Below are 72,089 nucleotides of genomic sequence, written 5' to 3'. Positions count from 1 at the left end.
TCCGTCAGTACTGCGACTTGTATCTGTGGCCGAGGATGCGTTTTGGCTGCTTGCAATAAACTATCGAGATTGTAATTACCTTTCTTTTGTTTTCCTTTGTTTCGATTATGACTTTATCTGCATTTTCCGTGTAAATATTTCTTTTGTTAAAATATTACCACATAGTTTCCCCGAGTTTTTGTTTGGATGATGATTCTGTTAACATGTCGGTATTTTCTTTATTGTTTTCTTAACGCTAGGATTTTCTTCTATCGAACATTGTACAAAAGGCACACAGGTGAATATCACCTTTCATGCCTTAGAGTGAGATACAGTAGAGGCAAACAATGAATTAAATTGAATCATACAGCTGTTTCGTCCTTCTCGGATTCATTAGTGATGCTACATCATTCAGCTGTTTGGTCTTTCGCGGGCTTGTCAGTGAGGCTATAGCCTACAGCTGTTTGGTCTTTCTAAGACTCGTCAGTGATGCTACATCACACAACTGTTTGGTCTTTCTAGGACTCGTCAGTGAGGCTATATCATACAGCTGTTTGGTCTTTCTAGGACTCGTCAGTGATGCTACATCACACAACTGTTTGGTCTTTCTAGGACTCGTCAGTGAGGCTATATCATACACCTGTTTCGTTTTTCTCGGGCTTGTCAGTGAGACAATATCATACAGCTGTTTGGTCTTTCTAGGACTCGTCAGTGAGGCTAGATCATACAGCTGATTGGTCTTTCTAGGACTCGTCAGTGAGGCTATATCATACAGCTGTTTGGTCTTTCTCGGGCTTGTCAGTGAGACTACATCATTCTTTATTTAGATCATGTATAAATGTCTCTGATATTTTGGTTGTGAATGCTGCTATTAAGTTCAATCTAATACAATTCGTGTGGCGAATGACACAATTATCGACACCTTTCCCCGCTGCTTTCCTGGGGTTGGAATAAGCATTGTATAGATATATCAGGTACGCGACCATCACGAGAGACGCATTTTAAAGTAATTGGCCGTATGTCTACATCATGTCCAAACAAGACCCTGACCTCAATTGAAAACGAATTTTATGGTAACTGACCTATGACGAATTATGGTTTGTTTGTTTATTTTGCTCAAAATACACAACTATATCGATATTTCTCTGTTTTTATTTGAGTTATTCCCCTACTTCCATTTCAAAGGATCTTCTTCAGGAACAAAGGAATTTTGCTCACGCACCAAATTAAATAAAAGTGGGTCGCATTTGTAGAACCTTGAGTGACTACCTATGAAATAGGATTAAAATTCCAAAAAGTCCATAAGGTCTGTGCTTCGACCCATATAGTGTCAATTCAATTCCTAGGGCCTTACGGTCCTCACACACACACACACGCGCGCACACACACACACCACCACCACCTCTACACACACACACACACACACACACACACACACACACACACACACACACACACACACACACACACACACACACACACACACACACACACACACAAACACACACACACACACACACACACACACACACACACACACACACACACACACACACACACACACACACACACACACACACATACACACACACACACGCACACACGCACACACACACACACACACACACACACATATTCATTCTTTTATTCATTCATTCAGTATATGCTTTGCTTTTCTTAAACGCAAAATGGATATATTTTACAAGATTATTTAGTTCCTTCACATTATTTATACTGAATAATTACACAAGTTTAAAACACTAGGTGATTTATAATAAAAAAACAGATAAGGGCGATAACTCGGTCAAGACCCTTGTGTTTCGTTTAAAAACTCAATTTACTTACCAAAACCTCTCTAAATTTGTGTAAAATAGCACGTTTTTGTTTTTTGTGATACTTTTATAACACTCTGGCATCATCGGCAGTTATTTTATTGGTTTGGGCTTTCTGTTACCTTTAGGCTTCTAATATGTTTTAGAGCGTTTCCTCTCTATCAGAACCCTTTGATTAGCAGATGACTTATCTCTGTTAAAAGCTAACAGAGCATGGTTGTACTCTCAGTTTCTGTTTCTACACTCATTTGTAATTCATGGCTTGATCCTACGAGAGATAAATTTTCTTTTTGTTTGTTACCTCACATGCCTGTTCCTGTCTTACTTCACATTAAGGCATAACTACACTATATTGCAAACTCGTCCTCGAGCCAGTTGCTTTTTCCATTAGCTTTGTTTGAATATTTTCGCTGTGTTCATCCTTCAATATTAAGACTTTCATATTTCGTCTAACAAATATGTTCAAAGCTTACCAATGGGAATACAATTTACACATTTAAACATTTGTGGTGTTTCCATTAAACTTGGCCACATCAAGATTCTTTTAAGAAAATGTGTCTTTGATGTCCTAGCATTTAACTGGACTTGACACTCTATAGACCCACAGCAGTCTTCATCCACAGATACACGGTCGGGACAGGAACCGACATGATGGAGGCGTCCTAGTCTGGGTCCATGCTTCTCTAACAGTAGATGATGAGTCTTCATCAATTCCTGATGGAATGATAGTACTCACTTCGAAAATAAAGCAAACCAGCTCTTCGTTTATCCGGCGTATTTCGGTTTACCGACCTCCGAATGAGAAGGTTGACTGGTTCCCTCGCTTAGAACAGATTATAAAGTCTGTATCTACAGGCAACCACTCATTAATCGTCAGGGGTGACTTCAACAATGACGAACTGACAAACAATAAACTAAAAATCCAAATGGAAATTGATGGCTTAAATCAAGATATTATGATACTGACAAGAGAAACAAGAGAAACAAAAACATTAATCAACCATGTTTACACTTTTTGTTTGTACAGAGGCCGAATTATCCCTTTAGGACTAAGTGACCATCACTTGGTCTATGGTATTAGGAAATCGAGTAAATTGAATTCGAATAATGAGCATGTAAAAATTAATTATAGAAACTTCAGATGGGTAAATTGTGATGAGGCGACATGATGAAGCTACCATCGTCCGTCATGCAGGTTTTCGACAGCATTGAACATGCATGAGATTCTTTTAAACAATTATTTTTTAATGTCATATATAAACATATGCCTTCCAAAGAAAAACAAGTAAGTGCTAATCTAAAAAATGGATAAATGATGGTGTACTCAGCGACATCAAGTGATAACCTTCATGATTAGATCATCTAATAATGAGGCTGACTAGAACTTATATAAAGCTTCCAGTTTTTTAACCAAAATAAAACAAGCTAAATGCGATTACCTTGCTGAGGTTGTGCTTCAATGTCCGAAAAACTCCAACAATATGTGGAAAAGGATTAAAAATTTCTTACCATCATCCAAATCAAATAATGCCCCTAGTCTTAATGGAGAGAATATTGTAAAGTAAGTAAAGAAGACATTTCAAATGCTTTTAATGGTTACTTTTGCAATTTAGGGCCGAAATAGGAGGCAAGGTTTATTCAAGTTTACCATATTTAGATAATGATACTATTACAGGTAATACGTTTTCTACCCCATAAATCACCTGTGATTTTGAAAGGAAACGGGTAGCTGAGCTACGTGATGGAATTTCTGTTAAATTATTAAAATTAGCAAGCGAATAAACTATTGAGCCGTTAACATACATTTTAACAAGTCCAACATTACTGGTTCTGGAAAAAGGCAAGTCATCCCATTTTTGTAAAATCTTGTGACATGACTTCTGTCAATAATTATAGGCAAATATCTATCCTCTATGTTGTCAGTAAACGTTCAGAGAGACATATACATCAATCTTTTCACTTTTTGTCATAAAATCAATTAATTTCAGATTCTCAATATGGTTTCAGACCTAACCAGTCAACAGAAACTGTCCTTACCGGTTTAATTGATTAGTGGTCCAAAATTATAATTGACGGTAAATTAACAGGTGTTTTATTTTTAGACGTGCGCAAAGCACTTGATACCATTAACCAATTAATTAAGTGTTAATACATAAACATAAGTCTTACGATGTTTCAGAACATTCCATGAACGTTTTTAGGTCATATTGGACAGGGTCCAAGCTGTCAATTTCAGAGGTGTACTATCAGCCTTCCAAAATATAAGCATTGATGCACACAAGGATCGATACAGAGGCTTTTACCATTCATTATCCACATGAATGGTTATCCGAAATGTTTAAAACATTCTTTAGTGAGAATGTACGCTGACGAAACCTCACAGAGTGTCAAAGGTGAATCAATGGATTATGTAGAGAGAAAATTAAAAAATATATATTAATGCTATAATCAATCAATCTTCCAAAAAGCTGTATCTAAGCAACTATTTTAATTCACCAGCCTAGTACACTTTTAATCAGTCTTACATGGCACTTATTGTCTACAATCATTAACATATATATTTTAAACTACTTTTTGACCTTTTTGTCTAAATTAATAACTATGATGTACTTTCTGCCTTTAATCATTTACAGCCAGGGAGCTTGTTAGGTAGGGGCTTCCCAATCACCTGCTCTCTGATCGGTTTCATGTAATATTGCTTTCATTGAATTATATTTGTTATACACATTATTGCTCTTAATTATTATTATAAAGCAATATCAGTATATTTTAAAAACATAAATTTATCTATAAATCGCAGCCGGAAACCTCGTTTTGTAAGGGCTACCCAATTACCTGCTCTCTGGTCTGCATTCCAACTGTGATATTACTTTTATATTGTATATCTGTAATTGACATTTTCCCTCTTAATTGAATATATGAAGGTATATTACAATTGATTATCTTCCTTACATATCCAGGTTATCTATGTATCCTATTTCTATGTATGTGTTGTCGTGTAGATTCTTAAAGTGTGTTGTTGTACATTTCATATACTTGTGTGTGTCTTTAACAGGACCATATTGTAAACTAGACGAAAGTCTAAATATCTAACCCTGTCTAAATAATAAAAAATATCATTATCAATTTTACAATATCGCATGAAACTCTTTACTTAGTGTTTTTATCTTTTCATAGCTGTCATATTTTGTATTATTATTGTAATGGTTTCTAAAACACATGGAAGCATGATAAGAAATTGTAGGAAAATCATCAACAGAAAGTCCACATATATCAAGAAAATTGCAGGTTTCGACTTAAACATAATCAATTACAATTATCGTTCTTTCGCGTGATTATTTCTTCGTCTTTACTGTAATGTGTCAATTCTGTTCAACACCGAACCACTTAGACCATCATTAACAATAAGATCGCACTTACAGCCTGTGCGCGAGGTTAAATTGCTAGTAGCATTTACCTTACATGTAGCATTATATTGGGAGAGCAGTCAAATACCAAGAACAAGTCGAGGTTGTTTTCATTTTGTCTCTGGGGGACAATAACAAAATAGAAAATAATATTGACAATTTTGTTTTTAATATTTTAACATGGCAATGAATTTGATACCCAATCAATAAATTACTACTTAACGGTTGCTTGAAGGAGATAACCATACCCCCACCCCTAGGTTTCCTTGGAAATACAAATTTACAGTATCCCAGTATATCAGAATCATCTTCCTCTGTAATTCAACATTCTGTTAAAAACATATCCTTATCTTGGATTATACTACAAAATTCCAGTTCCTCTAGCTTGATACACATGTCTTTTCGAATGTTCCATGATACAATTCGAAGGTAGTCTCTCTCCTCTCATCCGTCTCTTTTTCACGTTGGTATTGGTTGGTATCGTGAGATTGATTAGTATCAGAAGAGGTATTTGGACGACACGACCTCGTCTTTGGCTGTACGGTGGTGCTGTTTGAGTGTTGCTGATAATGACTCATGGCAGGAGACTATGAGTAACGATCTTTTCGCGTTTGATGGGCGCTACAATGGTTTTAGATATCATCCGTTTGGTGTTGTCATGTGGAAGGTCGTCCATGGTTTAAATTCATTTGCTGACTAGTCACATGAGCTCTATGTGTGGGAGCATTGGTAGGAGGTGACGTTGGATGAGACTGGCGAGGCTCCCGTTTACGACAAACATTTCTGTACCACAGCAGCAGCAGCAGCAAGACTTTGTTTTCAAACACACATTTACGGCTAATGTGTCTGGACCAACGTCTTTGTCAAAACTCTACTACAGTCGTTATATATGATGTCATCAAAACAACTGACTTATTTCACTGACACTCACCACCTATTTTACTGCCAGCTATTCAAAATTTATTTGATACTCGCGTGGAATTACATGTAGTTCGAGTTCGTGCTGAATATGTGCTTCCATCTTGACGAACATCTCAATGATGACTCTGTGACTGCCATGAAGAATTAGTGATTTTAGGTTCTTATTCATAAAGTCACACCGCTCTATTCCTGCCTCACAGTCACTTACGGCTTTAGTAAAATAAGAAATCAGAGCTGTTGAACGAGGTCTTTTCTGCATCCCCACAGACTTTTTCATAGATATGGTATATTCGTCGCTTTGTCTCTGCAGTTGTTCTTGATACTTTTCTATCTTTGTACAGTAATTACGTGACTGTGTTTTCAGATCTGTAGCTATGTGATGTAAATGACCTGTTAAACAAACCTCGCACATCAACACATTACATACACAGCAATATTTGTTGACATTGTGTCCTGCATGTGTATTACACGTGTCTAGGCGACTCCTGATGATAATATCAAATAATGTCCGGTCAATGTCACCAGGATGGACTGCGTTGTGTGTGGAATGTGGCCGTCTATCGCAGCAACGCCGATTCTTGCATAAATTACAAATCCATTTCCTGCAGCGCATACAAATCAACAGCGGAGTCTTTGTCTGGGAGACACAGTTTGGAGATTCACATGAATCTTGCGGACTCATGTTTAGAATAAAGACGGCAGAATCTAAATCATTGTGTTGGATTTTATCTTCGGGAGAGCCGTTTTTCGGAAGAGTTAGAGGCAGACCACATTCGCAACCTAAATATTCTTGCAATTCTTTCATATTTGCTTCGAAGGAGTAACACCTTTCCAACTCACTTTTTAGATGCTCCTCGATGGTCAGAAATGTACTGAAGACCACTTTATCTGACCCGAATGTCAACAGCTGTGATATCAAAAGAATATGTTTGTCACAGTTTACAATGGCGTCCTCACAGCATTCAGACATTGTAGTGCAGTAAGTAGCGTCAATCAGCTTTACACTACTCATGTTGCTGTATAATCATTTCTTCCGTGATCGCCTTGCTTTTCCCTAAGTGATATTACCGTTCGTTTCAAACTTTCTCTTGTTTCACGTGAGTAGTCTCTGCTGTCTCTCAGCTGATGGTGAAGGTGACTGTTTGCTTTACATGTTTTACAGATAAACATCTTACACAGAGGACAATACCATGCTATATCAAATGTCTGATGTTGGCTGCAAACATTATGTCGGCTTCTGTTTACAATATCAAACAATACAGGCTCGATGTCTGCATTAAGGGATGCGTTGTGAGGGATATCACCACCTGTTTTAACAGTACACGTTTGTGACCTACAAGTATCATAGAGCCACTGTCGACAGTTTAAACACAGATATGGAGCTCTATACTATCTACACTCGTCTGCCTCACAGGATTGACGTACAGGTGTTTTCATTTCAAGTATCTGCGAAATGTATATTGCTTTCGGAAGGTTTCTTGTGTCTCGTGCAACAGGGTAATATTTTTGTCTACAGGTCGGACACGCTGCATATCTCCTGTCGTGGGTGTTATAATGTCTGGTAATACAGTCAAAACAGAACGCGTGTCCACACGCTAGTTGTCGCGGGTCTTTAAAATCTTTCAAACATATCCCACATTTCAGAAGCTCATCCATCTGTGTTTTTAGGTCTGCAGTGGCCATTTTTTTCTAAAACAAATTCAAATCGATAAACAAATTAAGCTTAAGCAGATACTTAATCATATTTAATACAAAAAATTGTATGAAGAGTTCTATTCACCGGCATGATATGCTTTGGAATTTTTTTTTCAAAAATCCAGTTGTGACGTCAGAGGTCGATAATCAATCGAATCACGCATTCATATATTTTTTATGGCGTAAAAATGGAGACTACAAATAAAGAGCCGACTTTTGACATGAAATCAACCATGTAATAAAAATGATCTTAAAGTAATCTTTATTTGATATAAGTTGGATTCGTCACATTCCCACATTAGCTCGTCAACTGCTGAAAAGTTTGAAGTCATTCACACGTTTCCTAATTCGCGTATCAAACAGAAACTCGAGCAAAATCTTTTATGATATCATAACACGTTAACAGATTTATATTTATATCAATAAAATGTATTCCTTTTTTTTTGTTTCCCTTTGGTCATTATCGTTAGATAGTGCGTCCATAACGCGAGTCGATCATAGGTTTTGTCGGCTGTATAATGTACGTTTTACAGTGGTTTCGTTTCTAGTGTATTGAAATCACACTGTACGAGTGGGGTCCTAGTTAGTGGCGTAGTAATAATGACTGTATACACAAGATTCACTCGAATTCCATCGAGATATTTTTTCTGACGTTTGTTGTACTTTATTTCATCGGGAAATTTTCCATTGTGCCATAAAAGGGTTATCTTACAGTCAGTAGAGTTATAGAGTTATAGAGTTACTGCTTGTAGTCTACCAATAGGGTTGTTTACCAGACAGCAAAAGTCGTCAGACAATTATATATATGTACACGTAGGTGATCTAATTACAGTTACTTACATGCCATTTGTGATTAGTGGTTCTATTTATAGATTGATTCTCTTTTATTGTTAATTTAAAGAACGGTCATTCTGTTATTGTTTGCACATAGGTAATTAATTATACACTTTCTATGTTATATTAATTGACTGACATCAAACAAAACATTTTCTCGGTCAATAATAATGATGGTAATGTATACCATTTTAAATCAATAATAATCAAGGCATTACAATAATTGATTTAGAAATTATCAAACAGATTAAACATCTTGATTAAGGTATTGATAAAATCTAGATCGTAATCAACAATAAGTATGCAGTTATGAATAATGTTAAGCAAACTTACCCAGTTAGTTCAACGCTGTCCACAAAACTAACCATCTTCTGTATTTACCTGTCGTCACGCATTGCGACAAATCTATAAATATGTCAACTGTAATCTTCCGTTACGTTTAGCTACATAACTGATTATGTATAAGGTGTGATTTTCCGCGATATTTACCTACAGACGTTTGTCTGTACATATGTCCTATTTGAATTCCAGCAACTACAACGAACATTCATTTGCTATCAAGTTTTCTCTTACAGAATAGCACCAACGAAAAGAATCGAGTTATGAGAATAGAATCCTACAAATGAAACATATGAAAAGAAAATATACAGAACGTACACGGAGAACAGGACCATGTGTTCTGGAAAAGTTAACAACTTCTGCCGACGGCACCTGAAAACATGAAAATGAAGACTTACAATAAGCACAAGAACAATAGGACCAGGTGTTCCGAAAGGTTAAAGATCTTTTGTCGACGATATGTGCCATGTAAATCTTGGTCAATACAAGAAATATCACGTTCCTAATGAGAGAACAGACAACAACGACGAAAGCACCAGGCTATCGAAAACACATAATTTCAAATCGTACAAGGAATCATGGTAATTTTTCTAATGATATCGTAGCACTGTAGACATCTGTTTGTCTATTTGTTATCTTTCTATTTAGTAAACATCCACAGCTGACATCCATCCCTCCAAAAGAGATATATCCAAAACGTTGACATCATTCCCTCCAGCAGAGATATATCCATATAGTTGAAGCCCGTCTCTCCAGTAAAGATCTTTCCATACAGTTGAAACCCGTCTCTCCAGCAGAGATATATCCATATAGTTGAAACCCGTCTCTCCAGCAGAGATATATGCATATAGTTGAAACCCGTCCTTCCAGTAGAGATCTTTTCATACAGTTGAAACCCGTCTCTCCAGCAGAGATGTATCCATAACGTTGAAACCCGTCTCTCCAGCAGAGTTGCATCCATATATTTGAAACCCGTCCCTCGAGCAGAGATTTATGCATATAGTTGAAACCCGGCCTTCCAGTAGAGATTTTCCCATACATTTGACATCCTTCCCTACAGCAAAACCAAAAGACAAATTCCAGTTGACAATGGCTAAGAAAAGCACATGAAGTTAAGCATCGTTTACGTTATTGTTGTGTAATATCAGTAATAAGTAAGAGAAAAATCAATATATATATACACGTATATACACCACCATATCAAAATAGTCGTTATTCAAACTCAAACGCAGTAAAACTAGAGTAAAAGAAGGTACAAGAATAAGACCAGGTGTTCCAGAAGAGTAAGCATCCTCTACTGTCGTTTTCAAATGAGATCAAAATAAAATACAACAGGGCCTACAGGCAAACTTACGAGCATCGAATACCCCACATCACACAAAGAAAAAAATGAAATCATTATGACGACCGTAAAACTTCCCCATAATTTCACCAACCTGCATCTTTTGAAACCCTGTGTTACCAGTTTGTCCGTCAGTTGACGACTCCTTGAACGAAAATCGTGATAATGGGAACAGGTCCTTGGATATCAAATCAACTGTGACATGTAAACACCATAAGATTGGAATGCAGGGATATTGCTATCCAGAAATGGGATAATAACAAATTTCAATATATGCGATCTGTCAATGTGTCATTTTTAATATCAATCGTCAGATATGGAACATGCTATAAAACATTGTTTCAACTGATATCATTGAATTGAAAACTATATGATAAAGCTAATTACAATTTGTTTTCTGATGACTTTTTATCACATTGGGAAGGGTCTAGGCTGGAAACAATGAGTATACGATGAAAACATTGGAGTGATAAAATAACATAACAGCTACAACTCATTCTTTAAAAATACACTTTTGCTCGTGAAATACAGAATGATTTCTAATACATGTTCCAGCTTTATTAATGAAAATGATTTTCAAAGTGAATTTCATGACAAGCTGGTATACCTTATGGGAAAAAATAAACGCGTTTCTTATATAGAGTTCGCTCGTTTCTGAATATTAGAATAGGAGATATATTTCCGGTTAAGTTATAAAAATAGATCCTCGTCATTCACCCATGACACCTATCAGCAATAGTGGGTCACTTAAAAAATGTATATGACGACCGTGTTGTTAAACCACATATCCACTGGATCTGTTGATATGATCTACAACCCACTGGTATATACAGTAAGTAAAATTTAAGTATCAAACATTTTAAAGATGGACGCTTCCACAGTTGTGTTGACAGTTACTAGTGGACGATGTGGTTTACTTTTGAATGACGTAATACTACACTGTTCGACAGCAGTAAAGGTAGTTTGACAAAAAAAACTCTGTTCTACTTAAATAAACATTTCACTGTTGGAAGGTGCAAACCATGTATTTGGTTTTATTCTGATTAATATTTCCATAATGAATAAAAATAGCACAAAAATATTGCATTAGATGTGTACGTGATAAAGCTAATAAGTCGGCGATAAAGGGGTACATATATTTATATACATTCAGTTTAGTCTACAAGATGACTATTCAGCGACCAACAAACGGTAGCATTGTTTTGCGGAAGAAAATAATCTCAATTTTAACTTTCAGGACTGTAAGAATTATGTAATTGTATTACTGTCCGAGTCTTTTTGATAATCTACGATTGTTATGATATGTGTTGTTTGGCTTTACACCATTCTTGAATATTATGTATTTAAAAACATTTTAGAGAGAGTATGGCATCAAAGTGCAATCATAGTGGGGTTACTTATTATCATTGGAGCTACGGGAGATAACTAATGATATTATAAAGACTCTGACAGTACGCTGATGGTGATATCAGAAGAAATAAAGATAAGTTACATGTACTCAGTCTGTGGTACCGATACAGGAGAGGAAGATCAAGAACTTCAATCTCTGACAAAATAAAAAAAAAAACCTTCAGACATACTGTATATACTATGGGAGGAAACCGGTACCCGGGGGAAACCCATGTGTTCGGGCAGGTGGACCCATATCTTTTCACATCCATTACGGTAATCGAACCACGGACGGCTAGGTGAAAGGCGAGTGGATTACCACTGCGCCAACCTACCAATTATGTACAACTTACAATGAAAAAATAAGTAATTAAACTGCATCACTAAGAAGTGTTGTCCTTCAAGGACTCATCAGTGACGGTAAAGAGGAGACATTAATTTCATTTAATTGTTTTTTTTTGTCATTACAGTATGGACTTTTCGAGTAGCTGTTCGCAGACATCTTAGAAAACAAATCCAAAAGTAATGGATGACATTCTAACATGTGGAATTTGTCGATCGGAATTCAGTACCCCAAAACAGCTTCCATGTGGTCATGTGTTTTGCTTCAAGTGCATAGAAAGAGATTACCAATTACGTAACCGGAACAATGGAAGGTGCCCAATATGTGGTCAGGAATATTGGCCAAGTCGTAGAGACGTCGATTCTTTACCAAAATGCTCATTTCCATTACTCGATATCCTGTCACTACGAAAATATCGAGAACAGCATTGTGAAAATTCTGAATGTTTAAAGAATCCTGCGCCATTCATTTGTATCAGATGTCGACAATGGTTGTGTGATAATTGTAAGTCCAAAAAGATATGCTCGGAGAATGGAAACTCTCTCGGCAGTCACGAGGCTTTCCAACCGCATGAACTCGAACAAAATTTGTTTGATATTGTAGTTAGAAGCAGACACAGATCGTGCAGAGAACATCCACGAAAAGATGTAAAATGGTACTGTGGGCAATGCAAAACATTAGTCTGCTACTTGTGTAAAATAAATGTACACACAGGACATGGTTCATTAATAACAATGGAAGCTAAAGCACAGGAATGTCGTGTTCATTTAGAGACTGATATGAAATTACTGAAACAAAAACAGAGCGAACACACGAAAAATAAGGCAACCCTGACAGAACTTATTAGCACGTGTCATCCATTTGTAAATGCAAAACACTGTTACACAGAAATAGAACATTGTCAAATAGGATTCCAAGAATGTGAAAATCTGAAACTGCTGATTTCGAAACTATTGGAAAATGGTTCGATGAAAGTCGTCATAGAAACTTCTCTCAACATAGAAGAACGGATGAAGACGGAACTAGAGAAACGCCTTATACTAGAGAAGGTCCGCGAGGTCATTGTGTCTAAACCAGAACCGATAGAACAGGAAGAGCCACAGAAAGGCGACGACAACCGTACACAGAGCAATGATAATAGTTGTGAGAACTACGACTCGTCGGCGGGTGTTTATGGTGAATCATGTGAATCCACGCGCTGTACAAGTGAAGAGCGTGTCTTCTGGATATGTAAACGATGTAGGAAATGGCTATGTGGTTCCTGTAAGAGTATGCCCTGTGAATCTGGAATAAGTGGTGACAGAATGCACTTAGCATTGAATGCATCCAATCTCGACACGACTCTGTATGACATTTTGATCAGGAGCAAAAAGAATTCCTGTCCTACTGATCCCGACTGTGATATAGAATCCTACTGTTCCCGATGTCACGTGATTACTTGCAAGTCGTGTCGCCACAGACACGACCATCACCAAGTGGTCACTATCGCGGCCAGATCAAAGTCATGTCGGACTATCATAGACGAGAAACAAAAAGAGTTGAAAAATATTATCGCGGATTATAAAATAACGAAAGAACAAGTTTTAAAAATCGAAAGTGGCTGTCCTCACAACATATTCCATCCTAAATATTTTCAGAATATGTCCAGCGAGTGTTCTTTGAGAGGGAATAAGTGTGATGATTTGGACAAAATCCTGTCGTATCTCCTCAGTTACGCGTCTGAAAAGGTGCTCGTTGAAAAATTTGATACACTGGAAAAGGAAATAGAACAAGAATTACGAATGAAACCCTCTCTTATTCTATCGGATGTTCGCCAGGTGGTGAATGTCGTTAGCGCTACATTAAGACAAACATCAGGAATCGACGACACGGCATTTGCGAAACAACAAAATAGCAAAGTTCATTGTCAACCCCAATGTCAAGAGGAAACACTGGTGTAGGAACCCGCCATAAACTCTTATAAGGTAATATAATCACTTTTCTAATCATTCAATACAATTGAAATCTATTTCGGCTAATTGGTCTCTCGATATCAATTTTTACCAATTTCGATATTCCTCAGTTGCCTCCAAGGTTTCAGTATTTCAAGCCCTTTGTATCCTAGAAGGACGAAACAGCTGTATGATGAAGCATCACTGTCGAGTCCTAGATGGGCGAAACAGTTGTATGAAGTAGAATCACTGTCGAGTCATATAAGGACGAAACAACTGTATGATGTAGAATCACTGTCGAGTCATATAAGGACGAAACAGCTGCATGATGTAGAATCACTGACGAGTCCGAGAAGGACGAGACAGCTGTATGATGTAGCATTGAGGACGAGTCCAAGAAGGACGAAACACCTGTATGATGTTGCATTGAGGACGAGTCCGAGAAGGACGAAACAGCTGTATGACGCAATTTTCGTTATTTAGCTATACTATAAATACGTATTGACAAGTGTAGTCTTTTGTTCACAGTATTACTGTATCAACAACCAGAAGTTGGTTTCAGTAGGATTAACGAATGGCCTGTTATATGAAATATCCATATGTAGGGAGGTTACAGTCACCGTATTATGTTGCTATCTATAGATGGTTACGGTACACTACCCATGGATGGTGTTAACCGTCAGTGACATCATGAACGGTTGGTTCTGTTTTTGTCTCTTCATGGATAAAATAAAATCAGGGAAACACACGTCGAACATAACAATAACAGAGAGTAAGTTTCCGTAAAATATACATTTTTCGCATTAAACATTTGGTAGAACCAATTTAACTTAGAGAAAATATAATAGTACGTGTATTATTCTCCACACGGGTGAATTAAAATCCACCGTGACCCGCTCGTTTACATATGTGTTAACGAAAGGTAAGTCGGTTTAACCAGAAGTGTATAAATAGGACTAATTCTATTTAAAGTAACATGTGGTATAAACACAATATGTGCACATAACAACATTGGAAGTCATATAAACACCGACTTGAAGGTCGATTCAGCCAAGTTATCTTTTTCAAGGTCAGTGCACGAAAGGTTTGTAAAATAGGAGAAATATCTTGTGTTGAAATTCACAGATTTACACCAGTAGCTTACATATTATCGTCATTCGTCACAGAGACTTTCGCGTAATGTAAGTACATAGGACAAGTGAATATAATTATATAATATACATTTAGTAGTAAATACGTAACAGCCAAATAGTGAAATCAAGAGGTTGCCACGTTCAAACATTAACATGAAACCTAATTCAAAACTAACTTCATTTGAATCTGGTGTCAAATGTAAACAAACATGTATAATAATGTGTCATGAACAACGTCCATTTTGTCCTATTTTAGTTTTACATTTTGTAAATCTACCAATTCATTTTTAAGTATATGTGTACATGTATGAGATTTCACCAATGAAAGTTTCATAAAACGAATATTCTTATTAATATCGTGATCATATCATTTCACGATTTTTATATATGAAATATGCTTCACCAAGCAATATTTTCATGACGTCATAATAGTTCATATGTGACGTCATACGCAAAGGTATGACATTGTAAGTATTGTGTTCACTGAGAAATATGGTAATAATGTGATGAATGAGTATACATTTCACCCGGTACCTCGGCGCGAAATATGTCGTCTCTCCCTCGTGCCTGTTTTTATTCCGAAAGTTCTTCTTAAGAACTGTTTGCTTACATGGAACCCAACGAAGTTTTCAGATTGACATGATCTTGGAACGTTGCAAGGACATAGGGGTCAACTTACTAAAAATGTTCAATCGATTTCTTCTTTGAATGGGCTAAAATGCTTTGATCCATACTTGGAAAAATGGGATAGAATTTGGTAAAAAAGTGACCTAGAAATTGTAACATTGCGGCAACAAAATGTATTCAAAATTTGAAAGTCACATGGAAATAATTATTGAAATCTCCAAAGTAAATGTTAAATTCAAACTAGTCTGATATTGTTTAATGGCATAAACAATGACAGTGTAAGAATGAGCGGACGGTTTCCCTTTTTGTGTGAGGCGAGTGGTGTGTGTTTGCGGGGTGCTACGTATGTCTCGGTGAGACGATGTAACCAGCTGTTACTGATATTGGTTTTAATCAATTTGACCTTTGAAATTTCTTATGACATCTTTTTAATTATAAGTAAATATATCGGGTATGATATATCTTAATATTTATTTCCAGAGCATACAAGATGGCCGACTCACTGGATACACGTGATGAAGAAAAACTTTTGGAATGTGGGATTTGCTGCAGCCGATTAAATGATCCTAGAAAACTCGAGTGTAGACACGCATTTTGCTTTACCTGCATCAAGGAACACTACAAAATCTGTGGCAAGCGATTGGCGCCATGCCCAATATGTAGGAAACTTTACCCGTCTCTCGATGTCTCAGTTGATGATCTGCCTCAATGCACGATCAACTTCATCAGCTATTAGATACAAGAAACTCCCGACATTCATGCGAGTCTGAACTCTGTCTAAGCTCCAATGCTCCATTTCTTTGTCTGAAATGTAAGAAGTGGCTGTGTTTTAAATGCACAGAACGAAAGGACGAAACATCTTCATGTCGTAGTCATGAGGCATATCGTATTTCTGATATGGATGCAAGATTGTATAACATTATCATACGGAGTCGGAAGAAAACGTGTACAGAACACCCGCACTATGATGTGCAATGGTTTTGTATGGAATGTAACGTGCTGGGATGTAACCATTGCAAGGTTCGTCAGCCTCTAACTCATCGTCTTATAGAGGTTGAGAAGAAGGCCACAGAGCTCCGGGGCCTATTTACAGATGTGTGTATCGAATTGCAGAGGCAATCAGAAGAACATCAAAAAGCTTCAGGATTTTTTCACAAAATATGTGAAAGACTTTCTCCCTTAGGAATTTGCGACGTACACGTTTGTGAGGAATCGGCAAGAGTCCATAAAGCAGACGTATCCGAATGCGAAAGTCTCATGCAGATCATGAACTACCTCAAGGACTATGCCACTGATGAGGTTTTGGTGTCTATATACCTTAACATGGAAGACCAAATAGCCAGTGAGATTGAAAAACAACCTCTAAAAGACCTAGGAAACATCCATTGGCTTGGAGATAATACTGAAGGAAAGAAATCGACAAAAGAAGGTAACGCACTGAAAACATTACAGAGTAACAGGAGACAATCGCAAAATGACACAGATATATCAAAAAAGATCAGTGTGGTGTATTTCTGTAACTTATTGGCTATGATGGTGATTGTTCTTGTTGTTCTCGCTGTCGTACTATCTTTAACATTCGTGGTGTATTATTGGAGTGACTTATGGCAAGGCATCAAGCACAAGTTTTACATCTCGGCAGTGGACTTTGTACATTCCAAATTAGAAGGAATGCTTAAAGAAGCTTTTAAACCTGAACTTATCTCACAATATCAAAATATTACACAGGAATTTGTTATCAGATTTAAAGAATTGGAAAACGACTCGATGAGCAAATTCTTAGAGTTCTTTAAGATGATTAAACATGAATATTGTAACAAGGATGTAAGGTATAGTAGTTATGGAGGAGATATTCGACTTCATTATCAACTCTATATGACGACCTTCTGTGGCAAAGATTAACAAGCACATTACTAGAATGTGTGAAAGGCTACAAAGTCTGTGTGGGACTTCCTAAATGCAACTACCTACATTAAGACACATTCGTATTTGCATGTACATGTACCTTACGTTACTAAAAATGTTAATATCACCATGTCAACATAATCATAATCCAAACTCAAATTCAATACACATTAGTGCGAAATGTGAACAGAAGAAAGATTTACATGGAGACCCCCGAAAATGAACAAGAATGAAAAGTAGATGTTCCGGGAGAGCAGCACCTCCTTTCGAACTTATTCAACCTTTCGAAATCGAACGAATCAAAATCATTATAATTCCCCATGTCAGTTGTGTGCTCGAATTGTTATTTTTTTGAAGTCGAATTTCATTCATTACGTATGCAATATCGTGCATGCTCCGACAAACATTCATGTAAACATACTATAAGTACGGAGTATTGAACGTTGGCGCGTTCATGGTCAAAGAATGTACAGCTCATGTTATTAGTCATCGGTTTTCTATACAAGTTCTGGAGTAAACAAATATTTCATCTGGTGTTCCAGACGAGTCAAATGTTTTGTTATTAGCATGGCGATATATGTTAACTATGTCAAACACTAACAACAGAACTTCCGCTACAACATTAAAATATGTACAAGAAAAATGTCTTTGTCGTTTTAGTCCTGTATATACACAGTAATTGGAAGACTATTGTAATATATTTTCAATGAGGCAATTCAAAGAAATCACAGACCCATAACCGTAAGTCTCAATCAATAGTTTTCATATGTATAAGACAACACTCCAAGTTCCACAATACACGATTCCAACAGAGAAATGTTGTCAAGGGAGACACCAAGAAGATTTTTTTTAAGGAAGACGAGAATATAATACCATAGGTTATTCACTGATTATGATCAGCAGGATTTTTTTTTTTTTTTTTTTTGAAATATGATTTTTAAGAGCAGATGGAAATGTAAAATCAGTAACTTTTGTGGGTAATATTTTCGTTGATCTTGTGTGTACTATAAACACGTGAATTCATACGTCCATGAACTGTCATAATTAATATATTTACATTGATAAGGCTATATTTATCCGTGAAATCAAACGCCCACGGAAGTGTGACTTTTGAAAAACCACGAAAATTGAGTGCCATTAAATTATATGATTTTACAGGAAAATCACGTGAAAAGTAAATATCGAAGACATACTGTAACGTTGTAGCGTTTTAAGTTTAAATACATAAACGCTAATAGCAGTTTCTGTACGTGGTCAATATGTTAAGTATTGCGAAAGTGTGAAGTCCACAATTAGCTGATTTGTTCAAAAGTGATATTACCCTAAAATTTGAAAATCGTCAAAGTAAATAACAATTGGTAATGCAACTCTAGAGACTATTTAAGCGACTCAATTAATTAAATGTTTGTGATAAAAGTCACTTCAAATAGATCGTCTAATTTAACAATAGATATCATGTCAAACACTCATTTTATGTTAACCACCCTACACATAACAAACAGAGATCATGTCAAACACTCATTTTTTGTTAACCACCCTACACATAACAAACAGAGATCATGTCAAACAGACATTTTTTGTTAACCACCCTACACATAACAAACAGAGATCATGTCAAACACTCATTTTTTGTTAACCACCCTACACATAACAAACAGAGATCATGTCAAACAGACATTTTTTGTTAACCACCCTACACATAACAAACAGAGATCATGTCAAACACTCATTTTTTGTTAACCACCCTACACATAACAAACAGATATCATGTCAAACAGACATTTTATGTTAACCACCCTACACATAACAAACAGATATCATGTCAAACACTCATTTTATGTTAACCACCCTACACATAACAAACAGATATCATGTCAAACACTCATTTTATATTTACCACTTTACACATAACAAACAGATATCATGTCAAACAGACATTTTATGTTAACCACCCTACACATAACAAACAGATATCATGTCAAACAGACAGTTTATGTTAACCACCCTACACATAACAAACAGATATCATGTCAAACAGACAGTTTATGTTAACCACCCTACACATAACAAACAGATATCATGTCAAACACTCATTTTATGTTAACCACCCTACACATAACAAACAGATATCATGTCAAACACTCATTTTATGTTAACCACCCTACACATAACAAACAGATATCATGTCAAACACTCATTTTTTGTTAACCACCCTACACATAACAAACAGATATCATGTCAAACAGACATTTTATGTTAACCACCCTACACATAACAAACAGATATCATGTCAAACACTCATTTTATGTTAACCACCCTACATATATCAAACAGATATCATGTCAAACACTTATTCTGTCGTCGCTTTATTGTGACAGTATTACATTATATTACAATTATCACCAGTAATTGGATTTCTATTATCTTTCCTTGTAAGTATCGTGTTGATTGATGCAAAATAAAAGCATTTGACATAGACCCGCAACCTCATCTTCCCTCCCCTCACTCCCTGTTACTTTTCCAAGATATCAGAAGTAGTTTTCCTTTCTAATATTCTCCTTCTTATCCTGCTGAAATTACTCTAAATTCACAATGTAACGTCATATAACTTCCAAAACGATTTATGTTGTATGTTTTCTCTTTATGGAAACTTGCAGTTCATGACCATATGATGCTCAAAATTCTACAAAATATTCCATGATACAATCTTCCTTATTCTTTAGGGAACTGTTAGCAAAAAAGTCTCTACTCATCTCGTTTCATTTCCACGAAACTCGTGAAAATATTCGTGTTACATTTCTTCTTTAGGAAAAGGTGGAAAATAAATAACTAACCAAGTTAGCTATAGTCCCATGACCTCGTCAATAATTTCCGTGATACATTCAATCTCTTCTGGTGTGGTATCATACTTTTCTACAGTGCCGTCCTCGTGTATAATGACTCCTGGGAGATACCGGTTCAGGTTCTCCTTAACCATCCGGGCCGGATTTAAATATTTATCCAGACATTTCATCACACACGGGAAAATCACGATCAAGCAGGGACAACCGGTGCCAAAGGCTACAATACAGGACTTAGGATCTCGTAGGAAGCAGAACATGATGGCGGAGAACATCAACACTGTCAGGAGTGTAGAACCCGCAAAGATCATGATAGTCTTCAGCTGGGCTTTCCTAGCGTTGTCACGATCTAATTCTGTTATCACCTGCATCAATAAATAAAACATTTTAACGATATAATTCTGTTGTTACCTGCATCAACAATCCGTTAAACATTATTATACATGGTACACATTTAAAATAAGTTCTATAGAACGCTTCTGTAATGCTGAAATGAAATCTGATGATATAAAAGAAAATCTAGTAGGAAGTAGAAACGATATGATTCTTTTTATCACATAAACGTTAAGGGAATGACGCCTTTCAATTAATTAGGTAGACACAGCATAACAGCGCAATGAATAAAGCTATTATCAAACACTTGTGTGTTTCTTGTGCAATCTTTTGACACTCGTTAATTTTTTTGATTTTTTTGCCAATAATGTAGAAAACGCGTTTTTCCTTGTCATTTGCCTCCATTGAATATGATTTTTTCGTGAAGTGATTTTATAAACTTGATGACGTCACAAAACATTTCAAAATAGAATGAAACGCCGATCGTGTATTGACAAAAGATTTTTCCGCAATGGAAATTATGAACACAGTAACCATTGAACATGGAACGAAAGCAAGATCGATGGGAAATGGGCTGAGGATTAACAAATCGAAAACAAAATCGACGGAACAAGAGATCGATGACGAGACAGAAACATGGCAGTATGTAACATTGTCGGGAAAGGTGACAGAAATTTGTCTTTCCATAAAAAGTAGAGGTGAAGCCATTGGTATTTGTCAGAAAAGGTGACAGAAATTTGTCTTTCCATAAAAAGTAGAGGTGAAGCCATTGGTATTTGTCAGAAAAGGTGACAGAAATTTGTCTTTCCATAAAAAGTAGAGGTGAAGCCATTGGTATTTGAATTTTTAACGAAGATTCAGGGGTGACTTTTGTACCTTTTAGCCAAGTATTCAATGACGACCATGGTCATTTAAAATATTTGGTTTTCTATCAGAAGTATTCAATGATGACCATGGTCATTTAAAATATTTGGTTTTCTATCAGAAGTATTCAATGACGACCATGGTCATTTAAAATATTTGGTTTTCTATCAGAAGTATTCAATGACGACCATGGTCATTTAAAATATTTGGTTTTCTATCAGAAGTATTCAATGACGACCAAGGTCATTTAAAATATTTGGTTTTCTATCAGAAGTATTCAATGACGACCATGGTCATTTAAAATATTTGGTTGTCTATCAGAAGTATTCAATGACGACCATGGTCATTTAAAATATTTGGTTGTCTATCAGAAGTATTCAATGACGACCATGGTCATTTAAAATATTTGGTTTTCTATCAGAAGTATTCAATGACGACCATGGTCATTTAAAATATTTGGTTGTCTATCAGAAGTATTCAATGACGACCATGGTCATTTAAAATATTTGGTTGTCTATCAGAAGTATTCAATCACAATTTTCATACAGATTAAGGGTGTTATTTTTTAGGAAAGAGTTTATCGTTGTATTTACAAGAACTCGTTTTGTACAGCTGTAGTTCTTCAAACTCCCTGAATAAATTCAAAAACCATCGCTATAGCGCATTTACATAACTATGATGAAAGTAGCAGATCTTTATTCTCAATAGTAAACTAACTTGTGAAAATCTTACAATGGTTTCCTATTTAACTTAAGACCGTCTTGTCTTTTTGCAATAAAATTCTTCAAAACTAGCGTTCAACGTTCGAGAACAGATGTATTTAAGTAGACATAGAACATAACTACCTACCTGGAAGCTATCTTTTTCAGCAACAGTGGACGAGTTGAGTGCCTCTGTGGTGTGTTCGTACGCCCATCCCTCATTGGCTATATTACTCATGTCCAGGCCCACCTGTCTTTTGTGTCGACGACGGCGGTTGGCTAAGAATGTCTTCATCAGGTTGATCCGTGGTGTTGATGACGGAGCAACGGTTGTAAAATTCCTCCCGGTCATGAGTATGAATAACCTTGACCTATTCTGACGAGGCATGACTTCACTGATTGGATTAGAAGCTGATTCGTCTATTATCTTTTCTTCTTTGACAACGCCGTATTGATCATAAGCATGTCCGTGTTCTATAGAAAACATAGGAGCGATCCTGAGTTTTGGAATATATATTATTACAATTTCACCTTAGCGTATTCGTTCTTTTTTGAAACAACGCGAAGGGCAAAGGCCGAACAAAAGAAAGATCAACATGTAACATCGAAGATCAATATTCATCATATTAATTGTTTGTGAATCTCCCGTTCTAAAAGTGTTAAAGCCCCAATATACGTAACATTCACCAAAAATTTAATGTAGAATCACACATAATTATTGAGATATTCTCTAAGATATAGTTAGAATTAAGTTATTCAAACAATAGTTACCATGACATTGTGCATAAAGTATTGATATATGAGCAGTTGAAACTCGCTATTTGTAAACACACCTCCATTTTAAACACGCCGCCATCGAAATTACGATTGTTGCTGAACCACGTCGGAAAGTTCATGACCTGATCTCGCGAGAGTTGAGGTTTCTACTTATAGAAGGTAAGATTTTGTTTACAAATATTGTTTGCGAAGTCTTGTCGTAGACTTGAGGTATTCCTGTGATAAACATTCGGTTTTTGGGAAATTATTAGAAGGAATAATTAGTTTAGAAACGATACGACGCACAATTATAACGTAAGAATTCAGAACTGGCCTGATGTATGATTGGAAAAAAAGGAAGCGACTGGTGAACGTCTGTACTGTGCCTGCCATGTTTACACACGCGGAATATGCGCATGCGCAATGTCATCGCTACGAGCGGTAATGAAGGAATTATTGTGGGTCCCACATAGTTTATTTTCCGATTTTTTCAATTTTTATTTAAATTGAAAACAGTCAGTTTTATTTTCTTTAATTAAAGGAAAGTATTTTTTTTTGTTACATATATTACGGGGAAAATAAGATAACGTTTTGTTTTTTTTTTATGTATATTGGGGCTTTAATATGTCGAGTCTATTATTTCAAAGATTCCAATCCAGATTTTCACACACTGACCATCACAGCTGAGTCAGGTAAGGACACCTGTATTGTAGTTTTATTAGTTGCTAATTAAGTAAGTAGGATGTGAATGTTTATTTGTCGATATTTTTTATTTGTTTGTCATTCTTTAGATAACATTAATGCGTTTACATAGTACGCCAAACCGAAGATAAAAAGTCTGCTGTTGAGACAGTTATGAAAGTGGTTTTGTGGATACAACTAAAGTAACTTCAGTAAACATTTCTGAATACACGTTTGAAAACTTCAGCACACTCTTTTGTTACTAATGTCTGTTTGTGCAAGGTTATATGACCATTTCTTGTATATACCGTATTCCAAAAATAATTTTCTAAATAACATATATATATATTCAAAATGTTATCTTTATGAATCGGTGGTGTCATCAGAATTTCAAACAAATGTTATCAAAGAAATATATCACTGAAAAAGAAACAAATCATCAATTATGGTTATAGATATCAATCAGTTTTATGTAATCAAACTACCGGCAGTTGTGTTCCCGAGTGATGACGTCACTGTTAGGTTGGAGAAAACATCGGATGGGATTTGTAGGTCCTTGATAAGATCATCTCCTATCTTGATTACGTGTAGTTTGTCACCTGCTAACACCTCGACTTCCGGTATCACTTCCTGTTCCTCAAACTCTGTTTATAAAATCAAATGTATATAAGGAAAATGCCATAAAAAAACGAAGAAAAACAAACCAACGAAAAGTAAACAAAACAAGCATGCTGAGGCAAAAATAGTGGAATATTTGTGTGATATGTACCTTCTGCGGCATAAGCCTCTTCGTGAGAAATCTCTATCGAGACTGATCTGCCGTCTACAACTGAAATAAAAAAAAATATAACACAGCAGTTGTTTTTTCTTAAATATAGTCGCGTATCGTTAGAGGGCTAGAACAAAATAGTTCAAAAGATTTTACTTTTCTTTGTCAAAAAAATTTCATTTCTAAGGACACAGAAAAAATATACATGATCTAGAATTCATTTCATGTCTAATCTTGGCTGTTAATAACCGAAGAAGGATTCCTAAGTTTTTTTCGGAGTTCACTTCATAGGCCTATTTGGCGAACGATGTATCAACCAGGCCTACAGACAAGGTGATGAAGATGTATCAAGTCATGCTTGTGGTAAGGTAGCACTCAGAAAAGAAAAAAAATATTCGAATTCGCGGAGGACATAAGCAAGTCCAAAAATCGGTGATTTTTTTTTTAGCAGACGATTTGGACAGTACTTTTGGGCTAGCCTCCCTGTGTTTATATTGTTGACTTACCTGTGGTAAAAAAAACAATGAAACAAAAATATATATTCCACTGAGACTCTGAAAGATGCATGTCAAGCTATACTATCAAAATATAATCTGGTTCCTACATGTTTTCTTACTGAAAAAACAGAACTGTCAATATTGACAGGTGGCGCTGCGTCCGTTCGGAACGTCTCTATTTGTTAATTCCGAAAAGAAAAATGGCGAAACACATGTTGAGGAAACTGTCTACCGGTATGTTGTTGAATGCTGTTATATTTACTGAGTGTCACACTCCTTAAATTCTAAAGATGTTTCAGCACGAAACTGTTGTGCATTTACCTACTATTTTGAAATGTAATTTAGAAGGGAATGATAAAACTTGTGTTCATATGTCACTCCAACATTGAATTGGTTGCGTAACTTTTGACCTGACTGTGGCAGACGGTGTTTTTTATTTACAAATATACCTCCTGGTATTCATTGCAACTTTATGACGTTATGGACCTGATAATATTTCAGATCGCTTTCATATGAATCGTTGGAGATGCAGTGCTCATTTTGTGACTTGATAGTGGGCTGTTTCTAATTTAGGCATATCGACGCGTGTCAAACTCCTAATCGTGTGTTGACACCTGTGGGAGATTTTTATTGGAGCTCACTCAAGTGTAAAACCGACTGAGATGTTCGTAAACCCGGATTAAAAAAATCACCAATAGTCACTTAAGATATTTGATGTTAACATGTTAGAATAAACTCACAACATACCTGTGTATCATTGAACTCTGAAGGTTAAAATATGGAGTTTCAGATATGGGCAAGAATTAGCTAATGTAACCCTAAGTGTGACATTGCAAGAAAAAATAAGAATATTCATAAGCCTACAAATTTTGTTTGAAGTATAACCTAAAATGGTGTCTTTCTATGTGTAACAAAAACAATCATTTAGAAACTTACTTCAGTTAAGAACAAATAGAATTAATGAATTCAGAGCATGTAACATAGACACCATTCCCAAACGGAGATTGATGGTTCTTTGACCTGTATAAAGTTTAGTATTAGGTTTGTTTATCTCAAAACATTGTCCATTATCTCAACTTAAGAAATTGCATTTTTCAAATTTATCATGTATTTCTGAAATTCTATGAAAACAGGTTTCCTCTTATTGTTCTGTCAATGTTCCATGCAATTATTAAGAGATAAATATAATCAGAATTATGTTCGTAGTAAACAAGAAGTCATTTTTTCATTGTGTTACTGTCGTATAAAGAAAATTCTATCGACATTTTTGCAACCTTCTCATTTCAGTAATCAAGTAGTTACACATATGTTTCATGTAACATGGACACAAAAAATATGAATCATAAAGCATGCCAGAAATGCTATTAAAACATTTAAAAACCCCCCCAATACACTATCTGTATGTAAATTATAATTATTCTCCCACATATCTCAAATATAATTTTGTTTAAGTAGTCGCATGTAACATTGACACCAAAAACGTGCAACTATTTATTTTCGGATCAAGGATACGGACGGAAATCGTTCCCACCAAAAAAATGCTATCGTGAGGTCAAACCTGTTTCAAGTACCAGATCTACTGTTTTTTGGTTGAAAAAATGCAAAGCAAAATCACACAACATTATCAAAGATCATATCTTACTCTGAATGTGTGCATAACACTTTGTTACATGATCAAAATTACCAGATTCTGTGGTTTCCTCGAGTTCCTCTACACCAGTAGAGACCATTTTGGAAAACTGCATAGTCACATGTTAACGTTACTGGGAGTGATTCAAAATGTCGCAAAAAACATTATCGTTACGCGATCTGTTACAGAAATACAACTGTTCCAAAGAGAGGGGGTATTTTAGGGTAGTTTGGACACGAAAATTAATTATATTTTATTACCTGATATATTTTCCGAACTCCAGTTGATTGATGAAAATTATGACAACCATATCTTACCTTGTAAATTTGCAAATGCCGTGTCGATGATGCGTTTCCAAACAAATGTACTGAGGGAAACGTGCATGTAACGTACATTGGTCTATTTTCAATCCTATTTTTTGCAGCGTTAATCAAATCCTGTACAAAACAAGCGTTTTCATCGATAGACCGATCATTTTGCAGTTGATTAACAACTTTTACAGCACCACAATTCTTCAGGCATTTAATAAATATGACTCAGAGTTTCACTACTGCAGAAATGTCACACTTTTTGCCTATAATTTATCCACTGGCGGTGTACAACTTGTGCTGCTTTCTTGTTATTTAATCAATTAGATCAATTTGTATTTTCATATGACGATAAAAATAAACCAACTTTAATATCTAAACAATGTTTATTCTCCATACTTGCATGATTTTGTTTGTTTTTTATTGGATAAACTACTTTGGCACTAAAATTTCATTAGTGAATTCTTGCCCATATGTAAAGATATATCGATGTACCTGACCCTGACAGATATATGACTCATTACAATTGTCATGTCTTAGTTCAAATTATGAATTCTAAACAAATTTGTGCAGATTTCAGCACTTTCTGAATAATAATACATACTTCCTAAAGATAAACAACATGGCACTATGAGAGACTATACCAGATGTAGTATATACATACCTGTACCTGTAGTACAACTGTCACTACAACTGAGGAACTAGTTCACAAACACATTATATAGGTCCCGGGTTCGAATCCAAGTGGAGACATTGAAATGAGTAATGACATCTGTAACATTGGCGCCCATGTAGGCACTAGGGAATTATACTTAGCATTGTCCAACATGACATCACTGTAACCCCTAGAAATTCAAGGACGTGGTTTTGCCTGGAAGGGGAGCATGTAACCCAGGTAAATACTAGGTGCGATGTACCATTTGGCTAGAGAGAACTTCTTTGTAGTTTGATCAGTTTAGCATCAGACTAGTAAACCCAGACTTCCTGGGTTTGAATCCTAGCGAATGCATTGAAATAAATAATGACTTTTGTTACACATACATATATAAAAAGAAAAATACTTTGATGTTTGATAGTGCTGATGTATTGTTTGTGAGCTGCTGTAGATTGTAGTAAATCTGAGAAAGAACAGGGAAAATCCCATTCTCTTTGGCTGTGACATACAGTATTTGATCCCATGTCTGCCACTTGACCATCTGTGACATACAGTATTTGATCCCATGACTGCCACTTGACCATCTGCGACATACAGTATTTGATCCCATGTCTGCCACTTGACCATCTGCGACATACAGTATTTGATCCCATGTCTGCCACTTGACCATCTGCGACATACAGTATTTGATCCCATGTCTGCCACTTGACCATCTGCGACATACAGTATTTGATCCCATGTCTGCCACTTGACCAGCTGTGACATACAGTATTTGACCCCATGTCTGCCACTTGACCATCTGTGACATACAGTATTTGATCCCATGTCTGCCACTTGACCATCTGTGACATACAGTATTTGATCCCATGTCTGCCACTTGACCATCTGCGACATACAGTATTTGATCCCATGTATGCCACTTGACCATCCATGGTTAGATGTGTAGTTACCAATCATTGTAAATGTCAATAAATTATGGTGTGTGATTTATAAAAAACAAACAAAAAACGTACAGACTAACCCTAATGTAACTGGCATGATAGGCAATAATCCATCAGATCATATGTACTAACTCTGATTTAGCATGACATCAATGGTGACAACTCATTTTTTTCCACAGAACTACTTTACTCAAGTCACAGTCGTATGACTGCATCTCGGATTTTACCAGCTGTCATAAACAACAACAACACATCATGTCGTCATGCCAGCTCATCTCAGTAAGTAAATGATGTAAATCTCCTCTCCCCCCCCCCCACTCACACCTCCTTTTCCCAACACCAAAAAGATAAAAATTAAAAAAAAAAGATTGGAACCAAAACTGACTATTAAACTTCAATATACAAAAATATAACAATTTCATTTCATCTCTTAAAATTTTCAATTATAGAAGTAACATTTACTGGTACTGTGTGTTTAAAGATATACGGAATTTTCTCCCGATTCTTTCCCTGTTTTGGAAAAGTTATACATTTAAAACTAGTGTAAACATGTACACTGGTCCTCTTTCAGCAAGAAAAATCATAAACTGAGGATGTTGTATCACCTATATACAAATTGTGAGCCTCTCTGTATTATTTAGTCAGGGGCTACATTTGTTCATTGTCCATTTTTTTTTACTTGGGAATTGTTTTGTAATCAGAACAGTGTCCAATATCTTTGTCATGTGTGCTGCTTTGTTGAGGAAGTGCAACTGTGTATTCTTTTTAGGACCATTGAGTGATGATACAGGTACATGTATATAGGGCTGAAACAAAATGATTTTAGCTCTTTTGTTTGAAGGGACACGTCTATACAAAAATGTTTTTCAACTCTTCATATTTAAACAAAAAATGTCACTTGAAATTGCTTAATGTCAAAGTTAAACTAAATGTTCAGGAATTTGATTGACAATGATTTGCTTAAACTCTTTCATTTCACAGAAAGCCAAAAACAGGAATACTTATGCTAAATATGGGTGGACCAGAGAAGCTAGCAGATGTGGAGGGCTTTCTTACTAATTTATTCCTGGACCGGGACTTGATGACCTTGCCAGCACAGAAGTATGTAGAGCACAAATGGTAGACAAACAGACAAGAACCTTATGTCACCGTCATATAATTCTCTCAGTCTATATCTGAGGGTTTCACTTGCTTGGTATTTGAAGTATTCCCAACATTTCTGAGCTATTTTGTTTTTTCTATTTGTTTAGCGTACTGGCTCCACGGATAGCTAAGCGACGCACCCCCAAGATTCAAGAGCAGTATAAAGAGATAGGAGGGGGTTCTCCAATCAAACGCTGGACAGAGACACAAGGCAAGGGCATGGTGGAAATCCTGGACCGTATCTGTCCTGAATCTGGTAAGTTGATTGTGAATGTTCTAAACCAGGTTTCTTATCCTGTCTGTCTATATCTGGTTATTGTGTTATTATGATGGGAGGATAGAGTCTCACATACAGCTGAACTGTCAGTGTTTTAGTTTGGAATTCAAATGTTTTAAAGTATTAATCTTGGCGACCTAAGACTAGTATGCTCAGAAACAAATTCTGTGATTTTTGGGACTCAATGACTTGAGTCCTGGGCTCATATGTTTCCTGTGAAACTCACTCATATTTTGAGAACCTGCTCTATGTCTTTATACAGACTCATCAGCATTTTAGGAGTGGTTTTTCTGGGCTCACCAATGTTCATTATGATCACGGTCATTTGACTCTAAAACATCATAGTTGTTTAGAACAGTTTGCGGAATTATTGTTGTTGTTAAGAACAAAAGATGCATTCTGTATAAGGATCTTATAAATTATATGAAATAAAGTATTTTGATATATTTGCTTTTAGAGAAGTATCAAATTTAAGTTCTTTAATTTTCATATTACATTGACACAATATGTAGGACGATATTTATAGTAATGGTTCATTGTTACATATAGAAGTAAGTACTTACCTTTATTACTTATACAGATGCAATTTTTTTACATTCAGATTTTCCCTTTTTAGAAATGAATTGAATCAGTTTGGTCTTGTGATGTTTTTATTTTTAAATTTCAGCTCCACACAAATTTTACGTTGGTTTCCGTTATGTAAATCCTCTGACAGAAGATGCCATTGATCAGATGGAGAGGTACTTGACATTTTATAATTAAAAAGAAAATCATTCCAGTTTACCTTAAAATATCTGTAACACATTACACATATAAGATATGGAAGAGAAATTCATATTACCAGATTTGACTGTTTCACACTGAACAGATGAACAAGTGTTTTTGAGAACAGCCAACTTGTGTGAAAGGCTGATTTAGTCTTACAAACACCTGTTAACTATGGCCCCTTGTTTGGGTTTTTTATGTAGTAAAGTAACAAACCTCTATGTACATATAAGGGACCACACTGATGTGACACTTGAAGCCTACTATCATCAGATGACGGGCAATTATAATTGACCCGTGTTCGAGATATGTCTGTTAAATGTTGGTATCGTTGAAGGACTTTATTAATCTTCCTCAGATTTCATGTTAAGGTTCGCCTTTATCAAAAGTTGTGACCATTTGATTTTGGGATTGATCAGAAAAATAAAATGGCTTACGGATGGCCATCTTGGATTTACATGAAAGTTTGTTATTGCTATTGAGCTTTCTCAGATTTCATATGTAGGTTCCTTTTTGTCCCTAATTGTGTCCGGTTGAAAAAAAAAAAAGCAAGAGAATATTATCTATTTCTTGGGAGGAATCTTTAAATTCCATAGGACTGAGAGCAAAGATAGGGGAAAGGAAGGTAAGAATCCAGTTTTTATTGAACAAATAAACATTGAATGGTAGTGGGCATCAAAAGTTCTGTTGGATCTTTTGTTTGACAAGTTTGACTCCTGTATTTAACCAAAAAATATCTTTGTCTCTCTTGATTTCCAAAAAACTTCCATCTGTGGTTTCCGTTATCATTTCATGTTATGGTAATTTCTTAGAAAGTATTTAATGGATCTTTCTCAATTTTATTCATAGGTTTCCCTTTTTAACAAATGTTTGATCCCTCGACAATACCTATTTTGAATTAAGTAATTTAATGTAAGAAACACATTGTATATACCACATAGAGATATAAACATTGTATATACCACATAGAGGTATAAACATTGTATATACCACTAAACAATGTATATACCACATAGAGATATAAACATTGTATATACCACTAAACATTGTATATACCACATAGAGGTATAAACATTGTATATACCACATAGAGATATAAACATTGTATATACCACATAGAGATATAAACATTGTATATACCACATAGAGATATAAACATTGTATATACCACTAAACATTGTATATACCACATAGAGATATAAACATTGTATATACCACATAGAGATATAAACATTGTATATACCACTAAACATTGTATATACCACATAGAGATATAAACATTGTATATACCACATAGAGATATAAACATTGTATATACCACTAAACATTGTATATACCACATAGAGATATAAACATTGTATATACCACATAGAGATATAAACATTGTATATACCACTAAACATTGTATATACCACATAGAGATATAAACATTGTATATACCACATAGAGATATAAACATTGTATATACCAAATTGAGATATAAACATTGTATATACCAAATAAATGTATTGGTGTAATATGAGCTGAATGATCATCAAGCTTATCAAAATTTATGAAATTTGTTGAAATAATTTTATTGTACAGTGATGGTATAGAGCGAGGGGTTGTCTTCACACAATACCCACAATACAGCTGTTCTACAACAGGAAGTAGTATCAATGCTTTCTACAGACACTATGCCTCTAGAGGAGTTCCTAGTAATATCAGATGGAGTGCCATAGACAGATGGCCTACACATCCAGGATTAGTACAGGTAAGTAATATTTTCAAAGAGGTTCCGAGTAGCACCATATACAGAGTATGATAGACAAAACCTAAGAATAGTGTATGTAATGTATATGATAAACTGTCCCAAACCATTCTGTTAGCATCATAGAGGAACATCCACTCCCAAGACTGTAAAGGAAGAATAATAACTCTTGAGGGACTCCAAATATAGCACATTATATAGCATTGAGAGGTTGCTAACTGGCTTGAGATTAGGGCGGGTAAGTAATGACACCAGAGGAGTTCTTGATAGCCTTACTAAGATTATCATAGAAAGACTACTATAAAGGATTATGTTCATGTCTGTCAGAGGCACAGTATTTCAGGAACCAGCAATGATGTACTACATGTTATGGTCTAGAGCATTATTATTCGAAAAATTTCATCCAACCGTCTGTATGAAACGCTTGGCAGCTGAAACAACCATGTCCATATCTCTTTGCATGCTTCTCTCAAACAAGCAATCTGTGCACAATTTATTTTAATAATTGATCTCAAACAGAGAAAATATGTGTCTTAAAATCTGGAGTTGAAAACCTACAAGTATGAGTATACATTGGACATTGTTGTGTTTCAGGGGTCAAAGGTCGCGGCATTGGCAGTGGGAGCTGAAATGTCTTCAAAATATTTATTTGTTAATTTTTTTTACTTTTCCAGTAAAACCACTTAATAATTGTGTGTATTTCCAGGCCTTTGCTGAAAATATACAAAAACAGCTAGATAGATTTCCAAAGGAGGACAAAGACAAAGTGGTCATCTTGTTTTCTGCTCACTCCTTACCACTGATGGTAAGTCTTACAGGACAGACATACTATCCTGTCCACTCCTTATCACTGGCGGTAAGTCTTACAGGACAGACATACTATCCTGTCCACTCCTTATCACTGGCGGTAAGTCTTACAGGACAGACATACTATCCTGTCCACTCCTTATCACTGGCGGTAAGTCTTACGGGACAGGCATACTATCCTGTCCACTCCTTACCACTGACGGTAAGTCTTACGGGACAGACATACTATCCTGTCCACTCCTTACCACTGACGGTAAGTCTTACGAGACAGACATACTATCCTGTCCACTCCTTACCACTGACGGTAAGTCTTATGGACAGGCATACTATCCTGTCCACTCCTTACCACTGGCGGTAAGTCTTACGGGACAGACATACTATCCTGTCCACTCCTTACCACTGACGGTAAGTCTTACAGGACAGACATAATATCCTGTCCACTCCTTACCACTGACGGTAAGTCTTATGGGACAGGCATACTATCCTGTCCACTCCTTACCACTGACGGTAAGTCTTACGGGACAGACATACTATCCTGTCCACTCCTTATCACTGACGGTAAGTCTTACGGGACAGACATACTATCCTGTCCACTCCTTACCACTGACGGTAAGTCTTACGGGACAGACATACTATCCTGTCCACTCCTTACCACTGATGGTAAGTCTTACGGGACAGACATACTATCCTGTCCACTCCTTACCACTGGCGGTAAGTCTTACTGGACAGACATACTATCCTGTCCTCTCCTTACCACTGGCTGTAAGTCTTACGGGACAGACATACTATCCTGTCCACTCCTTACCACTGGCGGTAAGTCTTACGGGACAGGCATACTATCCTGTCCACTCCTTACCACTGAAGGTAAGTCTTACGGGACAGACATACTATCCTGTCCACTCCTTACCACTGATGGTAAGTCTTACAGGACAGACATACTATCCTGTCCACTCCTTACCACTGGCGATGAGTCTTACGGGACAGACATACTATCCTGTCCACTCCTTACCACTGGCGATGAGTCTTACAGGACAGACATACTATCCTGTCCATTCCTTACCACTGACGGTAAGTCTTACAGGACAGACATACTATCCTGTCCACTCCTTACCACTGGCGATGAGTCTTACGGGACAGACATACTATCCTGTCCACTCCTTACCACTGGCGATGAGTCTTACAGGACAGACATACTATCCTGTCCACTCCTTACCACTGACGGTAAGTCTTACAGGACAGACATACTATCCTGTCCACTCCTTACCACTGGCGATGAGTCTTACAGGACAGACATGCTATCCTGTCCACTCCTTACCACTGATGGTAAGTCTTACAGGACATACTATCCTGTCCACTCCCTACCACTGGCGGTAAGTCTTACAGGACAGACATACTATCCTGTCCACTCCTTACCACTGACGGTAAGTCTTACGGGACAGACATACTATCCTGTCCACTCCTTACCACTGGCGATGAGTCTTACGGGACAGACATACTATCCTGTCCACTCCTTACCACTGGTAGTGAGTCTTACCGCACAGACATACTATCCTGTCCACCCCTTATCAGTGACGGTAAGTCTTATGGGGCAGACATACTATCCTGTCCACTCCTTACCACTGATGGTAAGGCTTACGGGACAGACATACTATCCTGTCCACTCCTTACCACTACTGGTGAGTCTTACGGGACAGACATACTATCCTGTACACTCCTTACCACTGCTGGTGAGTCTTACGGGACAGACATACTATCCTGTCCACTCCTTACCACTGGTGGTGAGTCTTACGGGACAGACATACTATCCTGTCCACTCCTTACCAGTGACTGTAAGTTTTACAGGACAGACATACTATCCTGTCCACTCCTTATCACTGGCGGTAAGTCTTACAGGACAGAAATACTATCCTGTCCACTCCTTACCAGTGATGGTAAGTCTTACAGGACAGATATACTATCCTGTCCACTCCTTACCAGTGACTGTAAGTCTTACAGGACAGACATACTATCCTGTCCACTCCTTATCACTGGCGGTAAGTCTTACAGGACAGACATACTATCCTGTCCACTCCTTACCAGCGATGGTAAGTCATGTTGATCATTCTCTGCCAACTTTGCTTTGAAGGTTAACTAAAATTGATCAGATTTAGTTCTGAATTCTTGTGCTGAAACTACCTATAGCTCTCTACCATCTATTTGGGGGAAGTTGTGGATTGCATGATTTTTGCCCAGTCTGATTAATGCTTTCTACCCTTTCCTTTTGAGTGAAGTGAAAGAGTGTCCGATCCATGCCAATTTTCAACTTCTTTTGAAAGTAGAGGTCAGACATTGCATTTAGTAATAACATGTGATATTTAACTTTATTTTTAAATTTGTGACAATATCGGTCCTTCTTCACAGTTTACTGAACTTAAGATTTTTCTTTTTTTCAATGTTTGATGTGATTTAGTCTAAACGTTTATTTTACAATTGAATAACTTGTTTAGGTAGTGAACAGAGGGGATCCTTACCCAGCTGAGGTTGCTGCCACAGTCAGTCGTGTGATGGAGGCCCTCGGGTACTGTAATCCTTACAGACTAGTCTGGCAGTCTAAAGTAAGTATTAACTACCTCCTTATAATTATCTTCCTTCTACCACTGCCTTTTATTCCAGTGTGATATTGCTTCCCTTTATAGATTACCTCCCCTGTATAATACAATTCTTCTCCGTATAGATTACCTCCCCTGTATAATACAATTCTTCCCTTTATAGATTACCTCCCCTGTATAATACATTTCTTCTCCATATAGATTACCTCCCCAGTATAATACAATTCTTCCCCTTATAGATTACCTCCCCTGTATAATACAATTCTTCTCCGTATAGATTACCTCCCCTGTATAATACAATTCTTCCCTTTATAGATTACCTCCCCAGTATAATACAATTCTTCCCATTAAAGATTACCTCCCCTGTATAATACAATTCTTCCCTTTATAGATTACCTCCCCTGTATAATACAATTCTTCCCCTTATAGATTACCTCCCCAGTATAATACAATTCTTCCCCTTATAGATTACCTCCCCTGTATAATACAATTCTTCCCCTTATAGATTACCTCCCCTGTATAATACAATTCTTCCCTTTATAGATTACCTCCCCAGTATAATACAATTCTTCCCCTTATAGATTACCTCCCCAGTATAATACAATTCTTCCCTTTATAGATTACCTCCCCAGTATAATACAATTATTCCCTTTATAGATTACCTCCCCAGTATAATACAATTCTTCCCATTAAAGATTACCTCCCCTGTATAATACAATTCTTCCCTTTATAGATTACCTCCCCTGTATAATACAATTCTTCCCCTTATAGTTTACCTCCCCTGTATAATACATTTCTTCCCTTTACAGTTTACCTCCCCTGTATAATTCAGTATTCTCCCCCTGTAGAGATTATCTCCCCTCATAATGTATAAATGATCTTCCTGGGATGAATCACCCCCCACCCCCACCCCCACCCCCACCTTTCACATACATTATATTGTACATGCATACAGCTACCATTGTCATCATTAGTTGTTGACAGTGAAAAGTTTTACTATATATAACAAATCTTTGGTTTTTGAACAGATCTTTATGAATTTTCTCAAGAAATGGACCGGCTTTTAATCTCTTTTGTAGCACTAAAGCTGATTTATAGCATGCATGCAGCATTCTTATGTACTGCTGCCTTGGTATACTTCTGTACATATCAATTGGGTGTTTATATTGTATAACAGAATTACAGTAACAGAGTTCAGGGTAAGAAATAAGTTACATTCTGTATTTGTTTCTGAAATTTGTTCGGAAATCTTAATAATACAGGTTAAAATGATCCTGACACTTTGACATTTCTGAATCATGTCATTCAAATAAATTGTACCTATAAATGATTTCTGAGGACTGTGTTATTGACAGGTGGGTCCATTACAATGGTTAAGTCCCCAGACAGATGTTGCCATAGAAGGTCTGGCTCAGCGGGGTCAGAAAAACATACTACTCGTCCCCATCGCTTTTACCAGTGACCACATAGAGACGCTGTTTGAACTAGATCTGGAGTATGGCACAGAACTTAGTGCTAAGGTATGTCTACTGTGATAAATAACCTATTAGTGCTAATATTTCTTGTTTGGAGCATAACGTTGCCCACAGTTAAACAAGGTTTATGAAACTTGGTGAACACATTAATCATACTAAGACAATGTGCTTTGTACCCAATTCATTACCTCTGACCCTTCTTTTACATTGTTATTGTCCTTAGTTCAAATATCTTGTCAGAGAATAACTTTGCTTGCATTTTAACTAGGATAATGGTATTTGGTGTAGACATATAAAGACAATATGCAAGGCACCAGTGTTAGGGCCTACAACCCCTTAATTACAGAATTATTGTCCATTTTTAAAATTTTGTGTCCAATAACTTTTTTTAGGGAGTTATCATCAGTTTCACTGATACTCTTGTTTATTTACCAGGTATCTGATGTAACTTTGTTTCACCACTTTGTGAAAGATAGTTTATACATGTAAAGGAAAATAGTAATGAGTTTGTATCAAATGCCATGCAGTAACTCAATGTTAAATTACTATATTTGTCTATGTATTAGGTAAAGCAATATGCAAACAAGTGTGTAAATTATTTGTCTAAACATTGAAAATTCAAATTCTCCTTCAGAATATGTACGGTTAGGTACATTTTCTTCTATTATTTAATTACAAACATCATATAACCTAAAATCTTTAAAGATGAGAAATTGCAGATACATTTGATATATTACAGAAATCAAAAGCTTGTGTCTTGAGAAAGGTTAACAATACAGGCCATCTATGCCTGTTGATTAATTAGAGATACCATTAAATCATTGTCTTGTGTTTGTGTTGACAGCATGGTATCACCATCAAGAGAGCTGACGCCATGAATGGTAGTCCTACCTTTATACAGGTAATGTTAATGCTCAGAGCCTGTATTCCTGAAACCATTCTCATGCTCAAGCATAGATTTTGTGCTCAAGCAGACTGTTTTATAATTCAACTAAATCATATTAAATAATACAAATGTCAAATATAAACATTGAATAGAACTTTGTCTTGAAGTCCTTTCAATTTTTTTGTACCTTTGGCAAAATCAGCCTTATTTATTGATTTTTAACTTAAAACAAGACAAGGATTGAGCACAAAATTCATGCTTGAGCATGAGAACGATTACATGAATACGGGTGGTGGACCGAGATATTTTAGGTTAATAGACATCTAAGATTCAACCAGTTTTTTCATTTGTATTTCACTGGTTTGGGTTGGAGCGTTTTTTGCCTCATTTTGGGGAAAAAATGGTGTTTTCGGATTTAAGGTGTTGGAGTTTCATCGCAAATTCGAAATTTTGCTTTAAATTTGAAATAATTTTAATTGGGAATGGGGCCATGATCAACCCCAAAAAACTTTCTCTCAAAACAAAATTTAAAAAATTTGGAATTGATGGAGGGAAATTGTGTAAGTGATAATTGTTCTTTTAGTCTTATTCAAATTTTGTACCCTAACACAAATGTTAAGTTAATCTGTCAGACAAATTTTGTACCCTAACACAAATGTTAAGTTAATCTGTCAGACAAATTTTGTACCCTAACACAAATGTTAAGTTAATCTGTCAGACAAATTTTGTACCCTAACACAAATGTTAAGTTAATCTGTCAGACAAATTTTGTACCCTAACACAAATGTTAAGTTAATCTGTCAGACAGACAAATTTTGTACCCTAACACAAATGTTAAGTTAATCTGTCAGACAAATTTTGTACCCTAACTCAAATGTTAAGTTAATCTGTCAGACAAATTTTGTACCCTAACACAAATGTTAAGTTAATCTGTCAGACAAATTTTGTACCCTAACACAAATGTTAAGTTAATCTGTCAGACAGACAAATTTTGTACCCTAACACAAATGTTAAGTTAATCTGTCAGACAAATTTTGTACCCTAACACAAATGTTAAGTTAATCTGTCAGACAAATTTTGTACCCTAACACAAATGTTAAGTTAATCTGTCAGACAAATTTTGTACCCTAACACAAATGTTAAGTTAATCTGTCAGACAGACAAATTTTGTACCCTAACACAAATGTTAAGTTAATCTGTCAGACAGACAAATTTTGTACCCTAACACAAATGTTAAGTTAATCTGTCAGACAGACAAATTTTGTACACTAACACAAATGTTAAGTTAGTCTGTCAGACAAATTTTGTACCCTAACACAAATGTTAAGTTAATCTGTCAGACACAAATTTTGTACCCTAACACAAATGTTAAGTTAATCTGTCAGACAAATTTTGTACCCTAACACAAATGTTAAGTTAATCTGTCAGACAGACAAATTTTGTACCCTAACACAAATGTTAAGTTAATCTGTCAGACAAATTTTGTACCCTAACACAAATGTTAAGTTAATCTGTCAGACAAATTTTGTACCCTAACACAAATGTTAAGTTAATCTGTCAGACAAATTTTGTACCCTAACACAAATGTTAAGTTAATCTGTCAGACAAATTTTGTACCCTAACACAAATGTTAAGTTAATCTGTCAGACAAATTTTGTACCCTAACACAAATGTTAAGTTAATCTGTCAGACAGACAAATTTTGTACCCTAACACAAATGTTAAGTTAATCTGTCAGACAGACAAATTTTGTACCCTAACACAAATGTTAAGTTAATCTGTCAGACAGACAAATTTTGTACCCTAACACAAATGTTAAGTTAATCTGTCAGACAAATTTTGTACCCTAACACAAATGTTAAGTTAATCTGTCAGACAAATTTTGTACCCTAACACAAATGTTAAGTTAATCTGTCAGACAAATTTTGTACCCTAACACAAATGTTAAGTTAATCTGTCAGACAGACAAATTTTGTACCCTAACACAAATGTTAAGTTAATCTGTCAGACAAATTTTGTACCCTAACACAAATGTTAAGTTAATCTGTCAGACAAATTTTGTACCCTAACACAAATGTTAAGTTAATCAGACAGACAAATTTTGTACCCTAACTCAAATGTTAAGTTAATCTGTCAGACAGACAAATTTTGTACCCTAACACAAATGTTAAGTTAATCTGTCAGACAAATTTTGTACCCTAACACAAATGTTAAGTTAATCCGTCAGACAGACAAATTTTGTACCCTAACACAAATGTTAAGTTAATCTGTCAGACAAATTTTGTACCCTAACACAAATGTAAAGTTAATCTGTCAGACAAATTTTGTACCCTAACACAAATGTAAAGTTAATCTGTCAGACAGACAAATTTTGTACCCTAACACAAATGTTAAGTTAATCTGTCAGACAAATTTTGTACCCTAACACAAATGTTAAGTTAATCTGTCAGACAGACAAATTTTGTACCCTAACACAAATGTTAAGTTAATCTGTCAGACAGACAAATTTTGTACCCTAACACAAATGTTAAGTTAATCTGTCAGACAGACAAATTTTGTACCCTAACACAAATGTTAAGTTAATCCGTCAGACAGACAAATTTTGTACCCTAACACAAATGTTAAGTTAATCTGTCAGACAAATTTTGTACCCTAACACAAATGTAAAGTTAATCTGTCAGACAAATTTTGTACCCTAACACAAATGTTAAGTTAATCTGTCAGACAGACAAATTTTGTACCCTAACACAAATGTTAAGTTAATCTGTCAGACAAATTTTGTACCCTAACACAAATGTTAAGTTAATCTGTCAGACAAATTTTGTACCCTAACACAAATGTTAAGTTAATCTGTCAGACAAATTTTGTACCCTAACACAAATGTTAAGTTAATCTGTCAGACAAATTTTGTACCCTAACACAAATGTTAAGTTAATCCGTCAGACAGACAAATTTTGTACCCTAACACAAATGTTAAGTTAATCTGTCAGACAAATTTTGTACCCTAACACAAATGTTAAGTTAATCTGTCAGACAGACAAATTTTGTACCCTAACACAAATGTTAAGTTAATCTGTCAGACAGACAAATTTTGTACCCTAACACAAATGTTAAGTTAATCTGTCAGACAGACAAATTTTGTACCCTAACACAAATGTTAAGTTAATCCGTCAGACAGACAAATTTTGTACCCTAACACAAAAGTTAAGTTAATCTGTCAGATAGACAAATTTTGTACCCTAACACAAATGTTAAGTTAATCTGTCAGACAAATTTTGTACCCTAACACAAATGTTAAGTTAATCTATCAGACAGACAAATTTTGTACCCTAACACAAATGTTAAGTTAATCTATCAGACAGACAAATTTTGTACCCTAACACAAATGTTAAGTTGATCTGTCAGACAGACAAATTTTGTACCCAAACACAAATGTTAATTTAATTGGACAAATTTGAACTGGAAAGTTTTATTTATAATTTAGGTCTATAATTGGGGGCAGAAATGATGAGTGTTCCTCCTGAATGAGAAGGCTAAACTATGAAGTTGTTGATAACACTTTTTTTATGAAATATATTAAACAGGTAAAAGAAATGCAAATGTGTAATTTAAACACTGATGGTAGGATGGTGAACTAAATATAAAAGATGGTTGTATTGTACATGTTCCTGCTAACTAATTACAGGCACTGGCTGACCTAGTGAAGAACCATCTTGCCTCAAACCAGTCCTGCAGCAAGCAGCTGCCACTTCGCTGTCCGATGTGTACTAATGCCACTTGTGGAAAGGCTAAGGAGTTTTTTGTTAAACAACAACAACTTCTGGACATGGGTGTGAGCAGCACAGAAACAGTGCATGTGACTGCCTGACTTGTCTGATAGGTTCTGTGTGATTGTGAATGTATGTTTGAAGTTCTACAGATCTCTTACACTTATCTGTTCCTCAGGAGTGAAAATGTTGTCAGATATTTAACAAGTTTCAATGTGATACTCATTATCGGAGAGAGTTTAAAATTTATTTTGTGCAGCGAAGAAAGTGAACATGAGAAGCGTATGATTGTAAGCTCCAGTCAAGCTTTTCTTGTAGTACGTTAAACGGTTATCACATACATACCAGTATGGTATACTGTTAACTTCTACTCCTATTACAGTCAAACTTTGATGTTTCGCAGTTCAAGGAACTACCAAATAACCTTTAGCTTTCGGTCTGTGAAAAACTTTGATAATCGAAAAGTTCGATTTATAAAACTTTGATAATCGAAAAGTTCGATTTATAAAACTTTGATAATCGAAAAGTTCGATTTATAAAACTTTGATAATCGGAAAGTTCGATTTATAAAACTTTGATAATCGAAAAGTTGGATTTATAAAACTTTGATAATCGAAAAGTTCGATTTATAAAACTTTGATATTCGAAAAGTTAGATTTATAAAACTTTGATTCATAAAGGGGTAAATTAGAAGTAAAACAAACAATTTTGATATATTAAGAAATTTGAATGATCAAAGTTCGATTCATAGAAGTTTGACTGTATTGAGTGTCCTTGTAAGCATGGTGTATATATCACCAACTTGAGCTGATTTGATTCCTTATTCAGAAGTAATGAGGAACATTGATATTTATGTTAAGATGGCATTTTTCTTATTTTCTTTTTTGTTTGTCATACTGTTTTCAAGTTTATCATGTCATTATTTTGCTGTGTTGATGGTATTATGATTAAGCAGGACTGTAGAAGGTCAGAGGTCAGATACAGCATTGTAACAGGAAAGCTTACAGATCAGTCTGTAGCATGTTACCCTGATCAGAGCATCATAAATGTAAGGAAAATGTTTTCATTTGTAACATGTAAACATTTTATTTTCCGAAATTTGATACATAATTTAAAAAAAAAATTATTTTTCTTTTTAAAATACTTTCAAAACAAGCAGTTAACTCATATTAATCCCTCTCAATTATCCATATTACAACAATTTGAATGACAACCAATGAAAAATAGTACAATCCAGGGTCAGGTCAAGAACATATTTTGAGTGTTTTCCCATGGAAATTATGCCGAGAAGTTAAGGCATCTTTCTGTCTTTATCACTAGCCCTCAACCTCTGGGGTTTAGGTTCCATACCTTCACGGGGCTTGCCAGGTAGGCCCACAGTCAGTGCTCTAGGAACACTGGCTTTCCTTCACCATCTAAACCTTAAAAGACCCTGGTTGCTTATACCATATAAAGAAACAATAAGGGAGATAATTCAACAAAATCTAGAAATACAAAAGATATTGTGGTGTGAAAACAGAGGGTCAGTGTACCAGGTACATAACGGAGTATATGGCCTCTCAACCAGCCGATGGAACACACTGATTATCACACTTAAGAAGAACAGGTTCAGGTATGTATCGGTACTCGGCAGGAGTTTGGTTTTTTTTCCAGTTGTTTGTAGTGCAGTAGGATGAAAGTCGGAAAAGATTAAAATTAGATTGATCATCATTATGTTGGAGTAGTGATGTAGTGTTAAGGACAGAGCATCACAGTCTTGTAGGAGGTGTTCTGGTAACAGTTTTGTAGTCACGTGATATTACATTTACTTAGTGGTGCTGGAGTAGAGACAAAATCATCCTCAATTATTATACGGATCATAATAGTGCTATAACGCATTACTTTATTGATTAAAATCTAACATGTTTTAAATAAATTATTTACAATTCTATTTTGTATCTGTCGTTTATAGACATAGTGAAAATTTCTTGAGAAACGATTTTCATAAATCCACAATTTTATATCTAGGCTTTACAGGTCATTTGTATGGTGAAAGTCACGGACTGTAGTGACAAAATCATTCTGATTTGTGATGTACGAAAATATATTCTGTGACAGTCTCGCTCTGAATCGGGATGAGGGGGAGGGAGAAACAATGACTCTTGCACATCTGTGGTAGAGCAGGTTTAAAGTCTTTCCACATTGAATGAAACATAAATATCACGACTTACACTCGTTTTCAGATTAATTACTAAAGGTCTGCGTTTTGTTAAATCAATACATTTGAACTAACCAGGATAACATTAGAAAAAATACAACTGTACAACTTGATTAAATGTTACAGAACATTATTTACTACCTCAGTGTGTATATAAAAGTAGATCGAGAAAGACGAATCCCGAATTACATTAAATCTTATTTACTGCGGCAAATCAGGATAACTTGACGTTAACATTGCTTTCTCTACTATATTAATTTGATTGTTACGGTCTTTGCTCTTTCACTGTAGTTTTGTTCATTACACAATATACAAATTTTTCGAGTTTTAATTCACCTACTTGCATGTATAATGGTTTAGCACAACAGACAGTCTTAGAGGCTGAATTCAAGTTTACAGAGTTCAGGAAAAAAATCTCTCGTGTACACTGTACATGACAGTCAGTAACTTGTACATAACTCTTCACTGGTCATTTGTCTTTTGAAGTAATAATGAGTAGTTTCTGAGTCGTCCAACAAATCTTCAAGATAGAAATTTACGATTTTCCTATCCTATCCATACCAAACTAGATCTGTAGGAAAGGCTATTGATCTGTATGTAGTAAGATGTATTCAATGGATGATGTTTGATATTTTTCAGTAGAATAAAATCACTCAATTTTATGAAAACAAAACAAAAAATATACTGGCGTGCCAACAGTCTTAATTCAAACTCAAATGTGATGACACTTTAGAAAGCATGACTCTGAGACAGATTTACACAGAGCCCTTCTAAAATGTACAAGATAACACCTGGGCTCGTACTCATGAAACCGTTCTCATGCTCAAGCATGAATTTTGTGCTTAAGCCTTCTGTCTTATTTAAGTTAAAAATTGATAAATGAGGTTGATTTTGCCAAAGATTAAAAACAAATTTGAAAGGACTTCAAGTCAAAGTTATATTCAATGTTTATATCTAACATTTGTATTATTTTATATGATTTAGTTGAATTATAAAAGTCTGCTTGAGCACAAAATCTATGCTTGAGCATGAGAATGGTTTCATGAATACGGGCCCAGGTGTTCTGGAAAAGCGTCTCCTGCTTCATCCACGACACCTGCCATGTAAAATGGATCAATTTCAAATGATCTCAAACGTAAACAACAACAGAACCACAAAACACACACATCTCCATATCGCACAAGGGAATACATGTTTATATATTTATCAATACAGATATTACCTATATCTATTTCAATTTCTATGATACATGATACCAGCTTTACCTTTTTATGCTCTTATGTTAACATGATACCTGTTTTAATTTTATATGCTGTTACGACATTATCGACGACACCGACAGTAAAGGAGATGTGAGAATCATCGACGACACCGACAGTAAAGGAGATGTGAGAATCATCGACGACACAGACAGTAAAGGAGATGTGAGAATCATAGACGACACAGACAGTAAAGGAGATGTGAGAATCATAGACGACACAGACAGTAGAGGAGATGTGAGAATCATCGACGACACAGACAGTAGAGGAGATGTGAGAATCATCGACGACACAGACAGTAGAGGAGATGTGAGAATCATCGACGACACCGACAGTAAAGGAGATGTGAGAATCATCGACGACACAGACAGTAAAGGAGATGTGAGAATCATCGACGACACAGACAGTAAAGGAGATGTGAGAATCATCGACGACACAGACAGTAGAGGAGATGTGAGAATCATCGATGACAGACAGTAGAGGAGATGTGAGAATCATCGACGACACAGACAGTAGAGGAGATGTGAGAATCATAGACGACACAGACAGTAAAGGAGATGTGAGAATCATCGACGACACAGACAGTAAAGGAGATGTGAGAATCATCGACGACACAGACAGTAAAGGAGATGTGAGAATCATCGACGACACCGACAGTAAAGGAGATGTGAGAATCATAAAGGAGATGTAAGAATCATCAACGACACCAACAAAAAAGGAGATGTGAGAATCATCGACGACACAGACAGTAAAGGAGATGTGAGAATCATCGACGACACCGACAGTAAAGGAGATGTGAGAATCATAGACGACACAGACAGTAAAGGAGATGTGAGAATCATCGACGACACCGACAGTAAAGGAGATGTGAGAATCATCGACGACACCGACAGTAAAGGAGATGTGAGAATCATCGACGACACCGACAGTAAAACCAAGTAGCAAATTAGGAATTGTAATAATAGTACCTTGTTGTATATTTAAATTATTCAATCTACACACACTTTCTTAAGTAGCTCATTCAGTTTAAGAATATAGATTTGAAATCCAAATCCAATTTTGAAAAAAAATATGATATATATATACTCTGTCACTGGGCCCTAAGATCTATACCCAGTCACTGGGCCCTATGATATATACCCTGTCACTGGGCCCTATGATCTATACCCAGTCACTGGGCCCTATGATATATACCCAGTCACTGGGCCCTATGATATATACCCAGTCACTGGGCCCTATGATATATACCCAGTCACTGGGCCCTATGATCTATACCCAGTCACTGGGCCCTATGATCTATACCCAGTCACTGGACACTATGATATATACCCAGTCACTGGGCCCTATGATCTATACCCAGTCACTGGACACTATGATATTTACCAAACCACTGGACACTGTGATATATACCCAGTCACTGGACACTGTGATATATACCCAGTCACTGGACACTATGATATATACCAAACCACTGGGCCCTATGATATATACCCAGTCACTGGGCCCTATGATCTATACCCAACCACTGGACCCTATGATTTATACCCAGTCACTGGGCCCTATGACCCTATGATATATACCCAGTCACTGGGCCCTGTGATCTATACCCAATCACTGGACACTATGATATTTACCCAACCACTGGACACTGTGATATATACCCAGTCACTGGACACTGTGATATATACCCAGTCACTGGACACTATGATATATACCCAGTCACTGGGCCCTATGATCTATACCCAGTCACTGGGCCCTATGACCCTATGTTATATACCCAGTCTCTGGGCCCTATGATATATACCCTGTCACTGGACCCTATGAAGGGGGGGCGGGGAGTGGTCAGACCTTCAGATTATCTTCACAAGATTTAGTAATAGAATAGTACATGACGGTGTGTTTACAAAATTAGAATTTCAAATTTAGACGAGCTCAACAAGTTTCATCCATGTCTTCCATTTATTATTTAATTTTTTAAGATAGTCTTCTCCTTTACTGTAAGTAATATATATGAGTAGACCTCAACAAGCGTCTTTCCTGATGTAGTGCAAACCACTCTGAGACCAGACATTGTGATATGGTCACAACAGCGCCAGAAGGTCATCTTGGTGGAGCTGACAGTTCTATGGGAAGAAGGGTGTGATGAGGCACATGAGAAGAAAGCTGGCAAATACCAAGAGCTAGCAGAGCTGTGCAGACATAAGGGATGGAACACATGGCTGTTTCCAGTAGAGGTCGGTGCTAGAGGATTCCCTGCAGTCAGTATGGAAGATGTTCCAGAAATTGGGACTGACAGGAGCAAAGAGGAAAGCAGCTATTAAGACCTTGGCTGAAAGGGCTGAGAGAGCATCATGCTGGCTATGGTGTAGATGAGATGAGCCAAACTGGAGCCCAGACAACAGCAAGCAGTGATTGATCACTACTGGTGACCCACCAACCAGAGGACGTCGTGGGATAGGGGTCGAAACGGCCGATAATGGTTGGAATCCATCAGACGATACTGACAACAGAAGGCTCCAGAGCTCCATGTCATCAGTGCCTAGCCGAAGCAGCGGTTGGGTTATCATTAGCAGAGAAATCTGTAAGTTCACACTGGACTTTATAGTACTCCTTAATCTGGTTAGCTAATACCATAACATTTAGGGAATTATGAAAACATCTGGTTTTATATATATATTGTTTAATAAGTAAAATAATTTCATTATCTCTTCCGTTGTAAAGATCTGTTTGTTCATATATTCCAAAAATCACAGTTTGTTTATTTACAGAAAAATTAATAGTAAGAACATCTAATAGTGTTTCAAGACTTGTTAATAACTTTTGTACCTCATTGCATTCCCATAAAATGTGAGTAATTGTCTCCCTTTCTGTCATAAAAAAAGTACAGTGAGGATTATTTGTAAGACCAATCTTGTAAATATAAGAGTTAGTAGTTAAAATGTGATGGTTTATACAAAACTGTAACCATTGACATTTTGTATTGTTAGTTGTCTTGAATGGAAGGAGTATATTTTCCCCCATATGTCATTATTAAATTGGACTGTTTCCCATTTACTTTGCACAGTAGTAGTGGTGTTATGTCTACTAAGTATGCTATAGAAGTCCTGAGGTCCCTTCCTCTTTTCCCAAATGAGTTCCAGGTCTAATGGTATGATTGGATAAGGTAGAGGTTTGTTTATAATGTCATAATTTTTAAGATAAATCCTAATACTTTTTAACAGCCCATGGTATTGGAGATAATTGGATATGTTACCATGCAAATCACAGAATTCCTCAAAGGAATACAAAGAAAAGGATGTAATGTCCTTAACTAGATCACTAATTATTGTAATCACTTTCAGAAACTATTTTTGGAAAAAACTGTTTTTTACCAATAATTATATTCTTATTAAACCTGAAAGTTTATTTAAGTACAGAAAGTGTATTCTTTTAGTACAGATTATCTCTTGTTCCATGTGTGTACCAAGCTTTGAAAACATCTTTACAAAACATATTTTTACAATTACTCCGAATTTGTATTCACTACCAGAGTAAGCCAACACTAGTGGATCTACCCGAGTGTTTAAGATTTCTATCTTAATTATTACATCTCTTTTAATTTTATCAGTTTTATCATTCCATAAGAAATCAAAAATAATTGTATAAAGCTGTTTTATGAAATTCATATCTGGACTTGGTAAAGAAAGAGAAAGATGACTTAACTGTGATATTAAGGTGATTTAACTGTGATATTAATACTGATTTAATTATACTGATTCTCCCTATTGGAGTAAGATTTCTCTTATTCCAATTTTTAATAATAGCTTCAAGTTTTTTGTCAAAATTCATTTTAGGAATCAAATGCAAATCTACATGGAAGTCAATTCCAAGAATTATAAACTTTTCTGCCCCGCCCCCCCACCAAGAATTATAAACTTTTCTGCCCCGCCCCCCACCAAGAATTATAAACTTTTCTGCCCCGCCCCCCACCAAGAATTATAAACTTTTCTGCCCCGCCCCCCCCACCAAGAATTATAAACTTTTCTGCCCCGCCCCCACCAAGAATTATAAACTTTTCTGCCCCGCCCCCCACCAAGAATTATAAACTTTTCTGCCCCGCCCCCCACCAAGAATTATAAACTTTTCTGCCCCGCCCCCCACCAAGAATTATAAACTTTTCTGCCCCGCCCCCCACCACCACTGAAAATTCAGATCAGGAAGAATGACCTCAGTACTATATCTTTTACCTATCCATACAACTCGAGTTTTATCTGTATTCATTTTTAAACCAGAGAATTTTTCAAAAATATTTAGTTCCTCAACAGCTTCCTTCATTGACTTCTCTGTTCCATCTAATATTGTAAACACATTCACAATCATTTCATGTCTTCTATTAATATGTGTATATATATATATATATATATATTTAAATGTAATATAAATTATATCTAACACACAAGGAACACATTTATAACACACAAGGAACACATTTACAACACACAAACATTTACAACACATAAGGAACACATTTACAACACACAAGGAACACATTTATAACACACAAGGAACACATTTACAACACACAAGGAACACATTTACAACACACAAGGAACACATTTACAACACACAAGGAACATATTTATAACACACAAGGAACACATTTATAACACACAAGGAACACATTTATAACACACAAGGAACACAGATTTTGTAAACAGAATGAAATATTTTATGTCATATCTGATTAATCTAAATGTACAAGAAATAAATTGTTCTTTTTTTTTAATTAAACTGTTATTTCATTTGCACACATAAAGTCACTGATATCACAGGTATGATCACGTACGTGGGAAGTTAATGTCGTTCATCAAGAAAGTATCCGTAAATAAAGTATTGTATAATAGTCTCTGTTTTCTCCCATTTTTGAGTAACACAGTTTTCCATCTACACTCCAAGTACGGTCTACACTAGAAAGTTTGAACGCTTCTTTCAGTCTCTGCTGGTTTCTTCTGGTTAAGTCCTCTGCTATAAAACATCCTGATCCTTTCAGCACTTTCCTTTTCCTTATGATATCTGTTTTCGCGGTGTGTGAATTTACATATCACATTGCGTGGTTTTCCCTGCTGGAAAACTCCAAGTCTATGTGCTATGTCAACATCGTCCTTACGTATCCCTATTTTCAGTTTGTCTTTCACGATCTTCCCGACACATTCATTCACTGTTTCATTCTTACTGGAGTCATCAAGTCTCACTATGCGAATTGAGTTTTTCCTTCCATGTTGTTCTAAGTCATTTTGTTTATTTTCCAGCTCACAATGTCTATCTTCTGAATTCGCTAGTTGCTGTTCTAATTTGCTTACTGTTTGTTTCAAATCATCATTCTGCTTTTCCAGGTCAAAAATACGGCGCTCATATTTCTCGATGAGTTCTCTCAAGAGTCAAGAAGTTTAATTTAAAGTTGTATATTACAAACAGGATAAGCATTAACACTGTAGTGCTATTCCTGTGACAAACATAGGTATAAGATAAACGAGATACGTCTCTGGATTAACAATATCACAGTGCAGTTATATAAATACTATGTACATAACAAGATCAATATCAACATATCACAGTTAGTTTAGACCTAGATATAATAATTAAAGAAACAGTTTAACAATGCATTCTTGTATCTCACACAAGGATCACTAAATGCTGAAGTTAAGACACTATCAAAGTGTAATTGACATAGATGCTAACATAACAAAACATTAAAATTGACATAATATACACTAATATAGTGTGTATTAAAAGAAACAAGACAAGCTAGTCTGGCAGACTCTAAAATTTGAAAGATAATAAGGATTATATAAAACAAATGACTGGGTATTTAACAAAATTAACAATTGCCTGTTATTTAAATGAACAAGTGCTGGTGAAGGACTCAAAAGGGGAACAACTCACAGAGTAGCATGTGTACAGATAGTACAGGAGCAGGCCTCAGCATCCCACGTGCGGAGCAGCCTCCAAAAAGAGTCGTAATTCTCGGCTAATCTCGGCTAATTTGGTAAGCTGTTCCAAACCTGGGAAGCTGTAAACCAGAAAGATCTTTTCTCATACGTGGAGGTGTTCACCTTTGGAATCCTTACCAGATTATCCTGTCTTGGATCATAAAATACTTCTTTCCTCTCAACAATAAGGCCTTGTAAAATGGAATGGGACTTGCCATTTAAAATCTTAAAAACCTCAGAGGCTATAAACTTCATACATGTCAAATGTAAAATATCTGAAAATGGAGATGTATAGTCATTTCAACAAAACGAAGAGCATGCTCCTGCACTTTCTCCATTTTCCATATATTTGTAAGTGTACAGAAATGCCAGGCAAGGGGATAATAATTAAAATTTGACAATATAAAAGACTTCAAAAGTTAACTTTTCCTTTCTTGGTAAGATTATTCCCCAGTCATTTTAAAATGTTTAGAAGCATTTCTGCAAAGGCGAGAAACATGAATATCAAATTTAAGAAGAAAGTCAATGTCAATACCTAATGATTTTACACTTTCTTGACATGAAATCTCCAAACCTTCAATATCAAAAGAATGTACAGAGTTGCTCGTCTTCTTACCAAAACAAATCACTTGAAATTTCTCTGGATTAGCTTCCATTCCATTAGAGTTGAACCAGACAATAAGAACTTTGCTCTCCTTCAGGCTTTCAAGTCACTTGTGATAAAAAATAACGGCCTTTTATAGGGCTAACTTTTTAAAAAAATAAGGGCTAATCTTAGGATTTTTTAGGGATTTTATGACTAAGTAAGGGATTTAATTCACTTTTAAATACAAAATTAAACTTGTACTGACCATTGGGTGGATGGCTACAAGACCATTAAAGCTAATTACCAACCCAGAAGATCATACCAGTGGCCATCAACAGAGGTATTCAGCATTCCAATTCAAGCATATTAAGGTAGACTGGCATGGCTCGAGACAATGCTGAGTACCCCACTTGATAACCACAAACATGACTTCTGAGCTGTACACTTTATCAAAGTACTGAAAGCAACTAAGGGTAGAGTTAATTAATTCCAAAAGTATTAACTAATATGAATTATGAAAATTTTAAATATCTAGAAAAAATAGGATTTTCACCAAAAGTGTAGGGCTTTTTTAGGATTTGGAGCTTTAATTAGAACACAAGGGCTGAAGTTAATAAATAAGGGAAATTAGGAAAATAAGGGCCTGCTTGAAAGCCTGCTCTTTTTTATAAACAATCTTTCATATCTACAAAACTATCACATATCTTGGAGAGCGTATTATCATCAGCATAGTTATATAAACTGCATGAGTATACAAAAGTAAAAATATCATTGATAAAAATATTAAAAATCACATGTCCAACTATCGACCCCAGTCATTGGCTCCAGTCTGACCTGCTGCTGTCTTCTGACCTGTTGCTGTCTGCCACTCAGGTAGCTGCTGATGAAGTCAACCGCTGACTTATCCAGACCATAAGCACGCAGCTTCCCAAGCCGCAGGTTATGAGGAATGCAGTCGAAAGCCTTGCACAGGTCCATCAGAACCACACAAATATGTTAATGGCTGTCCAAGGCCAAGGCCCGCCTCAAATCCTCAAGGGCTTGCAGCAAGACAGACTGGCACCCGTAACCGCTCTTGAAAGCACACAAGAAAGGGCTAAAAACGGGCTTAAAAATTAACCAAGCTGGTATTATTCTTTCAAACATTTTTGACAAGGATGGTAAAATAATTACTGGTCTAAAATTACATTTATCCATAGGATCAGTCTTCTAGAAAATAGGTTATACCTTAGTTTTTTTCAGAGCATGAGGGAAGTGAGAAACAGAATCACAATAATTAAACAGTGATGTATTAACAGGTGTAAAAGCTTCTGGACCAGCTTTTAAAATCTGTAGCTTTTTTCACTTGAAGTTCTGTGAATAATTTCTTAACATCTTTCTCCTGTACAGACTTAAAAATAAAATCATCTCTAAAGTGATCTTGACAGAGAACACTTTGGATTTTGACAACACTGGGGTGGTCTGTAAAATCTAACACACCATGAAGATCTTTACTAACATCATCAGCAACATTGGAGAAAAAATGATTAAAAACATCATGATTTTCCTTCTGTATTAAAACATTTATTGGATAAAAAGGGCTTTATAGTAGGCCAGATATCTTTGGAGGCTGGCCTGTACAGATTTTCCTCTGTAGACGGGTGTACAGATTTTCCTCTGTAGACAGCTGTACAGATTTTCCTCTGTAGACGGGTGTACAGATTTTCCTCTGTAGACGGGTGTACAGATTTTCCTCTGTAGACAGCTGTACAGATTTTCCTTTGGAGATGTCACTAAGTCTTCCAGAAAAGGAAACTTTGTGTCCTTACTGCTGCACACACTCGAGCTCCTGGTAGAAGTCATATTCACAAAAATAGTAAACACAGAACACTGTAGTCACAGTATAAACAATATAAGCAAGCAGTCACACAAACGTGAAGTGTGAGCTACCTGTAAATGTCTCCAAGTGCAGTATAGCTGATAGTGGTCAATAGAGTGTTCACTGGACCATAGTGAGATCTGGTTCAATCCAAAAAGGTTTTCCTCAAAAGTCTTCTTATACACAAAAAATCATCACCACAAGTACCACTAATGTAATCTATATAGTTTCAAACAGCCACAAAATCCATAGCAACAATGTAAGTATTATGCTGCAATTAGGGAGTTTGGTTCAGACCAGAAACACATCTGGTCAAATCTACTGTCCTTGACCTTCCTGTATAACATTCTTTATGTCAATTTCTGCTTTAATTGGTCTTACTGTTGGCACCCAAGTTGACTTGTCACTTTCAATATTTCTCTTGATAGCACTGTATTCCTGACCAAGTGCAGGCTGTTAACCATTATCACAACTAATTCTCATTGAAGATTAAACAATTCATTGAATTTTAGAGTTGATGCACCTCACTGTCTGGATTTTGAGGTTTATTCTGACTAGTATGGATTTTTTCTAGCCATCTCCTAGTTTTCAACAATTGCAGTATTTATCCTAATTTAAGATTTGATGTTTGGTTCTCCACTGTGTTGTTGTGTAATAGTGTCCTCCAATGGAACGCAAAACCAAATCTCACTTTATATCGCAATATCTCAATATTCTAGTTTAGAATCAAAATTTTCTAGTTTTCTTTGAAGGTTCTGAGTTTTATCAACAGGCTCAATGTGTGTAGTGGAATGTTTCTTTTTAAAGTATGTGTCTGGATCTCTCATGTAAAATACTTCTCTTTCCGGCTTATAATTCATGATCTTATCAATTTTGTTCTCACGTTCATGAAATAACTGCAGAATTGTCTTGTCTCTACCATACATAAACAGATAATTCATTTGTTTCTGGAGAATTGCACAGTCATCTCGATTTGATACACAAAGACGATTCTCTTCATCTGTTGGCCAGATAGTAATCACAGAGTCGTCATTGTTTCTTGGCTCTTCTAGGTTCCTTAAAAACGTCACCAGCTCCTGTGTTTTGTTTTCTAACATATGAGGAATATTTTTATTAACAAGCATGGCCACTGACTCTTTAAGTCCCTCTACCCAGTGGTGACGATGTTCTGCATTGAAACAATATTCACACATCACAAGCTTGCATGTTTGACAGAAATGACACACATCTTCATTGGGGTGGGAAGGACATCCTTGTCTGGACTTACTGCGGAGCAAAAGATCTTGAAGGAAAGGATCAGAATCAACATACTCCCTTGTTACCATTTGGTGTCTGCACAAAGTTTTGGTCTTCTCCGAACAGTACTTACATATGTCTAATTTGCATTTCAGACAAATGCTAATACCATCTCCACTGTGGCACCATGCACAGACAAAGGAAAGTGTTTTCATTTTATCTAGTAAGTCATTAACAACAAAGGCGTTTGATAGGTACTGTGTTTGTTGTTCTTTAATGAAATAACTTTCACCACAGACTGGACAGTGTCCTTTGTTAAGTCTGTTCTTCTCATAATCTTGCTCTATACATCGGAAACAAAATATGTGACCCCACCTGATGACTCTTGCATCACTCAACACCTCGGAACAAATAGGGCACACCATTATATTCTTAATTACTTCAAGGGAACTGTCTGCCATTCTATCGGGTCTGCTTTATGGTGTCGATACCTTCGAAGAAATTCATCAGCTGTAACAGAAACAGGTAATGTGGTTTTTTTTTATTAAAAAAAAATGACAAGCATACATGCCTTGTAAGTTTTATTATGAAACAGTTAATATGGCAGTGAATAATTAAGAATGTCACCAAAGCTAGGTATTATGTTTCATTAAGGTAATGTCATCTTTGATATAAGTCTTTGTAATTTCTTTTATTCTATTTCAAAATAGGAAATTTTATGTATATAATAAACAAGAGGCTCTCTGGGCCTATATCGCTCACCTAGATCTATATGACCAACATAAGTATATCTTTGCTTATGTTCCAAGTTTAACACATTTGACCCCTGTGACCTATGGGTCAAGGTCATTCCTTTTACTTTCTTGGACTTCATAAAAGGAACATACTGGCCAAATATGATTCTAGGCTTTTCAATATTTCAGAAGAAATTGTTTAAACATTTTAACACATTTGACCCCTGTGACCTTGAAGATTGGTCAAGGTCATTTCTTTTTGCAAACTTTGTAGGACACCATAAGATGAACATAATAGCCTAATATTATGACCCTAGGCCTTCTGGTATTTTGGAAGAAGTCGCTGTGACCTTGAATATGGGTCATGGTTATTTTTTTTCGCAAACGTTGCTAAGCTTCATCAAAGGAACCTTCCAGCCACATATAATGATTCTAGGCCTTCCAGTATTTTTGCAGAAGTCATTTAAAGGTTTTAACACATTTGACCTATGAGACCTTGAATATAGGTCAAGGTCATTTTTTTTTGCAACCTTTGTTGGGCTTCATCAAAGGAACCTTCCAGCCACATATAATGATTCTAGGCCTTCCGGTATTTTGGAAGAAGTCATTTAAAGTTTTTAACACATTTGACCTATGTGACCTTGAAAATGGGTCAAGGTCATTTCTTTTTGTGAACTTTGTTGGGCTTCATCAAAGGAACCTTCCAGCCACATATAATGATTCTAGGCCCTTGGGTATTTTGGAAGAAGTTGTTTAAATAAAAAGTTGGCACACGCCATTTGGGCCAGGTGAGCTATAAATGGAAATCATGTGCAATGCTGAAAAAACAAAAGACAAACATGAATTCGATGAAAGTGGATGTGTTGCCTGCCAAGCAATGTTTCTGGAAATGAGTTTTATGGAACTAAAGCCATAGATATTCATTGTGTATATTCCATTTATATAATTTGTCCATTTGTTTGTGATGTGATAGTAAACTTGCAGATTATATGTATAGTGTAAAAGGAAACTGAATCTCGAGGAAACATTTAACTTATCAATACAACATGATGTTTTTATTTTAATTTTGTTTTTTTAAGATACTTAAAGATATGAAAATGTTAATTTGCAATAATATCCATATCATGTGTATATGTAGCAATATTTGTGAAACATGAGCTTTACTTGATCAATCAGGTGTAAAAGCATGCTATCTAGCAGTGACATACAGAGTTTGGAAATAGCCTAATTTCTACTTAAATGGATGAAATTAACAGTCCCATAGACATCTCTAGATAAAGACCAAACACATCATCAAAAACTGCACATAAGCATTGTATGAAGTTTGAGTGTAATTGTCCAAAGAAAATTCAACTTATTACATTAAAACCAATCTCTATATACGGCAACACTGCCCTTGACCTTTGATCTTCAAATCTCAAAAGCAATCCCGAGGATCATCTAAAAGGAAACTGAAGCAATCACAAAAATAGCATTTTCTATTTATACTAATAGTGACCTTGGCCTTTGAACTTTGGACCTGAAAGCAATTCCAAGCAAGCTAAGTTTAAGCTTAATCGGCCAAAGTGAACCCAGGTTATCACAAAAAAAACCTTTGCAAGGCAAAGACAACAACAAGGTCATCGCCGACATAGCTATACCGATATGTTGCCTGTGGCTGGTAGGCGACACAAAAAAAAAGGAAATGAAAAATTACGGATGCAGCTCAAAAGTACCTTATCCAAATAAGATTATGATGCTCTTGAACAAAAGCGAGGTGATAAATCTATCGGTAAATGGGTCGATATGAATCGCAGATTGAAAATGGGAAACATTGGACATAATTATATTAAATAAATCATAATGCAGAGTCATTAGGGTTTCCAAAATAACCAACAATTAACCAGTGAAACAAAGGTTACTAATTTTTTATCTAATCCTTCTATGAACATCGGAGATGGACATGACAGCATTTTAAACACAGTAATATATAAATGCATACTACTGGTTGGGTTGTGATAACAATAAGTTGAAACAGACCAGATTTTAATTGACAAAAAATAAAAAGTATTTGTCATGGCCACCAGTAGGCCCAAACTAGCACTCCACCTTTGGTTGGAATCTACCACGGCAAGTCCCTTGTGGTCAAACCAACTTCCTGAATTTAAGAATTAATTGCCCACCTCCACTGATGTAGATTTCTAGCAAACAAAATTTGAAAAAACTTCCCCATTTGGGCCCCACCACCAAGTCCCTTGGTGTAGAAATCAATTTTTTTAATTTAAGAAATGATTCCATATCCACAATGATATTTCAGACCATATTTGGTTGAAATTCATGCAGGCATTAAAGGAGAGTAGCATTTTGAAGTAAAATTATAAACTAATTTTCGAATTTGTGCACCTGCCCCAGGTCCATAGGGGGTCACACCAACTTTCTGAATTTTTTAAATGATAACCCACCTGCAACAATGTTTCAAACAAATTTGGTCAAAATCTACCCAGGCATAACTAGTGGCATTTTGGAGCAAAATATTGTCTAAATTTCCCTAAGTGTCAAATCAAATTTATGAATATAAGAAATAATTGCCTACCCTAACTGATGAATTAGGCCAAAGTTTGTTGAAATCCGCTCAGAAAGGAGGAGGAGTAGGGTTTTAAAGCTAATTTCAGTACCTCCCCATTCAGGCCCCGTCCCTCAACCCCTAGGGGTTGAATCAAAATTCTGAATTTAACAAATGATTACCCAATGATGCATCATACAAAATTTGGTTGAAATTCACAAAGGTATGAAAGAGCAGTAGTGTTTTAAAGAAAACGATGGACAGCAGACCATGAAATCCACCAAGGTATGAAAGAGCAGTAGTGTTTTAAAGAAAACGATGGACAGGAGACCATGAAATCCACCAAGGAATGAAAGAGCAGTAGTGTTTTAAAGAAAACGATGGACAGCAGACCATGAAATCCATCAAGGTATGAAAGAGCAGTAGGGTTGAAAAGAAAACGATGGACAGCAGACCGTGAAATCCACCAAGGTATGAAAGAGCAGTAGGGTTGAAAAGAAAACGATGGACAGCAGACCGTGATCGACGACAGCGAAGCATGATGGCTATCGTTTATCTAAACCCTTTGGACCAGATGACCTAATAAAATCCTTAAGAACAAGTTTCAGTGTGTTTTTTTTATATATATTTATAACATTTATTGTCGCCAAATGAGATACATCAATTATAATGCTATGATCTCTCCAAATGGTTTTGCCAATTATCAAGGCTTTTTCACCATGCTGTTGTTATTGTTATGTTACTTATATTATTCTTATTCTTCAACTTATTATTATTTTGATCAGTAAGGTCTATAGTCTATTTCATACTTTGTTGGTATGTATCTCAAGATGTATGTGTAACATTTTTAGGTTGGCCAAAAATCCAACATGGCTGCCATGATGTTATCTGTTAAAAACTTTAAAAAGGACATATCTGGAAAATCATTGATTGTGTGGAGTTCATATAGTTATACTATTTCTTGATAATTTTCTTCTGGTACAAATACAAAATATGTCAAATAAAACGAGAGTGCCATGGACACAATATACACTGCCACAAAATATAAAGATCAAGACAAAATGGCATAAATCTTACAAAAATCAACGAACCGAAAAATCGCCCCTTCATGCACATCGACCCATTGTAGTAGTGAAACTCTGATGATTAGTTTAGGAGGAGTTGCGTTCACAAGAAATGGACGGACGTACATCCGTACGGATGGACAGACAGAGAAAATGACGCCAATATACGACCGCCTCCAGCGGCGTATAAAAACTGGCTCTTGAGTCAAATGTCAAAGATTTTAATTTTATTTCGTTTTTTTTGTTTACAAATTTGTTGTTTATACTTCGGTTGTTGGTCAGTCAGTTGGTTACCAGGGGTACCTATTCAGGTGGTGCAGTTGTGAGGCACTCGCCTTTCACCTTGCTGTCCAGGGTTTGATTGCCAGAATGAATGTGAAAAGGTATGGGGTCATCTGCTCACATGGGTTTTCTCTGTGTACTCTGGTTTCCTCCCACATAAAGACCCCTTGCATGCTTTCACCTGGGGCTAACACAAGTGATTTATTTAAGTTGGAAAAACTTGTTTCGCAATTATTGTAAAATAAAGAAAGTTTATTATATACCTAAACAGTTGTCCTGTTAAATGCTTACACTTGGTCAGGTGTTACATAACACCTGTAGGCAGTACCAAGGTGGGGCAGGGCTTTATCTAATTATAGCCAATATTGCAGGCAATAACAGCTTGTTTACCTGTAGTAATTACCTAACAGTAGAGGAATAATATATTTCAAAATTTAAAAGGTTACATTAATTTACACTTAAGAGATATGCCAGGAAGAGCAGGGAATGGAGTTGGGAATGTCAGAAGACAGATCTAGAATATGAATGGATCTTGCTGTTTGGCAGCTCTTCAGAGGATTGATATATAGAACAACCATATTATCCTGTGATTCTAGGAGAAAGTGTATTGCATATAGAATTATACATACATTTCTTAATAGCAATGATGAAAGAAGGTATGGGGTATAGCATAGTAAAACAGTGAATAGGAATAATAGTAATTATCTTATATATTTGGGGTGGGGGGTGCATTTATGATGGCTGTCAACAATTATGTGATATATGATAAGGCGGATGGGGTTACTTTGATGATAGAGCCAGACCCCAGGGACAATTCTTACCTGATGTTAGTGTTTATCTCTTTATGGCAAGCAATGCTATACATGGTTACATAGATATACATATATATATATAGATATAGATATACATAGATTGGTATCTAAACTGTTTTCAAACACATTTCCCTATTGAGCCCCTCCACTCCTGCCATAGGAGGCCGACATCCACCATTTACCGGTATACAGAATTAATTTCCCTTCACCTAAAGATGCTTCTGACCAAATTTGGGCAAAATTCAATCATACATATATGATGAATTTCGACCAGACACTTTTATGATGGCTATCATATATGTATCCCCCCATATGTACAATGTGAATGAAAAAGGTGTACTTGTTGTGGGGGGATAGAAATACTATAGGATGATACTTATATGATGGCCAGAAAAAATATCCAGATAGTTTTATGATGGGGATACAAATATAATATTACACCGGTCCTCGATAGAGGTCAAATTTCAAAATTGCAATTTGGGTTACAAACTTTGAAAAACTTCTTCAAAGTTCCACAAGGTCTAGATCCTTGATATTTCACATGTAAGATGTCCTGATCTTTAGCTATCAGGTTTGATAATATGAATGACCTTGACCAGCTTTTAAGGTCACAATTTTGTTAAAATCTTAAGTGGCTCCATTTCAGTATCTAAGAGGTACAAGGTAGTGATGTTTGATTATTTGCATATTGTGTACGATTGCTATTGATAGTAATAATAAAATACAGTGTCGAATGTCAACTTCCAGTCTTAGGACGGGGTCACATTTAGAGAGTCTCTATTTCAGGTAACAAATAAATAATTGAAAGTTGTACAGTCTCGAGTCTTGGTATGTTAATCTATGAATTGTGAGCTATTTTATTTATGGAAATTTCTGACCTTTAGGAAAGAATTTGTGTATAGGTGAACAGCCCATCAAATTAGATGGCCTATAATTTCTAGTTTATATTACTTCTAATGTGTATATTTTATTATTTACAAACATTTTCTTAAAAAAAACAGCATTGCCTGTTGTCGGATAAGTACAGTAATACAGATATGTATTTTGTCTCAGATCCATTCTCTGAATGTTATTGCAATTGGATAAATGATAAAATTCAACATGATATCCCAGAAAAATCTTGGTGCCCACCATTGTTTGATATTTATATGCTCTTTAAAATTTGGATAATTTTCCCTTGTTTTCTCTTCTGTTTTTGCTCTTAATGATAAGAACATTCCTTTGCAGAAATAGCAATGATAATCTTTACCTGTCAAATTGAAAATGGCTGTCTGGAAACCAGTTTGTTTCTTCTGATCAGTCCCAAAAATCAAATGAGCACAACTTGGGACCTACATATGAAATTAAAGAACTATCCATCAAGTGCTTCTCAAGAAATAGTAATAACAAACTTTCAAAGTCAAAATCCAAGATGGCCGCCTTTCAGCCATTTTGTTTTTCTTATCAGCACTAAAATTACTTGGGCACAACTAGAGACCAAGGGGAACCTACATATAAAATTTGAGAGGTATTCATCTCTTACTTTTCCAGAAATAGCTATAACAAACTTCATTGAAATAATTCTTGATGGCTGCCTATCGGCCAATTTGTTTATTTTGATTATTCCCAAAATCAAACGGGCACAACTAGGGACCATGAGGAACCTACCTATGCCATTTGAGAAAGATCCATATATTACCTTCAAGAAATAGCGATAACAAAAATTGTTTGCGGACGGACTGACGGACCGCGTACGCAGAGCGATTTCAACTCAACACTGTTGTTGCAGAGACGACATATTTTTTTCTGATATCGAGCGTGTCCAGGTGAAGTATGTGGTTCTATTATTGATTTAAACATACATTATATGTATATCGAAACTAAATTTTTTCGACTTCAAGAATTCAAATCTTGGTAATACAATACAACTAGAAAATAATAAAAACAATAGCTAGGTAGAGTTTAGATTAACCAAAAAAACGTAGAAATACTGATCACTTGTGACAGGTGGTCGGGTATGTCATTAACACTGCATCCTGTCTTTTAAAATCCATTCCATAGTTATTACATTGAAAAATAGTTATATTTGATACACTCTGCGCAAGTTCGGCGGTTTATTAATATGTGTTGATGAAACACAATAATAACTTACCTGTCGTATTTCGTGGTAAATCCTTATTTCTCTGGAAGTTCTCAATAATAACTCCCAATTAACTTGTAGGCCATTATATTGCATACAGCGACACCTGCCGGCAAAAAGTAAACAAAGATAGAACACTATATGCCCGACACGCGACCGTTACTATTTGCAGAGACGTATATATCACAACTAGAATTCGTTGTATGTTGAACGTTTTTTATTAATACCCATGGTTTAGGATTACAACCACCTCACTACACCGATCGTCGGGTCGTGTCAGTAACTTAACCGTTGTTATATGTGGCGCCTGGACTCCCGAGGACGTTCAGAGCGACGTGGCCAATCTGTGCCCAGCACCCAGGGGTATCCCTAGTTTTATTACCATACACACTCACTCCTGGACATGTACACGTCTCAAGACAACACCATATAAGGACAGACACTGACACTACCTAACAGGTAACACACCAAATAGGGACATACACGTAAATGCACGGACAGTAACGAATACAAATTAAACAGGACGTCTACAGACACTTACTCCAATTTACCCTGTGACATAATAGATAATATATATAAAGACTTATATAAAGTTTCGAACTTGAAATTGAAAGGGTACCGGAGATATCGGTGCCGGAATCAGTCTCATTAATCAACACCAGGATATGAATATTGATGAAACAAAGAACTACATTATATGATTTCGCCAATAAAATGTCAGCTTGCTGAGAATAACGAAACTTGTAGTTTGTAAAATAAATAATTCTCAGGTGTAACTATTATCGATTTCAAATCTAACTTGAAGACGGTTGTATGACTTGTCATTAAAAGGACTTTGTTAAAAACGGTGAAGATCCTGTCATTTCAAACTGGCTTATTTTTTTTACAATTTATGCCATTCTGTTTACAGACAAATGGAATTAACATTACAAAAACACTCTGCAAGACCAACAAGACACTGCCACCAAAAGACCTACAATACACCACCATCAAAAGACCTATAAGGCACCACCATCAAAAGACCTACAAGACACTGCCATCAAAAGACATACAAGACACTGCCATCAAAAGACCTACAAGACACCACCATCAAAAGACATACAAGACACTACCGTCAAAAGACCTACAAAACACTGCCATCAAAAGACCTACAAGACACCACCATCAAAAGACATACAAGACACTACCGTCAAAAGACCTACAAAATACTGCCATCAAAAGACCTACAAGACACCACCATCAAAAGACATACAAGACACTACCGTCAAAAGACCTACAAAATACTGCCATCAAAAGACCTACAAGACACCACCATCAAAAGACCTACCAGACACAGCCATCAAAAGACCTACAAGACACCACCATCAAAAGGCCTACAAGACACCACCATCAAAAGACCTACAAGACACTACCATCAAAAGACCTACAAGACACTGCCATCAAATGACCTACAAGACACTACCATCAAAAGGCATACAAGACACTGCCATCAAAAGACCTACAAGACATCACCATCAAAAGACATACAAGACACTGCCATCAAATGACCTACAAGACACTGCCATCAAATGACCTACAAAACACTGCCATCAAAACATCTACCTACAAGACACTGCCATCAAAAGACCTACAAGACACTACCATTAAAAGACATACAAGACACTACCATACAAGATACTGCCACCAAAATTCTTTCCGCTCTATCGTTTGTGAGGAACAAATCCTTCTGTCCCCGGACAACCAATGCTTGGAATAAACTTCCGCCAGGAATTTCATCAGTGGCCCATTATCTTCCTTCAAGTCAGCAACCTCCTCATTCCACTATTAATTCTGTTCTCTCCATTTCTTCAAAGCCAACCATAAATGACAAACCGCGTTGAAGTTGGTTATTATCTGGTAGAAGAAGAAATACTTGTATAGAGTATGTGTAATCGGGGGTTGCAAGAAACGTCACAACACCGGAGTTCGTTCTGTATATTTATTACTATCATAAGGATGACACCCTGTAACAAATACAAATAGAACACATTACACTCTTGCCTCTTACATACTATAAAAAAACAACAAGGGGAGGTAACTCGTACAAGTTAAAAAAGCGATCTTATTAACTGAAATATGTCACTGTACATTTCGTTTATCTCTTATAATTATACATATAATCTGGTATGAGGCTATATGCTTCGTTATTACAAAATATAACAATATATATCATACCTGCATGTAGTGCAGGGCCGATGATCGTCGAACCACACTCAATAAACTGAGGATCAGGATCACATTCTAAAAATAACAACATACACACTCTTACACACCGATATACACAAAGTCAATAGATATATACAATAAAAACTCTCATGAGATATACACATCTGACCATCATGTACTTTGACAATGAGACTTCATATCACACACGTTTAGCCATTGCCAATTGCATAAATTCAAATAAATAAATAAATAAATAAATAAATAAATAGAGTAAAGTGTGAGATTAATAGTAAGACATTATAGATAATAAGACTTACATTAAATCGTCTGTCTTTGTCGGAGCCAGATCTATAGCACAACTGCTAGTTCCAAAACAAACTTGTCATCTGGCAAATTCCCGCCAACTGACCACACAAAGAACAACAAACACAATGACCACACCAACTGACCAATCAGAACACAAGACATAATAAAACACTATGACACTAACGCCACCAAAGGCAATCACACCTTCGGACACGGACGGACGCGGATATATATATATAACGACGTCAACGATAAAATAGGCAAAGCGAAAGCTGGTACTTACGACATGAAGTAATTATATTAAATAAAACAATAACAAATAACCCTGTTACATATGTACCGATATATATAGCTGCCAGGGGCGGTTACTTTTACATCCCTCAGTAATTTCTAATATTCTTTTGATTACTAATTTTCATATTCTTAACTTTCTTCCTCATACTTCTGTGCTTACTTTTATACATAGTTGACTTGTAGTACTTTTCAGCTTCCTTGCACTCATTTCTAAAAATTGAATTTTCGAAATAGACGCTTACATTGTCTGTATATTTTCTGGTGTTTCTACATTCCTCATCAAACAAGGGCTTGGGATTAGACTTGGAGCTATCATCAAAGTGATGAACTCTGTATCAGATGCTTCATCAACTTCACTCCAATCTCTTTCTACACATATTTTTTGTTTTTGTTTGTTTGTTTGTTCCTTTTTTTTTAGGAACAGGTTTTCATATTTTGTATTATAAAGATGATTAAAAAAGGATGTTGATGATGAGTTATCGTTCTTGCCCAGTAACGTGATGGAGGATAGACAAAATTTCGTTACGTTTTCTTATGTTGTTCATAATCTCATGTGAATAAACTCTGTTAATCCAGCTATTGATTGCTTAGACTTGCTTAAAAATCTCGAATCCAAAAATAATTACACTTGCAGCAATATAACGCCGTCAAATCCACTTTGTGACTCGTTAAGTCGTGGTCATTCACCGTCAACGTGATGAAAGGATTCCCTGACTGTGTGTTGTAATCTTTCATACATTTGAATCAATCATCAATTACTTTTGATTAATTAAAGGTTGAAAAATACGGACGACGAAATCATAAAAATGATAGAATTTCTGTTTGACAACATCTTCGTTGAGTTTGATGGTAAGATCTTCCAACAGACTATTGGCGTAACTATGGGAACCAACTGTGCCCCTCTGTTGGCTGACTTGGTTTTGTTTTCGTACGAGGCTGAATGTATTAAAAAGCTTATTAAAACAGGTTACAGTGACCTTGAAAAGTCGTTTAATTTCACCTTCGGATATATTGACGACGTCTTTAATTAACAAACAAATTACTGACTGTTTCTATCGTATATATCTCCACCAGAACTGAAAATCAAAGATACTCTTTTTAAATTCAAAACAATTTTATTGTCAATGCATACATTTAACACACACATATAACATTACAAATAAATGCAATAACAATTGGGATCAAACAACAGGCTAAGCCTACATCAGTTTTTCCCCACAAGAAAATCAAAGATACGACAGTCTCTTCTACATCAGCAGCTTATCTCGATCTTTTCATACAACGAAACCAACATGGACAGCAATCCACCAAGCTGTATGATAAACGTGATGATTTTTGTTTCCCTAATGTGAATCGGAATTAATTTTCCACGTCATACAGACCACATAAAGTACGTGATATGTTTCTTCTACATGTATCGATATTGTCATATGACCAGGTCATCGTATTTAGTTTTGCATAATTAGCTTCAGACAAATACTGTGATACAATGTTCTCATTCACTCTCTGCATCCCTGGAACATTTCATAGCAAAACTGAAAGCTGTATCCCGGAACGCACACATATTATAAACATGTACCTGGAACTTGTGTTTTACAGTGATTATAGTCTATAGCATTAATGTTAGTTCGGTTTTTACAGTGATTATAGTCTATATCATTAATGTTAGTTCGGTTTTTACAGTGATTATAGTCTATATCATTAATGTTAGTTCGGTTTTTACAGTGATTATAGTCTATATCATTAATGTTAGTTCGGTTTTTACAGTGATTATAGTCTATATCATTAATGTTAGTTCGGTTTTTACAGTGATTATAGTCAATATCATTAATGTTAGTCCGGTTTACCTGTGTTTTCACCTGTGGTTCTCACCTGTACATGTATAAAAAACTCAGCCAAAAAAAGAAATAAAATAAAATAATTAAAGACGTAATATAATAAAATATAAATGGTGACATAATGTACATGTAATTATTATGCCGTGTATGGTGACATAATGTACATGTAATTATTATGCCGTGTATGGTGACATAATGTACATGTAATTATTATGCCGTGTATGGTGACATAATGTACATGTAATTATTATGCCGTGTATGGTGACATAATGTACATGTAATTATTATGCCGTGTATGGTGACATAATGTACATGTAATTATTATGCCGTGTATGGTGACATAATGTACATGTAATTATTATGCCGTGTATGGTGACATAATGTACATGTAATTATTATGCCGTGTATGGTGACATAATGTACATGTAATTATTATGCATTTTTAATGATGTTATATTATTTTTGTTGTGTATTCCAAAATAATGTAAACTATTGTGATATCATTTCCTCTATATAATTTTTCATTATGATATTTTTGATTCATATTTTTCCAGTGAAATGTTTTAATATGAAAACTGTTCACTTATCTTAGTTCAATCTTTTAAAACATGATGAACTGTGTTAATACTGTGCTAACGGAGATCAAGTTACGTATGATATGACACCTTGAGGTGAGTATACAAGCTATATTTTTATCTATATAAGATTCAAAATTAATCCCACAATCCATCATTCATTAATAGGTTCTGATACTTAACTGACATTGTTAGAAAGCAATCATGGCTAATACCCAGTTCGATTTTAAGTTCATCCAGAATAGAATAAGGGGTGACAACTTAGCATATAACGGTCATTTATACAGAATTAGGTCTTCTCGCGGAGAAAGGTAAATGATTATGTAAATGATTATGCATAGATATATCATTTATCAATTTAACAGAGTAAGAAGTTGATTCAATTTTTAGAAGGACATGTTCATGTATACATGTGCCTGCAATACTGATGTATTAAGAGACAAAATATCAATAATTAATTGTTGATTTATAATATCTGCCTTGCTACTGTAGATACCCGCAACAACATCATAGTAGGAGTCGGACGACATCCACACCACCACACACAAGTTTCTTCTTTGAAGTTATATGAAATGATGGACTTTAGTGCATATCAGTATACATTATGTAGATGCTGCAGTGTGTGGTGTTAAATTGAACTTTTAGTGGTGTAGTTAAGTTTCCTCTATTATTAATGTTAATTTTTAAATATTTGTAACTAATGTCCTTCATGTAACTTTGAAGTCAAAAATAATAAAAAAAAAAAACCCACACACAGGTAGATCCACAAGTAAAATATCTCAGGTACATGCAGTACCTTTATGAAACAGACTATAATTACCCTCCCTTTGATGTTTCTACCTATTGTCCTGGACATGCGTTCAGGGAACACCCCAACTGAACGTGTCGGGTGCAATATCTTGTGAACAAGACGAGAAGAAACAAGCCACGAGAAGACTACTTTGATTCTTTGATGTCGCATAACGGTGTGATGAACTGGCTTCGAGGGTGAATGTTGGGTAATCTTCAAAGGATTATATCTACCTGTGATTGTCAGTTAATGCTGTTCTCCTGAGACCTGCTTTAGACCAATCAAATTACTGTCATCCCTTCGAAAGGCCAAAGGTCGTATAGGGGAATGAGAAACTACGTCTAGTGGTAACTTCTCTGACATTAGCTTTTGTGTTTGTTCACTGAGCCGTGAAGCTGTGAAGTCTTGTACTGCTGTTATCTTACCTACCCGTGCCTCAATCATGTGTAAGCACAGCCGCACTGACCGGCCAGTCCACACCCGCGTTGTCGGGCCACGATACGTTAATATCAATTTCGTAACAAAAATAAGCTAAAGTAACGTATCACAAACCTAACACAAGTCAATCGGAAAGTTCGTCAAGTTCAAAATTATTAAGCTTTCCACTGCTGAAAAGACTAGCGATGTACTTTTGTGAGGAAAGTCGATTCAGTAGAGTTAGTGACTGCAGAGACATGATATATACGTCTCTGGCGACTGACTCATATTCCTTGGATATAGCGTTACAAAGTGATCTAGACAGTTTCTTATCCCTTGGAATTATACGTTCCTAGTCAAACATAACTACTTATCTTCAAAATGCAAAAGTATTGGTCAAAAGTTGGAAAGTTGAATATGTCACTTGTCTTTCTAAGCCGCACACTGATTAAAAATAGCATTACCATTTGGTAGGAACTGATCAGATTTGGGGCCTAATCTTGGGGGAGGTTCCGGTTCTCCTCCAGCCCAAAGAATGTACATCATTTGTTTTATTTTTAGAAAAAGGAATCGTGTCTTCAGTCATCTATTTTGTCAAAATTTCAAATTTTACATATGATATTCCATGATCATTAAGTTTTAGCAGGTCGTTCATCATACATTGTACTGACAAAACTCAATTCTGTCACTATAGTATGTATTCATATAATTGAAATATTTCAATCTTCATAATATGAAAAGTTTTACTTGACCTTATCGAACAAAGAAACTATGTGAAATCAGTCATTTGATGTGAACTTTCCACTGAAATACCCTCTCGCGGTTTTCATTGTTTACAAATTCATTTGCAACATCAACTAAATTAATAGATGCAGTCGCCTCTTTGTGGACATGAAGTAGCATGCAGTTGTCCACACGGCCTTGTGTCATTGTTGATTGCAGATAGGTTTTGATTCTGCGCTATGCTGATGCTGACCGTTCACTCACAGCATTGGTTGCTGGTCTCAAAAGTAACAATTTCAGAAGTTTTACAACTTCGCAAACAATCTCTCGTTGACTCCCTGTTACGTTGCGGTTTCATTTACATTGTGGTATAAACAGCAGACGAAATCAAAACACGGCTCCTTATTCTTAAAACACAACAGAACATTTCTTTCAAAAACAAAATTATATCAATTCAACATGAGAAACTTAAATGACCGACACAATATTTTTTAGCACGACTTAAAAAACATTATCGTGCCTAGTAATGATTTGCAATTTACTTTTATTATTGTCATCATCACAATTTGAGGAATTTTACAAAAGAAAAAAAAATGGTTGAAAACAAAGTTTTTATGTGTATTTTAGCTTTTGAATTTTGCCCTGGACCCACTGGGGGCCTTAAGGCGGCCCCAGACCCCCTGCCTTACCTTAATTATGTATGCCAGCCCCCCCCCCCCATGTCAAATTGCTTCCGCCATGCCTGTATATGATGTTTAAAATTATAGAAATATATATTTACTTTTCTTATTCAACGAGGTTTACGTGCGTTACAACGTCCTTTCAGCAGGCAAGAAAAGATACACGATGTGAAAGTGATCAGAATGAGAAAACACCATTAACTGTAAGAGAGATATCCTCATGCGATGCTGTTTGTGTTAGCACTGGCGGATAAAATTGGCGCCAGTTCGTACACAGTAAATGAAGGGAAGTAACTCTTGTGGCAGGTGCTCGAAGTTCTTATATCCAATCACATCAACCAATGTCTTGTGACGTCACAGGTCATGGTTAATGGCGGATTTTAGATGTAGAGAGACTAAGAACAAACGAGAAAGCAACAGATTAGAAGACAACAGGGCTATTACCGAGTTTCTGAGGTAAATATTGACTTTGAATTATTAACATTTCCCATCCAGATCGTGTAAATAGCTCAGACTTGTTTAACATTGAACGGAGTCTCCTCAGATTTACCGGGACTGGCATTGTTTATGTTTTGTAGGCAGGTGGTTTGGAGATTCTAGGTGAGCTTTCTGGACTATAGGGTAAAAACAAAATTAAAATATAATGTTGTGATATATCTATCTTCTTCTGGAGTATAGAAATGACGATTGCGTGCTGGTATTAGGAGGTTAAATGGCTGAAGTACAACGTAAACACCAGAACAAATAGCATACAGCATAGTGACATGTTTATCACAGAAGCACAATAACAGTAGCGATAGTGCTCAAAGTAAATAGAAGATACGGACTTATAGATTCAGTTAATGGAGATTGAATACAACCTTATGGATTTGTTGTGGAAAATATATGAATGTGTCCAGAGGTAAACTACATAAGTTGGCATCATTATCTCCTACCTCCTACCCTATCCCCCTATCTGCCCCATTCTCTCCCACTCTGTATCTTATTTTAAAGGTTCTGACTGTACTGTCCGTAAAACTATTATTATCAAGGACCAATTCTAGCCAGTGTCTAGGCAAATATTTGTTGATTTGTTTGTAACTTAAAAAGTTTCTTTTATTGAATTTCTAAAACAATATTTAATCTCTTGAAAAATCTGCATGCAGAAATACTACTATCTTGTGCCAATGAAACCAGTGTATTGATGAACCTAGGTGAGAATTGATACTTGGTAAATATAGGATGGCGACCAGTACATTGCAGACTACTCCATACATCAAGAATTTCTGATTATTATTTTACCCCTTGCTGGAATCTAATACCAAATGTTAGACATTTTGTCGAACAATTCAGTAATTTTTGTAGGATTTTCCAGGTGAATCCAGAGCACATGGTTGGTTCTTAGAATTTTAGCATGTACTGCTATTCCAGAACAGTTGGTCGTTAAATATTAAGACTGTGATGAGGAGAAGTATGTCTACCAGTTATGATGTATTATTTCTTGGAAACAAAAAC

General features: G+C 35.9%; 3 protein-coding genes and 1 pseudogene across 3 annotated transcripts; 2 read left to right on the top strand and 2 right to left on the bottom strand.

The window, feature by feature from the left end:
- The first annotated feature begins 13,976 nt into the window (after positions 1 to 13,976).
- Positions 13,977 to 17,674, top strand: LOC132546338 (E3 ubiquitin-protein ligase TRIM8-like; annotated as a pseudogene).
- A 2,845-nt stretch (positions 17,675 to 20,519) lies between these two features.
- LOC132546337 (uncharacterized) lies at positions 20,520 to 25,188 on the bottom strand. The gene is made up of 5 exons (XM_060210051.1): positions 25,128 to 25,188; positions 24,622 to 24,681; positions 24,338 to 24,496; positions 22,564 to 22,889; positions 20,520 to 20,882 (listed from the first exon to the last, which is right to left on the bottom strand). Exons 1-5 carry the CDS (start codon positions 25,186 to 25,188, stop codon positions 20,520 to 20,522), a joined length of 969 nt encoding a protein of 322 aa, XP_060066034.1.
- Positions 25,189 to 25,325: 137 nt separating this feature from the next.
- On the top strand, positions 25,326 to 44,037 carry LOC132546333 (ferrochelatase, mitochondrial-like). The gene is made up of 11 exons (XM_060210047.1): positions 25,326 to 25,352; positions 28,832 to 28,931; positions 29,634 to 29,753; positions 29,903 to 30,051; positions 30,740 to 30,812; positions 32,422 to 32,590; positions 33,294 to 33,392; positions 35,881 to 35,988; positions 37,338 to 37,502; positions 38,302 to 38,358; positions 42,028 to 44,037. The coding sequence occupies exons 1-11, from the start codon at positions 25,331 to 25,333 to the stop codon at positions 42,208 to 42,210; spliced, it is 1,245 nt and encodes a 414-aa protein (XP_060066030.1). The 5' UTR covers positions 25,326 to 25,330; the 3' UTR covers positions 42,211 to 44,037.
- Positions 44,038 to 54,685: 10,648 nt separating this feature from the next.
- LOC132546336 (E3 ubiquitin-protein ligase TRIM56-like) lies at positions 54,686 to 55,675 on the bottom strand. Its single transcript, XM_060210050.1, has one exon. The coding sequence runs from the start codon at positions 55,673 to 55,675 to the stop codon at positions 54,686 to 54,688; it is 990 nt and encodes a 329-aa protein (XP_060066033.1).
- Positions 55,676 to 72,089: the final 16,414 nt, after the last annotated feature.

The sequence above is a fragment of the Ylistrum balloti genome, unplaced genomic scaffold, assembly GCF_031769215.1.
Source record: "Ylistrum balloti isolate Yb309-2 unplaced genomic scaffold, AGI_CSIRO_Ybal_v1 Utg369884, whole genome shotgun sequence".
Taxonomy (NCBI): domain Eukaryota; kingdom Metazoa; phylum Mollusca; class Bivalvia; order Pectinida; family Pectinidae; genus Ylistrum; species Ylistrum balloti.
This window is presented reverse-complemented; position numbering and strand designations above follow the sequence as displayed.

Bases quoted from the DNA above. Each gene is read 5' to 3' on its own strand.
- LOC132546333 (XM_060210047.1), top strand. From the start codon at position 25,331: ATGTTGAGGAAACTGTCTACCG. The intron at 28,932-29,633 runs GTAAGTAAATGA...TTCATTTCACAG, and splicing joins CGTCATGCCAGCTCATCTCA to AAAGCCAAAAACAGGAATAC. The intron at 29,754-29,902 runs GTATGTAGAGCA...CTATTTGTTTAG, and splicing joins ATGACCTTGCCAGCACAGAA to CGTACTGGCTCCACGGATAG.
- LOC132546337 (XM_060210051.1), bottom strand. From the start codon at position 25,188: ATGCATCTTTCAGAGTCTCAGTGGAATATATATTTTTGTTTCATTGTT. The intron at 24,497-24,621 runs GTACATATCACA...TTTTATAAACAG, and splicing joins AGAGGCTTATGCCGCAGAAG to AGTTTGAGGAACAGGAAGTG. The intron at 20,883-22,563 runs GTAGGTAGTTAT...TTATTGATGCAG, and splicing joins CTGAAAAAGATAGCTTCCAG to GTGATAACAGAATTAGATCG.
- LOC132546336 (XM_060210050.1), bottom strand. From the start codon at position 55,675: ATGGCAGACAGTTCCCTTGAAGTAATTAAGAATATAATGGTGTGCCCT.